This window comes from Archocentrus centrarchus, chromosome 8 (genome assembly GCF_007364275.1).
Source record: "Archocentrus centrarchus isolate MPI-CPG fArcCen1 chromosome 8, fArcCen1, whole genome shotgun sequence".
Classification (NCBI taxonomy): domain Eukaryota; kingdom Metazoa; phylum Chordata; class Actinopteri; order Cichliformes; family Cichlidae; genus Archocentrus; species Archocentrus centrarchus.
The window spans coordinates 13407723-13468670 of record NC_044353.1 but is presented as its reverse complement, the minus strand read 5'-3'; the positions used below and the strand labels follow the sequence as shown (position 1 = coordinate 13468670).

Sequence of the window (60948 nt, the reverse complement as noted above, 5' to 3'; positions counted from 1 at the left end):
TGTTTCCTTTCCTCTTGCCATACCGAACATCTCATAACGCAGCTTCAGTTTTCTTTCTTGCTCGTCTCTTTTTTTTTTTTTTTTCTTTTTCCACCGTCTCATCTTTTGCTTTTCAGTGCACAGTTTGCATGGTGACACTGAGGTTTTGCATTCTTATTTCTGTGTCACTATGACACAATTATGTCACTGTAGAAATGTTGGCATCTCACACGCAACATACACACACACACACACACACACACACACAGAAACAAACCACAGCCCTTCATCCACAACTCAGACACTTCAAAGTGACTCAGCACTTTTAAAAAGATCAGTGGAAGAAAACAGCAGTGCTATTTCTGGTACACCTTTAACTCCTTTCTTCTTCTCCCCTGTTGGATTGCGGTAGCTTATTGACTAACTGTCACTGACAAGCCAGGGGTGACTCTGTCAGGAAGGATGAAAATAGTGGTTTGTTAGAACAAAAGCAGAGACAAGAGAGTGAAAGGCAACAAACGTGATTCAGTCCAGGGGAACGTTGAAGTTTGCCAGCTTCATGTCAAACATTACACGGTGGTGAGAGAAGCAGCTCTGCATTCCTTACATAACGCCACCCGAATGTCAGCACAAAACTGGCCTCACGTCAGTGACGGGATGCTCTATTGCAAACATTCTCAGGTCTGTTATTACGCTGACAGAATTACATGTCAGTGGAATGTCTCCTGGCACTGGATACAATGAGGCAGTTAAAATGAGCGAGTGAATTACCATATTAGTAACCTGCAAATATTTTGACACTTTTTATAAAATATGAATTAGAATACAAATAAGAGCTCTTTTAGTGTGAGCAGAATTGTGTTTAGATTGTATTTACATATAGGGATTTTTTTTTTTTCCCTCCATAATATAGTTTCAGGCACAGGTCCAAGACAGCTCCCCCCCCCAAAAAAAATTAAGTCTTTTTAATCAGGGTTTGATTTACTCAAACATAATAGCAATTTTGTTTAAACACAAAAATGTACATCAGTCTTGTGCCAGTCGTGCACGCTTATGTGTCCACCCAAAGGTGCATTAAGACCCAGGAGACCTGTGTGGCAAGTTTGCCAAGCAACAATCAGAATATTTTAGTTTAGTAAGTGCACTCATGTGAAATGACACTTTTCAGAATCATATACATATTATTGGATTCTAATTATGATTTATTGATAGTGTCCAATCTTTTGACCGGTACTGTATATTTCCTTAATGTTGCAGCTTCTGAAATCCAGCTCATACTGGAGCTTTCATACTTTCTCTAAATTCATTCCAAGCTAAGACTGCAGTTGTTATAATAACACAAACAAAAATAATCATGATGTAGTTACGACACATGCGGCCTCATCAATAAAGAGAAAATGAGATCACAGTTTGAAACTGGGCTCATAAATTCTATCAAGTGGAGCCTAAGACGCCGACCTCTGTGTAAAATCCTTTGTGAAAAAGTGTTTCCATTTGCTTGTGTGCTATAATATTTCATATTCCGATTTCTGTTGTATTGCAAAAGACACATAGAAGGCACATACGGTAAATGTTAAATAAAGTCCAAGCTTCACGTTTAAAGATGTAAATGTATCATTTTATTTGAATGATTTCGTTACAGGATTAGGAAGACCGATCCAAGTTCTTGCTGTCAGTCACATGAAATGTGAGCCTCTTAAGCAGTTGCTGTTTCAACAGAAGCAAAACTTCTATATAATGTTTAAATTCACTTGTAATATATGTATTTGAAGATCACACATGGATAAGAATAAATACATAGAAACAAACAAATGATCAGTAAATTGAGTTGAGCATGTTACATTTTAAGCAGCGCAGTTTTTTTTTTGTTTTTTTTTTAAACAAAGCAATGCCCGGGCAGTGTTCGTCTTAGTGGTCACTGTAACACAGTAACTCCTTTCACTGGTCCACTGAACCCACACACACACACACACACACACACACACACACACACACACACACACACACACACACACACACACACACACACACACACACACACACACAAATGCATAAAATCAACAATAACTCTCAGCAGCCATGCTTTCACTCCCTCCCAGCAACACACGACATGCATATATGTATGTAAAGACTGCAGCTTTACATCTGTACAAACCCATGTGTTACACACACACACACACACACACGCGCGCGCGCGCACACAAGACCACACACATTCACACACCAGCTCAGTGAGAGAGGAATCTGCTGTGTCAGTATCCTCAAAGTGTTCACACTCACAATGACGTTCTGTCTTTCTGCTAAGCTCCTCGTGAGAAGGATGCCAAAATACCAGCGCAAATGTGCCGAGGAGCAAACCTGCCTTTCCTTCAAAAGTTTCCACAGGCCACACACTAATTTTATTTTCTTATTTTCCTTCAGTTTTAGTGTTTTTCTGTGTATGTGTGTGTGTGCGTTACTTTTACTTAGGCCGCACCAGAGCTGATAAGCTGCAATTAAAGATTATAACTGGTAATACGTATGAGTTTGAATATATATATGAGAGTTCTCCACAGTGTATAGGTCCATGCCTGGATTGAAGGAGAAGTGGAGTCTTCGGGATCAGATGACCAGATAAGATTGATGAGCCTGCAGCAAAGGCTTATTTGAAGGGTGACATCACGGGGAAATGGGAGGAGTCAGAGGTGTTCGGCGGTAGCTCCACCGTTTGCTCCTGAAGTTACCGAGCAAGTGCAGAGCAGGGGAGCAGCGTGAGTGTCTTTCAGGATGGCTCGTCGGTGAACCTGAAGGAATGGCTGTGTGTTTGTTCGACATGTCAGGTCACTGGCAGTGATAAATGGGCTGGACGTACTCTGGAGGGAAGTAGCCCACGCGTCCATGGCAACGGCCCCTCCAGCGCACCGAATCAGAGCAGTCAATGAGTTCAATGACATCACCACGCAGGAAGTGTAGCTGGGAGGGGTGGTGTGGGGTGAAGTCGAAGAGTGCGTGGGCGTGATGGGGACGCTGTGGGTAAGGAGAGGGAGAGAAAAAAAAAAGGGAGGTGGGGTGGCAGGGTGGGGAGGAGGAGAAGAAGAGAGAGTTAATCAAACATCTTCATCACAGCTGTAATGTGTGTTATTCAAAGGAGAGCACCGCTCAATAGCATGGAGGGAAATGTTAGAAGTAACCCACCCCTGTGCTGCAGACTGCTCTCAAGTCATGTAACATTTACATATTAGCAAAAAAAAAAAAAAAAAAAAAAAAGGAAAAAGAACTTAGCATCACAGTTACAGTGATACTGATCTGTTTTCTAAAATATCTAACTTCTCAAAACTTACTGTCACACAGGATGCTTAAATATAAGTTGTCTGTCAACTATCTTCCTTAACAAAACACTCGGGGCCCATTTTTAACTCTGCAAGCACAGCAACAAGTGCAACGCGGCAGCTCTACTTCCAGCTGCATCTGTTATTTAAGTTCATACAAGCTCAGGTGCAGGACCGCATCGCTGGCTGCAGCGATTAATACATTCACTCCTAGACTGAAACAGCCGTTTCTCGAGCAGCAGCTCAAGAAATGTCTGATTGGTGCTGAGCGCACACTGTCAAGACCCCGCACGGCAAATGTTGATGAAGTTCTTTTTATAGTATTAATCCACAACTATTAATTTGCACCATTTTAAAAACAAAGCACAAGCGCATCCTGCTTTTTATTTGAAAAAAAAAAAAGTTGGAAAGGAGGCAATGATGCAGTGAGCTTCTGTAATCCAACATCTCCCACATAAACTGAGTCATAATGCACCAGCGCAATATGTGTAGTACACAGCGAGGTTAATGCTGTAGCAGCGTGGTGTTGTTTGCATGTGACGGTCAAATATAACAGCTTTTGCAGATGTGTGGCACTCCTCAGATCAGCGGGTTCCAGGTTTATTGATGTGTTTACCACACTACGTTTAGATGGCTGCAGAAACTGAATGAACTGAGGAAGTTTATCAGGTTCAGTAAAGCCACTGCGGACAACAGATACTATAAGAATTACTTGATTATTTATGGGTCAGCGCAGAATATCCTTAAATAGACATATTTTTTAATGCTGATTTAATGTCATAAGCAGTTGTGGGTTACTTTTGTTTTTCTTCAATGACTCCCAGAAATATCACTTCCTTTAAATCCAAGTCATATTTATGCGTGCCAGTGCCCTTTCTTCTTATTCTCATCATATGAGATTATAGAAAATAATTTTTGCAGCTTTTCAGTCACTGAATATTCATTAAAAAAAAAAAGAGCGCACAGTCTTGTGCTGGTTTGGAAGATGCTATGCTGAACGAACTAAAAATGAATTGCGGTCAATAAGGTTTGCTGTTCTTATCTCCGAAAGGCTTTGAGAGGTATTATTTAATTCACCAGCCACGATCCAGTTGGTGAATCTTTAAAGTGAGTGCAGTTTCTTTGAAGCAGCAGCCCAAACAAAACAAGAAAAAGAATACAAGAGATTAAATAAATCTGGGTGAATATGAAAAACCCATCAATGTATTCCGGTTAAGGGACCAGCTGGTGTTTCCATCTAATAACTGATATATTCTTTATTCTATAAAAGTTTTTATTTAACATTTATTTTTTGCCAGAGTGTGGTCAGTCTGGCTATTTATATTAAATATTAATCATCTCAGTCGCAGACCACAACCACAAGAGAAGTATATGTAGAGAGAAATACTGCATAGTGGCTGCATAGTGAATATGTATTAAATGAGCATGTGACAGCCAGGTTATATGAACAATTCTCATATATGATGATGGATGTGATGCAGATTGGAAAAACAGGATCAATTTTCAGTGTATTACAAGAAAACAATAAAGGATATAAAATTAGTGGCCATCTGCCTCACTCAAGTCAGACTCAGGGGGAACAGGGGAAACAGCTTTGTCCAGGGGTAACATATGGTAATAAACCTAGTGTTCTCTAATCAATTCATGAATTTACAGTAAATTATTTGGACAAGAGACAGGTTAGCTACTTTGTGCACTCCCACACATTCATGCAAGCACTTTTTTCCCTATACCTAAGCGCTTTGCCTAACATTCGCACACACACTCACACAGATGCACTGGGAACTCGGGGGTTCAGTATCTTGCCCAGCGATTCTTTGACATGCAGAATGGAGTAGCCGGAGAATCCATCCACTGACCTTCTGATTGGTTGATGCCCCGCCCTACCTCTGCCTGCTCTGTCTGTATTTATTTATGGTACCAACATGAGAACCTGGGCAGCACAGTGGTGCAGCGGTTAGCACTACAGCTTCACAACAAGAATGTTCTGGGTTCAGATGTGTGGAGTTCGCATGGGTTCTCTCTTGGTACTTCAACAATCCAAAGGCACGCATGGGGTTAGGGTAACTGGTGATTCTAAACTGGCAATAGGTGTTAATGTGAGCATGATTGGTCTGCCTCTCTGTGTTAGACTGGTGATCTGTCCAGGGTGCACACCACCTCTTGCCCTATGACAACTGGGATAGGACCCGAATTGGACAAGCGGAAGAAAATGGATGGACGGATGGTTTATGCATGTAGGGCACGCTTTCAAGGGGAGAGCGAGTACTGACACAGCCGTGTTAGACAGGACCTGACAGACAGACTAACAGGAACGTGTTATCTACTCCCACTCCAGGCATGCCACTAATCTGGCCCTGTTGGGTTTATAGTTACCATTCTGACCACATTACACTTTCTTTACCTTCTATTTTCAGTTTGGGGTGTCCTTGCCTGACAGCATCTTAAGGTAAATATCAATGAGGCAAGATATTTTAGATTGCTGTGACACTTTTATGGTTCGGCCTGATGAACAGCATGCGCTTTGCATAAAACTCTCATTATGTCACCGCCGTGAAGCATGAAAATCACCTCGTTTAACTCTTTCCCTCATAAGCTTTGTTTAGCATTTTGCGACACATTGCCTTTTATCAGAGAAGAGCAGATTTAAATCATAGTTTCTTTTGGTAGTAAGAGAAAAAGAGAAATACAGAGAGACGGGTATGCAATAGAGGAGCGCTCTAAGTCCAATATAGGGTGTGTGATAGCCTGATGAGAGTACACACATGCCCACTAAAAATAACAACAGCAAACAACAGTAATATGTTTGCTGCTGTGATTTTTGATGGCAATCCAGGGCAAGGTGCGTTGCTTTCAATTCAGCCCTCAGACGCTGCGCTCTCTCTTCCTCACTCTGTTTTTCTTTGAGTTCACAAACGCAGTGTTTTTTTCTTCTCCCCTGATCGCCGGCCTCCTCTGATCGCTATTGACTCCTGAAGTAAAAGCAGTTTAAGAGTGGCAGAACAAAAGTGGCTATTTTAAGGCGAGAGTTTCAAACTTAACTAACCCGGCTGTCACCGGCGCTCCCACAGAAGGAGGTGGATGTGATGTGAACTGCGAGGGAGCAGAGAGGCTGCAATGAATACAAATGTTGTTCTTTATATGTATGTGCGTAGATATCTATGTTGCAATTCTGGGCTTTATTATTGTGGACTGCTTTATCTTAGACTAAGGCCCAATAAAACAGTATCCAAGGAAAGATAGGCACATGCGCGCACATATACACACACACACACACACAGATACAAACAAGTAAAAGAACTAACTAGACAGCTGGATTAGGATCAAGAGATCCAGACATAATCTATCACATAATCTATCAGGCAAGCAAATCTATAAAATCCTCACATTCTTATGCTTTATTGTTTCACTAATCTAGTCTAGACTTTCAGTTTGTGTGGGTTGCAGCGAGCATGTGAGTGCAGGCCTCCTTTTCCTTGGGGGTGTGTGAAGTTGCACAATCCTCTGCTTTTTTGTGTGTGTCTATGCACGTGCGCGTGACTACACAAAAAGAACCCATTTATTCTTTTTCTTTCTATTTCTTTTTTTTCATGTTGTGCTGGCTTGTGAGGCGCAACAAATGCATAAAAAATAATCCATGCGTCCTTGTGATCAGGGTTGACTCCATTACCGAAGAGAGCCCTGTTTGCCCCTTTGCACAAGGTCCAAGTTTTCCAGGCTTTGCAGCCCAAGGACATGATGATATTAGGGGTGTGTTGGGAGAAAAGCTAAAAGAATAAAAATAAAAATAGACTGGGAATTATTTCTCATTCTGCCATGCTGGGATAAGGAGTTATCTAGAGCCATGTAATGAGCTGATGTGGAATTAGTTTGGAAAGACAAACCAAACAATAGAAGGGTCAACACACACACACACACACACACACAAAAACCACACTAAAACATGATTCAGGGACTCAACACACTGGATTCATGTCTGTGAAACTGGTGCATAATAAAACACAAAATATAAGAGGAAAATAATTTAAAAAGGAAGCTAATGAGCACAATCTTTTCATAACATCTTTCTTTATACTCTAAATGCTTAAAGGGGGAGATCGAACAGTTTTTCATTGTGCAACACGTGTATGAAAGAAAAAGATGTGATGTTGTGAAGAAGTGGATACTGAATCCTGTTAATATTTTAGAGCTTAGAGCATGCACATCAAGCTTACAAAGAAGAGAGGGAGCTGCTGAATAAATACATAGCAAAGGGCGAGACTGTTTATTTGCCAGTTTGCCATAAAGCTGTCTGGTTAACTGGTCCTTAGGGGAAATTTCTTTCATTTAGTATGTTTTTTTTTTCTTTCCTTTTCCAAAAGTGGCACAGTGGATTTTGTAGCTCACACAAGTCTGAGTTCAGAGTAAAATCTTTCATTTCTGTAAGTTATAGAACCTCAGAGATGCTAAAGACTCCTTCTAATGATCTATAGTGTCTCTTACATTATATTTATACACTTATATATATTAAAAAAAGAAAACTGGAGCCAAAACCCAAATAGAACCACTAAATATGGTTTCACCACTTGTGTCATAATCAGGTTAGGTCATTCAAAGAATCATTTCTCTAGGAGAAGTAAAGTGTGAGTTGTGTGCAAATGTTGTCTGTGAGACGGTGAGAGACGGTGGGTGTTGGAGCTTTGTTGATGCCCAAGGCCAAGACAAAACCCCACAGATACAAAGACCAGCTGACTGTGATTTTATACAGCTTGACAGCAAAAAAAAAAAAAAGCTAGTTGGGTCCAAAGCTAATATCAATGTTTCATGTGTGTTTTTAAATCTGCGCATCGACCTACTGGGAAACAGAGACCACTGATGTGAACTGAAGATAAATAGATGTGGATGGAGCCAATTCAGAAACTACTGAGTGGTGTTTACATGATTGCATCTCTTTTCTTTTTCCTTTGAGCATCTTCCAGGCTAAATTGTAAAGCGGTCTTCATCCTAAATCACAGAAAGCTGTAGAAATACATTATGTTTATGGTGAGTCAGCACAAAGGAAAGCTCCCAATAATTTCTAACGACAAAACATAGACATGTACAGAAATACACCTTAAATCTCAAATTCAAACAATTAAACACAGATAGAGGCATAAGGAGTGTCTAATCTGCTGTGATCTCATGTGGACAAACAGGAAGAGCCCCCTTTTTTAAGGGTGCATAGCCATGTAGGTAAGCACAGCACCTTCAGCTCTGGGGCATGGTGTGATTCAGATTCAGAGTGACCTACAGGGCGACAACATCCCAACCAGTGTGCTAAAGATGGAATGATACAAGGATACTGTATATGACCAGCAGCTGACACTTCACTGCAGTTTCTTCCATTTTCTTCATGTTCAAAACAAAATCACGCTGCTAAAAATGCCCACTGTTTAAATATAGCATTGTGCTGTGGCTATATGTGGGTGAAACTCCACCAGCAGTGGATATAGAATTGATTTTTCATGTCTTAAGGAGAGTTGTGTATGTAAACAAGCATCACATGGCACACCTTTTAGATATTAATATTAATAAAGAACAGCCAAGTGATACACAACCACACATTTCAGGGGGAATATCACATAATATTGTCCCAGTGGACCTCTAATAAGTTTGGTTCTGATGCAGTAACTTTCTGACCTGAGACTAATGATAGCGCATACAGTAATATGAAGACAATCAGAATTTCATTCTGTGCATGTAATTAACCTGGGACTCATGTCATTTAGAAATGGGACAGATATGATATAATATCATGGAACCAGGAAATTAAACAGAGCCAAATGAGAGAGGAAAAGGCTATTTTTGTTTTTGTTAACACAGAAGAGTCATTGGTGTCATACATGATGATAATCTACAGTTTTTCTTTTTAAATTCTACTGCACATCAGCCAGCATATTTAAAACAGACTTTTAAGCATATTAAAGGTCCTGCTGAATGCTGATGGCAGAGCCCGAAGATAAGAGCTGAAATAATCGATCATGAGAAAATGAATCTGCAGCTACTTTAATAATCACCTCCATCAATGTAAATTGAATTGCACTGGGTTTTGCACTGTTGAGGCTGAGTTTGTAGACTGCATTTTAAGCCACGGGACTCTTAAATTAGCTTTAAAAAAAAAAAAGAAGGACATTTTTCTTTAAACCTGGTGGCTCCATGGTGCAGCGGTTAACACATTCACCTTAGAAGCAAAAGATTCCTGGTTGAATTCCAGGAGGAGACACAAACCCAAGTCCCAAATAAGAAAGCAGCTGTAAGTGCCTTTACCAGTCCTTAAATCTACACCATGTATAGGCTCAACTGATCATGAACATAATGGCAACTTGCTGTCCTACTAATGGTTAGACAGAAGTTTGGTAAAGGATGGTGGTTTTGATAAGTGAGCCCTATTCTTCCTTCAGTTTAACCATATTCTAGGAAGTAACAGGAGAGTCATCATTGGGAATTCAGGGCAAATTGGCTGTATCATCACAGTAAAATATGAGAAAGAATAAATGGACTATAAAAAGCAATGAAATTAACAACCATACACATCCTGTTAAAGCCCTCCGGCTGTTTTATACTAGAAATAAGTGCCAATAAAAGAAAACAAGAATGCAGCATCTGTCCCAGTTTTGTTTCTCCTCTGTTCATATTCCACGTCAGTTTGAGTTTGTCAGAAGTCACCGCAGACAAGTGGATCCAAAAGTGTGTTTTTGAACGAGCTGTTTGAGCAGATGGAGAGAGGGCAGTCATTCTTTTGGTGCTATTTATGCCCAACCACAAGGCCAGAAGTCATGGCGCCTCCTCCGTGGTTGTGTCAGTGATGCACCCTTAAGTTACCGCGTGAACACGAGCCAGAAAAATTCTCAGAAAACCAAAATACTGAGAAAAACCCCGGTGTTGTTTTCATGTGCTAGTTGCTCACATTAAAGGGAATTAAATTATCGCAGTATTTAGGTCATGCAGTTTATTAGTCTCCCGCGGGATGGCTGCAGCCATCCTCCGTTTAAGTACCACCATAATGCCCTAAAGCTAAATTCATCACTTCACACCTGCTCCAGCTGCATTTGCACAGAGAGCTGAATACAGCGCGCAGCATCCCCAGTGATTTGGAACATGCTCCGAATGGTTTAGGAATGAGGCAGGATGCAGCTAATCAAGAGCTCAATTTGCAAAAAGCTGCTCTGTGAAACAAAAGCGCAGTTTTTTTAGGATTTAAAAAGAAAAACAACGCATCCACTGATGGTTCCCTGTTCCACGAGGTGAACTTCAACGCCAGTCTGGCTGCTCTGCAAGCCCGCTCTGAGCAAATAAGATCAAATCTAGTTTTCTAAAAGTTGTAAAATCTTGCTTTAATAATTTGATGAAAAGTGCCAATCTAGCTGCCTCTACTCCAAACGCAACTCGCTGCATGTGAAAAAGCACCAAGAATTCCTCAAAGCGAAGCTCACGCATCATCACGATGATCAAACGCATCATCTATAAGATGGAGATCAGCTTATCACAGTCAGCACATTTCATTTAACTATGTATCTGCACTGCATCTTTCCAAGCTTAAAGTGGGCATTTGGAGGGAGTGGCACTGCACATGAGTACAATTTGACCTCGTATAGTAAAGGCAATGAGTCTGAGTTACCTTTTTAACAGAAGTCAGTACGTTTTCGTCTTGATCCTGTGAATTTCATGAGCAAAAATGTATTTTATTCTTTAGTAAATAAATGCCGACTGTATAAGACTCTGATGTACTTACTTATTGTTGTGGAGACATAAAGTACACTACTGCATCATTCTGCTCCGAGCTGGATCACTAAGGACGCTATTATTACTTCAAGCAGAATATAAAACGCATGTGGTGAAAAGAAGGAAAGAGCTACAATGTGCTGCTACCTTGCCTGAAATAGACCAGTGCACGTGTGTCTATTTATTCCCTGCCTCCCTTTAGTTGTAATAACAGCACTGACTCATTTTCCACTAACATCACTTCTTATCTGATCATCTGCAAAACAGCGCAGAGCACCGATGACGTGCTATCTGCAGGCCACCACCTCAGATGCCGGTGCCTCTTTGCTTCTTTTTCTGCACTTCACCGAGCTGATTGCTAAGCGTAAGCTTTGATTTTAAAGGCAAAATGAAGCAAGGCAGTGAAAGCACTGGTCACAAACAGGTCCCATCTGCAAGGGTGCTTTGAAAACAGATGGCAGCATTAAGGACAAAGCTTGAATGTAATTTTAAGCTGTTCCAGAGTTGCTCTGGGATGATGTCTTCTTATTTGGGGTATTAAAAACATTATGAACTCAGCAAAGAAAACACTTGAAACTTAATGAGGTTCGACGTTCTCCTCCAAACCAGCTTCTGCCGCCTTCTTTTTTATTAATTAATTCAATTTTTTTTATTTCAGGTCTCACTTATGGCTATTAAAGGAAACTGCAGTCTTAACTGGACTTCAATTATTTACCATTTAAGGAACCTGGCCTGCATTAATAAGTCTGCGTTTTGGCATGTAACCAGTATGTAATAAATGAATCAAGTTTGTATTAATGTGTCCGTGCCCGTACTGAAAAAAACATAAAACATAAAAACTGCATCACAGTCAAACCTTTATCATCATCATCTCAATATTTTTTTTATTTTTTTAACCCATACATATGAGCAATGCGCTAGTAACCACAGATGATGAGGTGCATTTCTATGAGTAATGTGACCTAACTGTGGCCGGTCACATTCTGTTAATGCTCAACTCACAGGGAGCCCAAAATGAGCTAAGTGCACCGTGCCTATGTAAATTACTTAAGATCAAGTCCATGCTGAGTAGGACTATTTCTTTTTTAATCTATTGCATCTGAAAACTACACTAGACTAATATTACTCTTATGATGTTATAGCTCCCCAAGTTGGAATAAGTAAGGAGCTCTGTGCTAAAAAGCCTGCTGAGAAATTCATCCAAGACACATTAAAGTTATGAATTTAGGTTCATCTGTGCTTCAGATGATTGTAAAGTACGGCACTCCATTCAGAGGTCAGTGTGAGTTACACATTATGCATTTTACAGGACTTTATCCGTGGTATAATTGAGAACAAATGTAGAAAAAGCAGTTCCTTTTTATTCCTGTAACATACAGTGCTGTGCAAAAGTCTTGAGCCACCCCTCATTTCTTTATATTTTGCTGAGAAAATGCTGAAAAATGAAGGCGTTGCCAATCAGATGCTTTCCAGCTGGTACTGAATGGTAGATCAAAATCTTTTCTGTGTTCATAGTTGTATCAATTTTTTGAATAAAATCTCAAACACCTCCTGACCTCCTCCTTGACAATTCGAACCAAGAAATTTCAAATTCAACTAAAGAAAATCAAATAAATGATATTCTTTTTGTAACAGGCTGCTAGTAGCAAAGTGAATGATACAACTTACAATTGGTTATTTGCTAAGTTGTCTGTTATTTGCAGACACAACACTGGTTCATCCCTTGAGTTAGGTGCCTTTTTTTAAATGCTGGAATGGTTCATAGGTCGGTGTTAAGTGACTTAAACCAAAAACATTCCTCTGAAAATGGCCAGGTACAAGGAGAGCACTGAAAATGGGTGAAAAAGCAGCCAATGTCCAAAGAAAGACCTTCAGAAAGCCTGGAGAACTATTGCTCAAGATTACTTTAAAATTTACAAGAACGTCTGGCTGCTTGGAAGCAAAATATAAAGAAATGAGAGGTGCTCGAGAGTTTTGCACAGTACTGTAAATTTTTCTTTTTTTAAAAAAGGAGGAAATGAGGACTGTACAATTTTGAGAACTATACCAGTCAAAGTATTGTCACTGTGGTAAATTAAATATGATCTCCATGTGACAGCTAACTCTGGCAGATCACTGCGCTCCACTGAGCGTTCTGGTCCCTGATGAATTGCGGTCCATTCTCAGGGTCGAAGCCACAGTAGTGAATATGATGTTGCTAGCATTAGCACATGGCCTGCGTTACAGTGACACTAACATGCTGTCGTGTCAGGATCTTGGTGGATCAGATTCCCTCAGTGCAACTGGGTTCACCTGCGGGTGCGGCATTGCCTGCCACTCCCAGGAGTCAGTGCAAAGCAAGCTCATCTACATAATGACAACAACAGCAGCTTTTCCCAAGATGACGCCTTCACGGGAACTAACTGTCATTTCTCGGGCTAAACATCAAACAAAGTATTACTAATGCTTGGGCTATGCATTTGGTTTGATGCAGTAATTTATTATTGTCTGAAGTCTTGAATACAACTTATAAAAGTTTTCTGTTCAGTTATTCTAGAGTGTGATCCACCTAAGAGGCTCACCGGGCAACTGAATCATGGAGTGAAGTAATAATATGCCCAAACTTGATATGTAGCTACCTCATGACTAATGCATATAATTGCCTTTAAAAAACACTTTTCTTTAACATTGCTGTGCTTAATCTATCTGGCACATTGTCTAAGATGACTGATTTGGTTTTGCTCCAAAACTGGCGGCAGCGCTGTGATGTTTCATTACGAGCTGCACCTCCATGTCAAACCCTGCTGACGCAGTCGCAGCTCCAGCAGTTCCACATATGGAGTTTTTTTTTCCATAGATGTCAGCTGTATTAAAATGACAGGTTATACCTTGAAGCCAAATGAAAAATTAATACTCAACTTGCTATGTTTGTCCAGATGTACTGATCTGACAGCTATTGGATAATTTAATACATCTCACCTGATAGTTAAACATGATGTATGGCAGCACAGCGGAGGGGATTGGAACAAGACAGAGACAGATGACAGCGAGAACAGATGTGTTTTAAATGGTTTGCTGAGGACATTTATAAGGATTTTTGCAAAATTTAGGTGATTCATAGGGAATGATGCAGGGATACTTGTTTTATTTTTGGCCTACTATTATGTAACCCTTGTTAAATTCATATTATGGTTGCTTCAGAAAATTATTTTTCTTCTAGGACTCCACTAGAACAGATTTGTATTATTCACAGTTTCAGCTCCTGTCTCTTTAAAGCCACCCTTCCCTTAAAACCCAGTTTGTTCTGATTGGCAGCTCCTCACCTGGCTTTCACAAACAGAATCCAGTGCTAGCAAGCTACACCTCCTTCTCTCACCTGAAATTACCATAGAAGGAAATCTACAATGAGCAGATGAGCTAACAGCACAATAGCAAGAAAAAAAAAATCTGTCTGAAAGTGGGTGATTAGAGTAGTTTAGAGGGTTTACGTGTTGTTTAATATGACCAACATTATAACAGTATAAATATTACCAAAAAAAAGAGGAAAAAGCCAGAAGACTGCCTGTAAAATATTGGTCTTTTGCCTTGGTTGCCATAAATGAAGCTACTTTAAGAAAACCATGAAATGAACAAAGTAGACTCACCCTGGCAAAGTGCTCGGGGTCTCTCAGATAGACCGTCCTCTCCTTAGCAATGCTGTTGCTATGGTAGAAGTCCACCAGCTCGTTCAGTGAGGAGAACGCCTCGTCCCACACGTAGTACTGACTACAGCGATCCTGCAGAACCTTGAAATGCTGAACATGATCCCCATAACTGGAAAGTAGGTAAAAGAGACAGAGACAGAAATGATCATAAGGCTGTTTCTCATGTCAAAAGAGTATCTATAAAGATACGTGCTTCCTCCTAGTAGGATACCTTAAATCATGATCAGCACAAACTTCTAAAAAGTTCTCTTGTTTTTTGTTTTGTTGTCATTAACAGTAAAAACCAAACAAACAAAAAACCCATCAGAAAATTCTTATTTGTGTGTTTTTAATGGGACAGATTCAAATAAAAGCTGTGCTTTGGTTCAGTTGAAGGAATCATTCCCGGCAGTGGTAAAAGCTAACACAAAGAGATTTCTGTCTTTCTAACAGTGCACTCTATTGTCACAGCACAAGGTGTTTTTATTTTTTGCTTAAGGTACATCTGGACCACCTTTCTGTTAATGCTCTTGACTTTTAGTCCGCTAAGACTCTTCTTTAACTTCACAGCTGTCAGCTGCTGATTTGGCGCGGATTTAGTGCATTTTAATTTGTCTCTAAAAAGACTGGAGTGACCTCTGCTTGGTATTATTCTCAATAAAGTTTGTTTTTGATCAGTCTTTATTTAACCAGCAAGAGAAACACTTGAGATTAAAAGTCTCTTTTGCAAGAGTGCCACAGGCAGAATTAACCTGGCATGTTTTTCATTTGGGCCGGACGTTCTGCCTGAGTCCAAACCCAGGACCTTGGGTTGACTAAAACAACTGAAACAATATGAAAACAAACAATCTGTTACAGAGAAACCCAAACTGCAGAGCAAATTACTAATGCAGTCAGTTTCTTGGAATTTATAAGAGCAGACAATGAAATTTTCACAGACTCCTCGGTGGATCTCGGAGATTTTTTGCAAAGCAGCTCATGTCAAACAAACCTAATACCCATTTAAATCTGTATTTCCTTTTTTAAAATTGTAACCCACAGTCTGGTGCATTAGGAAATTGACTGTTAAATGAACTGCTTTACAAGTCTGTGGTGGTTTATTTGTGAATTTGCTTTGTACCAGTAATGTAGCAACATTTTAAGCCATATTTTGATAAATGCCAGGAAATCCAAAGGACTTCATGTAATTAAATAATAATGAAATAAAGCCAGTGGCGCCAACAAAAATAGCCCCAGTGTTAAAGAGCTTTGCCTTGTTGTTATAATTAAGAGTTTGGCCAATATTCACTGACAATCATACCTGCTCCCCTGTCCTGCTCTGCGGTGGTTGCTTAGTAACTTGCCAGCTTATCTTTAGAAATCTGGACATCTCCCCGTGATTATGGTTACATAACTGCATCTAACATGCAGCGGAAATCAGTACAACACCCCCATATTTCTAAACACATTACAGAGTAGGTGTGTGTGTTAATGTTATGTTAATGATTATTAAAATCTCATGTTGGTGGATTAAAAAAGAAAAAAGAGCGTTGAGATCCTCTCTCCCATTTCTCTTGTAGCATAACGTCATTGGTATCAAATCGTTGCCATAAAATGATGCATCCTAATAAACGAATAGGCACAATGTGGGATTTGTTTTTGTGGTTTAACCTTGCTCAGCTTCTTCTGAATCTCGTCTGATTGGCTGTGCTCCAGGCTCGCGTAAGTAAATGAGTATCGTCTTGTTTCACCCAGAAATCCTTTCTCTATTCAGATACTGTGCTCCTGTGAACAAGCAGAGCTGGCTCCCTTATGACTGGATGGCATTCAGCTACACCTCCACCCTGCCCTTCTTTCTCTTCCTTCTCTTTTTCTACCCCATGTGTCCTTGTCTCTCTCTCCTCTCAAGATCAGATGCCAAAAAAATTTGGTTTTTATTTTGCAGGAGTATTAATTCAATCAAATGTGGATTGTTTGGGGGGGGGGTTTCAGATTGACAACCTACCACTGTGTTTTGTCCACAGGGCTGGCTTCGGCTATTTTGGTGCACTGTGCGAGGATGAGGTTTGGTGAATAAACTTTGAGGAAAGATTCCTACGAACAGTTAGAAGCAACAAACACAACTTCAGTTGGAGTTAATGTTTAATCAAACCTTGATTACACCTATTTTTGGTGACCCTTGCAGACAGGTCTGTGTGCACACCTCTGGCAAAACATAAACTGTGCCTATTAAGCTGTAGTGTTTATGGACCAATGCTGGGAGGCTAATGTGCAAGAATTGTGACTGAAAGTTTGCAGAATTTTTATTATTGTCATGGAGTTTTTGTTGTTGTTGTTGTTGTTGTTGTTACTGTCATTTGTTACTGTGCACTGTGGTTAGCACTATTGATTCACAGCAAGAAGGTCCTGGGTTCAAATCCAACATCTGACCATCGAGTTTGCATGTTCTCCCCATGCTTGTGTCGGTTCTCTCCAGGTACTCGGGCTTCCTCCCACAGTCCAGAGACATCCAATTAGTGGGGTTATGTTAACTAAACTGTCCATGACTGTGAATGTCTGTCTGTCGCTCTGTGTTGGGCCTGTGACAGACAGGCAACCTGTCGAGGGTGTACCCTGCTTCTTGCCCTATGACAGCTGGGATAGGGTCCAGCATCCCCATGACCCTGAATGGATGTTTTGATAGTGACTTCTTTCTAACTTTTCTCTGTTTGTCTCCATCGCCTCTCCAAATTCAGCCTTATCCCCCACAATACACACACACACACACACACACACACACACACACACACACACACACACACACACACACACACACACACACACACACAGAGAGAGAGAGCACAAAACTGTGTTTTTCTGTCCCAGTAATCTTCATCAGCCCCACAATATCCCAAGTTGTCTGGTGCCCTCTGCTGCACCTTACTGGTGGGGCTCTGTTACTGCCACCAGCTGTGTAACTGCAGCAGCTGTTTGTCTGAGGGACCAAATCACAGAATAAGCCCTTGCTGGATAACAAAGTCAAAATAAGTAAGGGTTACTGTGAAAGGTGAACCAGAGACAACAGGATGTGAGCTTGACACGGACTTTCCCCTGACGAGATTCACAGCAGAATTAAACACATAAATTAAGAGGAAAGAAAGAAGAAAATAAAGTATTATTTGAGGTTATGCTGCAGCCTGTTCAAAACAGTATTTCCTGTAGCTGTTCAGCAGTAAGTTTGAGGTTTAAAAAAAAATACATTTATTTGTAGGAAATAAATTTGAATTAAAAAAAAAAGCTAATTCTAATTTCAGTTGAAAACGTGGAGTATTAATGTGAAATTTGCACAAATCCATCATTAATTCTTAGCAGTTTATTGAGCCTTATTACATACATTTTACTGAGCCTTTATTACATGCAACCCACCCCCAGAAAAAACCTCATGTAAGTGACCTGAATCCAGCTAAAGATTGGCTGAGTATTAAACCACAACCGCATAGCTTCTCGCTAAATTGCCTCTGCAGCGCAAAACACAATCACACATCTGTGTGATGGAAGTGGCAAAAATAATAATAATGATGCTTCCAGCCCACTTTGAGCATGTATCATGAGAAAACTAGCCTTAAAAAAATGTAAATACTATTTTTGCTGTATTGTAATAGCATCACACCGTAATCAGAATTAGCTTAACTGTTTTAAGGACATTAATAAAAGGGCATTAAAAATGTGTAATCAATACTTTTGAGCTTCGCTCGTAATGGGAGTTACTTACATTATTATATAGTGAGAAGAGGGGAATGCATGTGTAATGCTGTAGCTATAACATTATTAGGGGACATCATATTGATGGTTTTATTAATTACTATGGTAGAGAAGACAGGAGAGAAGTAGTTTGCTATAATAACACAGAAAGCATCTGTCTCAGCTGGATCACGCTCTCTCTCTCTCTCACACACACACACACACACAAAGCACTCTCTCCAAGTGCCCTCTCATCTCTCTGATCCAGTGTAATTAAGGCCCACAGCGATGGAGAGATTATGCTCTGTTTCCGAGTAAAAGGAAATGAGACAGAGAGAGAGAGAATGTAAGGAAGAATGAGGGTGAGAAAGATTCAAAGACAGAATAGATACAGAGACAGAGCTCAGAGTCAGATACACTGTAGATGAGGACAGCAGTTATATTTAAAACTTTTGCTCTGCACCAGCACAACTGTGGGTGATTGAAGGTCATCTGTCCATCTTTCTCTCAACTTCCTCCATCAGTCTATTCTCACTTCCTTGTTCTTGCTGTCTCTCTCATTCTGCCAACCCCCTTGTCTAATCTGCTGTTCAGTTTCTAAACCGTTGCAGATGTCTAGAATACTTCACACACTCATACCAACACCTCCAACTGACAGTTTTTAACTGTGTGTGTGTGTGTGTGTGTGTGTGTGTGTGTGTGTGTGTGTGTGTGTGTGTGTGTGTGTGTGTGTGTGTGTGTGTGTTCGCCCACGTGATCCAAGTCGCTGATTACATCATGTTTTTGTGCCAGATAGCGTGCATAACTGTCATATTACATACGTTGCAGGCTGGAATGCACACATTGGCCATCAGTGCGTGCACCTTTTAAAAGAGCGTCCTTGCATGTCAACCAGGCATGTCAGTGGGTGAGGGGAGGGGGTTCAGACCGCATGTGGCATTAATAAAGCATAGCTGGTTTTGATAGATGGCTGAGGAGATAGGAAGGAAGTGTGACCGCCTGTGCTCTGAGGGTGCAGCGGGGGAGATGTGACGGCGTGAAGAAGAGGAGAGGTGATAAAATGTGTTTAGTTGAGGGCACTTTAATCAAAAGTGTGTTGACTTGAGCGTGTTTCTGCTGTATATTTAAGTTGCTCGTGTCCACCTGAAACTTTGGAAAAGAGTTCCTGCTTTTTATTGAGTTTTTTTTTTTTTTTTTTTTGGGGGGGGGGGGGGGGGGTGTCATTATCAGAATCTATACTGTATCACATCTTTGTGCAATTGCTGTAATAAATATAGCTTTGTGCAGTCATAAAATATTTTCTCAGAGCCAGAGCTGCTTCAGGGGAAGGAATCTCATGCAGACAAAGCTCAAGAGCCACAGTGACATTAAGTACACTGAAATAGAGCAAAGAAAGTACAACTATGTTCACCCTGTAGTTGCCCTAATATGTTGCTTTTCAAACCTGTATAACGAGAATATCTGAGTTGCACAGAAGAAAACTACAGAACACTAATTGTCCCTCGAGGACACCCCGTAGTTAACGACATCGAGGATGTGCACCTCCTCGGGAGTGTATGTGCATGAACTTTACACTTCACTCTCTTCCAACCAAACTGATCGCCAGTAAAACTTGTGTTCATGGTATATGAGGTACATGAGGTTATGTGTGATTTATATTGTATCCTTATGTATGACTGGATTTCATTTTTACCGTTTTTCTTTTAATTTATTCCCTTTTTTTTCTGATTTTTCCCTGCATGAATTCCCTGACTGACAACAGCAAGACTGTCCTAAGGTATCAGAAACTGTCATGTTGGTCACAGGCAACATCTGCAACAATCAGGACTCTTTGAGCAGAAAGCTAAAATGACACCACTGTCATGTTGTTGTCACAAGATTTACTGTCATGTTTTCATCTTTCATTAACTTTGCTCAACTTAATTTTTTTTTAATGCCTAAATAAGATCCTCTGTGACTTCCTGAGTCCCAGATGTTTCGTGGTATATTTATTGTATAATAGAAAGTCTGCTTTTGCTTTGAGTAGACTCACACTAAAGCCTAGAGAGAGAGAGAGAGAGAGAGAGAGAGAGAGAGGATTAATTAAAATGGGGGGGGGGGGGAATAAATAAATAAATAATGAGGAGGAGACCCTCTGGAGCTTCTGTCTTGCAGAGGACACTTTGGTCTCATTTCACCCTCAGAAAACTAAATAGAGAGAAACTTAAAGTCCGGTCTTTTTCTTATGCTGTTGTTGCTCGCTCCTTCCCTCTGTCTCTCTTCATCCTACTTCATCTTTCTCCTCTCTCCTCTGTCTCTCTCACATGTGTTTTGGTCACTGAACTGTGGTATTAAACTGTGCCAGTGTGGGTTATGGTTTAAGCTATGAAAACCCGACTTTCTGCAGGAAAAACAGAGCTCAAAAATTAGAAGATCAAAGCAGACCAAACATAGTTGCAATAATAATAATAAAATAATAATACTAACAATGAATTTGAAATTATTGCTATTTTGGAGCAAATTGGAGCAAAAATATCCTTTTGTCCATTTATTGTGTCCACTGTCCACAAAAAAATCCCAACAGAAAATATGTTTACTATATACAATGTCCCCTCTTTAGCTCAGAACCAGGTTGCACTTCTTGAGCATGAGCGTGTGTTTTCTCAGTGAGGTTTGCTGGAGAAACTAAACCAACTGGTTACCAAAAATATCTGTTAATGCTGGGTTTACAGACACATACTGCAAGTACGCAACTTAAAGCAGAATTTCACAAAATCTACGCAGTCACATTATTAGGTACACCTGTTAAGCTGCTCATTAATGCAAATCACATGACAATCACGTGGCAGTAACTCAGTGCATTCAAGTATGTAGACATCAGTGTGCGACTGAAGTTCAAAGTGAGCACCAGTACAGAGAAGAAAGGTGATTTAAGTGACTTTGGGTGTGGCGTGGTAAGTGGACTGGTACTTATATAGCGTTTTTCTCTATTTGAGCACTCAAAGCGCGTTCTTAATAGAAGCCTCACTCACCCATTCACGCACACGTATTCATACAAGCACCTTTTTCTATGCCTAAGTGCTTTTACATTCAGACGCTCACACTCCGATGCATCGGGGGCCACTTGGCATTCAGTAACTTGCCCAAGGATACTTCGACATGCAGACTAGAGAAGACAGAGACTGATCCACAACCTTCCGATTAGTTCATGACCACAGCAGACTGTACCTAAAAAAGTGGCCGTGTCATGTTTCGAGTATTGTTGCATAACTTTACTGAATCACTTCTTCACTCTGGCAGACATTTTTTTTGACATATTTTCTTTATCGTATCCAATAAACTGAAACATTTTTTCCCCCTTGAGGTTCATGAGCTGTGAAATTGTCCCCCAAACGATGACATTCACGGGACACTGAGCCCACTCTGCGTTACTTAAATCTCTGAGTGGATTATGTAGCTGTAAAATAAGCATCACCCACAGGGTCGGTTCCCCTTTATAGAAATGTCCCTGAAAAGAGGCAGATGATAAATGATGACTCGGAAACTGAATGAACAGCCAGAATCAGCCCTTACTGTATGAGCATCAGTCACTGCAGCATGAGTCAGTGATACGTGAGGCCATGTCAAAAAACGACGGCATCCCCACTGAAATGCTAAAGCAGCGGGGAAATTGTCTAGTGGGCCTGTGTAAGTCATTTTCAATGACTGGCTTTATAATATTTACCCAAGTGGCACAACACTATCAGAAAAAAATGGAGATGTAAAAAAATAAATAAATAAAGTAGGTCCTCAAGTCAGTCCCCATACCCATATTAAAAATGTGCAACTTTACAGAAAAAATGCATTTTTTTCTAACTTACACTTTTGAACTCTCTTCAGGCTTAAAGCTGAACGTGGACTCTGGATCATTTTTACAGCAATCATCTAACAAGTGTGGCTTTCTGTATGGTTAATTATATTAACAGATTTTTTTCAAGGGTTTTTTTTGTTTCAGTAAATGAAATTTTAGTATGATGTGATTTATATGTTAGCGCTAATTCGTAGGCATCTGTACCTGTGGGGTACACCTGTACAGTCTATGATGGCTCCAGCTAGAGAAACTAGCACTCTCTTCCGGCTTACGAAAAAAACAAAACACAAAGTGGTAACTGCCAAAAATGCCAAACTCAAGGCTTCAAAACAGGAGTCCACAAGTCAAAGAGGTTTAGTCTCTGCACTAAACCTCTTTCAGGGTGTCGATATCTGTTCACAATTCATGCACCGTACCTCAGTCTTTACTGTTTAGAGCACAGCACAAGATCATTATCTTCTGACTATGAGTAACCTTTCTGTGGGTGGGGGGGGGGGGGGGGGGGGGTCAAGAAAACATGAGGCTATACAAGTGCGGTGTACACACAAAGCTCCTATCAGACTCCCAAATCAAAGAAAATGTGTTTTGTACAACCTCCAGGTGATACGAGATAGATGCAAGAGGAAAACCGATTGTGTATGTCTTTGTGCACACGAGCGGAAAGACCTGCGTTCAAACAAAAATGTGCGTCGACCACGAGGAAAATCTCCAATGGAACAGATTTAGGTCTCTTCAAAAGAAAAAGGAAGGAAGTCATGTTGACTCCTTGGACATGGGGAACATCCTAAACAAGCCCTTGATAAACACAATCACAATACTAGCTCTGCATCACAAGCAAATTTAAGGTGAACTGCACCTTGAGATATTGCGTACGTTGTAATTCTCGAGTGTGGCTGCTTTTCCTAAGGCACGCTGTCTAATTTTGCTTCAGTTGCTGATTTCCCTGAGTGTCTCTTTATGTGCACAGTTTTTTCCTTTGAGTGCGTTTGGGTGCAGGTGAAAGGCCTTACAGTGTTAGCAGCTGTTGCAAAATATGAAAAAGGAAGTGAGATTTTCCACTGGAGAGTGAAAAAAGTAATGCCCCCTCTCCGCAGGCATCTAAAAAGTACCCAAACTACAGAATTGGACCAGGTGTCCTTAAAATATTAGATCTAACTTATGCCACTGTAGCGCTGCAGGAAACTCAGGAAAAAACCAAATATATCCTTTGGGTGCATCTGCTGCTGAGTCAAAGAGAACTGTGAAACCACCCAGCATGGCAAAGTAGATTTCTCTTCTCTTTCTCTCTTTCTGTCTAAAAGTCTATCTTGGCATCACTTCACATTCCAAAAATAAGCTACTAAATAACCCATTGGGACAGTTTTGCTGGCATAGTCTGAAACTACAGTCTTCTGCCACATATTTTACCTTTTCAAAGCTATTTTGAAGCAAGTACCGTTTTAAACAAGGTCCCCTACATTTTGGCTGTGGTCATTAAATCACTAATTTAGGCCACAAAAATGCTTTTAGGGCTCATTTCATAGTGAAGAGAGACCACTTGAATGGTTTCCATTTTGAACCATAGAGAACAGTGAGGTCACGTCGTCTGTTTATTCTCTGGTTATTTTTGAAGATTTTTGCGGACCTGCGGGGGGGTTCACGTTCCACATTTGTGGCTGTTTTGAAGCAAATACTTGCGGTATTTGCACAACTCACTAAGTTGTGGAGCATTTTATTGTTTCATTGTCTGTAAAATTTTTCACTTCTGACCCAGATCTGGCAAAGTGAATACAAATACCTTTATTGGTCCCACAATGGAGAAATTACAGAGCTTTCCTGTTGTATGTTGGCTGAATAAAAATGTCAGATGTGGGCTAAATCTGGGCTTTATGTTTATGTTATTGTGCCATTTTTGGATATTATGCATTGGTTGTTTGTACTCTAATGACTCTGCAATATTCAATAACCAAGAAGTCTTATTGTTTGATTAGTTTGCTGGAAATGAAACAAGATTGTGACACAGTTTAGGTTTAACAAGTAGAATAGTAGAAAATACAGATGACCTACAAATCACCCATCTGTATTTGTGTTATGGTATTATTATTATTACTTACCATCACACTAACATTTCAAAGGGATTAACACAGTGCAACTTTTGATATTCACTATCTTGCATCTTTACACACACGGCAAACAGCTTTAGATATTTTCATGATGGACTAGAGTGGTTTTAAAGTTGCATTCATATCTGCAAACACTTCCTAAAAAAAAGTTGCTAATTAGCCAGTTTAATCGTGCATCACACTCGCCGCGTTGAATGTTTTCTGTCTCCACCAGCACTTTTTTTTTTTTGATAAACAGTGACACAAAGTCCCTTCTAGGATTCATTCATGGCTGTGAAAGTGGATCGGATTTTTCACAGACTGACGTCAAAGCTGGACCGAGCTGAGCTGAGACTGAAGTCTCTGTAGTTACTGCTGTCTCCTCTGACAGGAGCGCTGTCAGCACAGGAGAACCACACACACACACACACACACACACAGTGGCAAAATCACGCAAACACCTGACCCACTTTTCAAGCTGCTACACCATCCAGCAACAACAGCCAGAAAGACATCAATAAACAGCCAAAAAAAACAAAAAAAACAAGAAGCATCAAAATCAGCTCTGTCCCCTCTTGGCAAATCTATTTTACATGCAGCATATTGCTTCTTTTCCATCCCTCGTGTCTAATTTTCCCTTCAGATTTTTTTTTATACAAGCAACCTCATTTTTCCTTTCCTTTCCTTTCCTTTCCTTTCCTTTCCTTTCCTTTCCTTTCCTTTCCTTTCCTTTCCTTTCCTTTCCTTTCCTTTCCTTTCCTTTCCTTTCCATAGGACAATCCTAAGATAAATCCACTGAACCTACAAACTCTTAACCCCTGACTTTAGTTAGACAGGAGCCCAGTGAAGAGCCGCACCTCAATTTCAGGTCTGGCCTTTATCAGCGCTGAAACTCAGCTTCCAGACCTCCCACACTCCCTGACTTCCCATTTCCAATATCCCCTCAAGGCAATACACCAAGTCTCAGCTGCACCCCTGACCGCCACGCACTGACAAGACAACCCATCAGCCCCATCAGCAGCTCCAGATGCCGTGGTGTGCTCGACAGGATTAACTCACATCAGGCCAGAGGGGCTGCAGATCCTCTATCCTATCCTCTAACCCTCCTTCTCTGCCTGCTTCTCTAATCCCCTGCCACCATGACAAATACAACATGCACACGCAAACCCGCGCACACATCCAAAATGTATTTATGAACACATAAGGGGGAAATAATGTAGCATGTTCAGGGGTGCGTGCTTATAGATCTGCTAAATCAATTCTGTAGTATCAGATGAGATGGAATGAAACTTTAGTGATGCCTGTGGAGCAGCCCTGCAGCTGCAGTAACGAGAACTTACACACAAAAAAACAGGAGTGAGGGGTAATGTGAGGAAATACATATGAGATCAGAGAGGTGTGCGAAATCACACTGAGAAGAGCAAGACACATTAATGAAAAAGGGCAGAATATAGTTCAAATCTATAAGGGGCACGTCAGAGTAATTATCTCCATACCTGACAGACATGGAAAACTCCCCAGGAGCACTCTCGCTCTCTCTGACCAGGAAGGCTCCACACTCTCTGTGTCGGAGTCGACTTTCTGCCACACCACGAGATATGCGACCGGCAAACCAGCTGGAGGCCAGACAAGGAAAAGAAACAAACAAAGCAAAACAAAGTAAGTAAGCAAACAGGAAAGAAAGGGGTCACTGATGTTACCGCTTGACGCATGTGAACTCTCCTGATCTGAGCAGCTCATCCAGAAGAATTTTGCACACACAAAAACTTAAGGAGTTTGTGGCTATCTACTGAAGGGTTTGAGAGACGGGCAGATCACAAAAGCACAGATCAAAGCTGAGGGAGAATAAAAGAAAATGAATTTCAACAACCGGCACGTTTGTGAAGTTATTTTAAATTCACGTTGCTAAGTTTGCACATGAAACAAATCCCACATTGCTGGATTTCAGTTGTCAGCTGTGGAGAGGTAGTAACGGTGTCATTTTTTCTTTCTTTTCTTTCTTTTCTTTTTTTGCACTTGCTTAGTTGTGTGGTTTGCTTGGAGGCTGTGAACACAGTCAGTCTGATGATTCATGAAGAGTGAGCATCTATCCAATATGATGAAGAATTTCTAAGCCCCTCGAGGCTAACTTCATACAGCCAGATTTCGGGGAATTTTTTTATTTTTTTTTTTTTATTTTATGGGAATGCGAAGACATGTGGAAGAGAAAGAAGAAGAAAAGCACTTACAACACAGACGCACATAACCCAACAGACACTCCCAGAGTGTGTCCACAGACTTAACTAGGCAATTCCAACTGGGCTGTACATCAGGGTTCATTAGCGAGCCAGAGCTGCTGTAACGTCTGTGTTGTCAGTTTAGAGTTTGTCACAGCAAACCAGCTGGTGTATGACCATCTGATCGAGATACAGCGTGTACCAGCAGCTTCACTGTAAACACTCACAAGCACACACACACACACACACACACACACATGGCTGTATCATGTGTGATTACATAAGTTGGCGAATGAGTGTGCCCCTCTGGGTAGGCTGCCTTATGCCAGAGTGCAGATGTCTAAAGCAGAGCAGAAAATGCCCAGAGCACCACTCTGCGCGCATCCTCGCTGATGAGCTCTTTAGATAGGCCGGTGGTAGGTAGATGTGTGAAATGCTTTACGGATGAGCTGAAGGTGTGTATGTATGTGTGCGCGCGTACTTACGCGTGTGGCCGCAGGTTGATGTAGTTTTTTGGCACAAAGCCTTTCCGGTTGTGGAGTTCAGCTGTGTACCAATTAGGATCATCCTCCATATTGGTGATCTAGGAGCAGGCAAAAACACACACACACACACACACACACAGAGAGAGAGAGAAATGAAAAGTTGCCCATAAGGATGTTGGTGCTGGATATTACTGTCCTCACGCTGTTTATCAGGCCCCTCACAGGCCTCTCTGCTTCTACTGTCCACAACCCTCAACTCACAGAAATTTGAAAAGATCACTGGAGAGTTTAAAATGCCACATGGAGCCTTTCGTGATTTCACAATGGCCAGCAAATCAACACATTTCATCAAAAACTGATTTCGCTCAAGTCAGCTAATGTGAGCCGGTATCAGCTCGTTCTCACCTTCTGAGTCAGTCTGTCGGTGTGTCATCGTGGCAAATGTGGGTGCCACCATAAAGGCTGCTTGGAGTATTTCACAGATGTGTAGTTGAGATCAAAATGAAGCTAAAGTTCAAAGATGGGTTTGGTGTTACACGTTGAGTATTTGCAGCTCTGCTTCACACTCTTTAATGTGTAATGTATTTCTAACTGCCCATATTAAGTGCCTTCCTCTATCACTGTAAACCCAAAAGCTCAAAGCGATTAAAAAGAATAAATAGCATATACTTCTCCCTTTTTGATGAAATTGATGATTCTTTATTTTAAAAAGTATAATTTCAGAATAACTACAATCTATTCTGTTTTATATTCTGCATTTTTCATTAGTATTGCAAATACAAATATTATGCACAGACTGTACAGGGGACGCAGAGGAACAGTATAAAACATACATACATTTATTATGGAATACCACATGATGTCAAGGAGAACAAAATGATTGTGTTTCAGCAGGGATTGTCATTCAAATCTGAAGTTATAATCTCACTCTGAGTTTCATTTACCTGCTCCTGCGTGCGCTCTCTAGATAAGGAAGCACAGCGTGTCACAACAAGCAGCCAGGCTGCCCTCGCAGCCCGTTAGAGAGCCGAAACACCCAGCACTATCTGCAGACAGCTCTTCATACTCCTAAAGGCACCACTGACACCAACCCCTTTTCCCATAAATAGAGATGCCTCACCAAACACACAGGGTCAACTCCGAAAAAAATCTTGTACAGGAAGCTGGCTTAATGTTACTGTGGCAGCCCAAGATAGAGGAGTGTGCAGAGTGATGCTCTGCTCACTCTAAAAGGGGAAAAAAAAAAAAGGAAAATCTTTGAAGTGAGTTCCAGGCTGTCTTGGTGAAAACCGTGAAATAATTTTTATTTATTTTGCAAGAGAAGATTGCAATTAAATATCAGTAATCACACTTTTTTGTGAAGGTATGATTATGATACCTTTAATAATGGAAATTCAGTGATATGCCGCTTTTGTGTGATTAAAAAAATCAAACCAGACACTAATAAAACTAAGTCATGAATGAAAATATTTGACTATATAAAGACTTCCTATTCTGACAACATTTTACTTTTAAGTTTATCAGCTTTCCAAAAAAAAAAAAAACCCCCACGAGTTTACGATTCATTTTTTGAGTTCTGCGAAGTTTTGGGGGTTTACAATGCAACACCCTTGTGGATGGATGCAGTACGTGAATGTATGACTAGTTTGACGTTATCACAAGATTGTGTCAAGTTTACGGTGTCACACGTCATTTTCACATCAGGACTTTCTTTGTTTTTTACTCACAGGGAAAAAATGTGCGCCAAGAGTTACAGTTACAGTTGCTTTAAGAAAACAGAAATGTTGCTGTCAAATTCACATTAGATGGACTTATTAGTATTAGCAGGACGTGTGATTGGATAGAGGGGTGTGCAAAATAATATATGAAAAGAATGTGCTAATGTCATTACCAATAATAATACACTATGTTTGCTGGCTATAATCAAGAATTCTTCCAAACAAACACTGGAGGTGACAGATGGCTTCACTCTGCACAAGGCTTTGACCGATTAAGATAAAGCAAAGCTTAGAAACTCCAGCCTGATGAGGGCAGTAAAGGACAGTGTGTTATTTTGACTCCTGATACAGTATGCTCCTGCTTTCAAGTTTATCTCTTTTATCCTGTTCCATGTCACTGCTTGATATCTGTTTGCATGCAGTCTTCTAATCCAGCTGTGACATGCCTTGTCATTTTGATATTTTAAGATGATTTTTAATTTTGCTCTGCCTGGCTTGCAGTGCCACATTTTTCTACCCACCACCACCACCACCAATCTTCCTTATCTCCATTCCAACTTGGGTTCATCATTTTTTTTTTTTTTTTAGCTTTTGTCACATTGCCTCAATGTTATATCAGCGGCTAAACCCAATAAAGTAACATGCGTCATATACTGTAGTTAAAACATCCTGCCTCACTTCAGGTTTCACGTGACATCCTGCCAGCAAGGACTTCAAGGCCTCTGTGATAAAGAACACCTTGGGCAGTAATGCCCATCTGCCAAAAAAAAAAAGTTGCCCTGTCCCCTCTCTGCCTTTAGATACTTCATTTCATGCATCAGCTGCTTGTAATGGCTACAGTGCACATTTGTACGTGCATTTTTTTAAATGCGTCGCAGGCTATGAAATGATATACTGCTCATAATGTCAGTCACTCACAGAAGCTGACACCCTTTCTAGACACTGGAGGTTTCAGTGTCCCTCTTAAACAGCCCCTTCCTGTATTTCCCACAGTTTAAAACGACACCCCGGACTGTCTCTCCTGAAACCCACTGAGCCGTCTCTGTATCACTCTGACTCAGACAGCAACTTCCCCAACCACAATTTCAATCAAAAAGTTTCCACTTCATGTGCAGCTTCACCTGTTAATTATTTATTTTCCCTGGTAGTACATTACAATAATCAGTACCTACAGGAGTTCTGTGGGAAAACCACAGTTGTGTGTATATTGTTATTGTTCATAGAGCCTTTTGAGAGACGGCTGGTTAAGCTCTGTCAGCTTTACCCCTTTAACTGAAAGTATTTGTCCTTATTTCTATTTTATAGATGGCTACCTTAATTTTAGTAATTATTCAACAATAAAGCCAGTAGCTACTGATTACAAATGCAACTACTTGCACTATATTGAATATTGACCATGCCAACGTTTATTCATATATTTACAGAGTATAACTATCCCTGGATATAGAGTGTGTATCCAGCCAGCCCCTACTGATTCAGCTGTGAGCTCCTTCCGGACCACGCCAGTGACTTTAATGATTACATAATTAACTCTTAAAATAACAAAAGTGCAAAGCGCATAAAAAAATGTGAACATCTGACGTGTCAGTAGACTGTAAAGACTGGACACAAAGCTCTTAATGAGGCTTGAAAACAGGTCAGATATGGTTGACTGCCTCTGATTGCCGTGGTCAGACCCACAAAACGTTTGCAGGGCTTTGGCTCTTTTGGTTGAACAAGAACAGCAACATTTTTATTTCCAGGGATAGTTAACTTTTTTGCTTTTTTGTTTTTTTTAATGAAGTTATGTGATGATGTGAGTTGCACATGATATTTGTAGATGGCAGGGCCGCTGTAATCTCTGGATACATTGTAGGATTTTTGGTTCCAGTAAGTGAGAGCGGAGTTGTCGCATTTATGTGTTGCTGTCTGGAGAGCTAAAAAAGTGTGTGTGGGTTTTTTGGGGGGGTTTTGGCTAGTTTTTCATGTCCCTTGTGTTAAACTTGGCAACACTGCCTCTCAACTTTACACACAATGTCAGAGGCACTTTTTCTCTCTCTGAGGCTATTTTTATAAGTTCTTTATGAGTCAACACTCAGCTCAGCCCGATCGATCCAGTTCCACATGGATGACACACAATACATTCTCATTGGCAGCAAGGTGTGAAAAGAAGCCACCGAAAGCTTTTTAGCAAGAAAAGTGGGCTTTAAAAAACAGCAAAGGGACAATACATGAGCACCAGTGAGCAGCTGTACAAAAACGTGTCTGATTGCCTCTTTGGTATTTTTGGGTTGTTTTTTTTTTTTTTAACTAAATGATGGAAGGGTTTTTTTTTTGCATAATACCTCACAAATTGTCTTGATGTTGTAAAGCTTAGGCCATCTGGCGCTTCAAGCAGAAACGAACAAATGTGGAGAATTATTTAAAAGTACTGCTTGACCCGAGTATGAACCGAAGCTTTTGCAAAGACAAGACAGTCACGTAGCCCAGCAGGATAAAAGAAACAAACTCAACAGTGGTTTAAGTGATGGTGCTATCTCAGCTACTGTAAATTGATCACTGTGGCCGTAACAATCTTTGTCATAGAGTCAAAACTTAATGCCACTGCTTTTTAGCAGCAATAAATAAAGGTTTTCACTGGTGAGAAAACGTTTGAGCAGCGACGCCCACTGTTCGACTGAGGCAAAACCCACAGGAGAAATTGATCTCGCTGCTTCTTCCATCTTTGATTTGCCTGTGGCTGAGTGTCAAACAGCTGGTGCCAAAGTGCCAGTGTGGAAAGAAGCACCCTTTAATTCTGAGGTTTACCATCGATGTCTTAGAGGGACAATTTTCTACTACACTAATTTCCAGCTGTGCCATCTCAGCACAGTGTTTGGAACAAACAAAAAGCTGCAGATAACAACAGCAACAACAAAAAAGATTGTTATGCAACCTACAGCAAAATTAACAGTTTAAAGGGTTAGCTTGACTTTTTAATGATGAGAAGAGTCGCCGCTCTCAGTTTATACTGTAAATACTAAGTTGTAGCCTCTGGAGTTAGCTTAGCTTAGAACAAAGACTAGAAATAACAGGAACTTGACAGCCATAAATGTGAAAATGTCAATTTCCCATTTTAAATGTTGGACTATTTCTTGGTCAGCACTATAGACTGTGGTACCACCCATTAGTCTGTGAAGCCCCATTTTTGGAGCATTTTGGCTGTTGCCATGTTATTATTATATATATATTTTTTGGCACTAGGAGAGACTATAGTTTGTCCTGATGAAAATTCAAATAAAGGTCTATAATTTCACTCCCAAAACCGAAACACAAACTTCTTAGATTGGCTGTTTGTACAATTAACTGCACAGCATTGGTCAGCTAACAGCAGGAAGAACGCTGTCACTTAGGTAACATGAACTAGCCAGCTACAGCCTCCAGCGTGTTTCAGTATCCACCTTTCAAAGTGGCCAAACCCCCAGCGTTAGTCCTTAAGCACATTTACACAGGTGAGTTATCAAAAAGGGGGGTTAGCTTCACAGACAAAATAAGAAAGAAGCTATTTTTATATATTTTTATATATACGGTAAAAGTAGCCTTTTCTGTATGGGAGTCTATGGGAAGTTAATCATCCTGATGCTGCCAATGAGGAAGTATAAAATTGGCACTTCTATGAAACTGCCACTTGCTCAGGACAGTTTGCCCTGTAGTCAGCAGATACTCCAGGAAATTACTAGTTCAAGCCAAATAAATAGTCTGACACATGATTGTTTTTACACTTCTTGTACAGATTAACAAATTACATATAACACATGAGCAAGTTTGATAAGTGCTGGCAGACAGATTTTAAGAGCCAGACTAGCTGCTCCTGACTGTTTCCAGTATTTATGGTAAGCTAAGCTGACTGACTGTTGGCTGGCAGTTACACATTTGCCACACATACAGGTGAGTGCTACCATCCAAAGCAGGTTCAAGCCATTTTTATCTCTCTTTAGGAAGCAACAACAGCACTTGGAAGTAAGATGTCAAGAGCTCTGACAGTAAAGTTTTAATTGCTGTAATTATCACAGTGTAGGCAGAGAGAGCATGAGAGGAGAGAGAGGTGGTTTTCTGGTTGATCCACTGCTCTTCAGACAGACAGACAAAGATGATAAAATTCTTTCTCTTACCTTCAGCAAGTCTCCCTTGTTGAAACTGAGCTCATCACCCTCTGTGGCACGAAACGTGTACAATGCCACCGCTTCCATACTGAAAACACTACCAGCGCACAATCACATACACACATGCACACACACACACACAAACACACACACACACACACTCAAATATAGACGCTGGGACCCCCACTAATGCCCCTGGCACTGAGGTCGGGGGGGCGGGGGCGGGAGAGAAGGGGATGAAGAAGAAATGTGGGAAAGAAACAGATAAAAGAAGAGGATACAAGTAAACTAACGGACAGGAGAAGAGAAGGAAGAAGTGGAGAGGAGAGGTCTGCTCGCTGAGCAACAGAGCGTTTGAGAGTCAGAGCAGAGGATGAGAGCGAGAGAGTGAGCTCAGCGAGGGGAAAACCAGGACTGGCTGCTGCTCAGCAACACTGCCATGAGAAAGATTCAGAGAGAGAGAGAGAGAGAGAGAGAGAGGCAAAGAAGTGGGAGGAACTTCCTGTGTATATATTTGTCTTACACACTCAGTGCGGCTTCTGTGGATTGTGTGTGTATGTATGTACGTGTGTATGTATGCACTTCAGCTTTTTCCATTCTGTCCTGTGTGGTTTGTCGCTGTGCTTCTGTCATCGCACCAACCAGCTTTAGTTTCGCACCTTTGAAGTGAAAGGTGAGCTCACGTTTTCTGTTCCTATATTTAACATCTTCAGAGGTTGAAACTTCCGGGACGGTCCGGTCATTTCAAATTTGAAAACGAGTTATCAGCATTCTTCACAAAGCATCACGTCGCACCGGCAAGCTGAGAGATTATAGGCTCAGTTTCGCCCCCCTGCCGTCCCCTGTTTTCATCCCACTGACTGTGTGTTACATTTCAATTTTTAGGCAGCTTTGGTTGAGACTTCCAAAGCATCTGAGTGACAGTGAAGGGATGTCTGATGCAACCTCCGATGCCAAAAATGATAACTGGGCAGCTAAGTGAACATTTTCAAGCTTTATTATAACAAAAAGAAAAGATGCATGAATGATAAAACCAGCTATGAGGTTTTACATCATATTGTCAGTATTTATCATTTATGGACTAACAGCAGCAGCTGGCAGCCAGCTTCATCTGTCTCAATTAATGTCACATGCTGAGTGGAACTCATTGTTGCAACAAATTCTCTGGTTTGACGTAATAAATAGTGGACTGTTTAAAGGAACAGCTTTTTCGCTCTGGAGCCACATGCTCAGGGTCCACAAATCACCTTCACATGTGGTGCAACAGAAGCCTTAATGCATGCTTATTTATACTCACCTTATATTGAAGAAGTGTCATCTGTCTGTAGTGGCGACTTAAATACTCTCTGTATGCTTTAGGTTACAATGTAGGAAATACGAGACTGTTCCAAAGAACGCACGAGTGTTGATCTTAGCAGTTAATATTTACAAAGAGGTTTTTACCGTAAATAACTGTTCTTCAAAGGGTACTGCGTAGAACTGTCTATATTTCATACATGCAGTTTATTACATTCAATATTGATAAAGATATCTGACATAGGAAATACACAGATGACACAGCTGAGAGATGAATAAATGATGGAAATACTGATGACTGATTAAAAAAGACACTATAAATGAGATATGCCCCCAACTACTAAACACTTGACCCTCTTTGCACATTAGCAGGCTAATTCTATTGACCATTGCTGATCTTGGTGAAAACTGTGGATCCTGATGAAGCTAACTTGAACCTCTGCGATCTAAACTGTTTTGCTTTCACTTTATATAGTCATAAAACAAAAGTAAACAAAGAACAATGACTCCAGTATAAGAGGAGGTAGGGTTATGGCTCTGATCAACTTTGCAGACTTTGACTGAATCTGAGCAGAGACTACAGCCCTGTATACTCTATTTCTCCATAATTTTCTCTTCCCATCATTCTGGTATAAGTTCATCTTGGTTTCATCTGTCCAAAAAAACATTTTTTTCCAAATTGTGCAGGCCTTTTTTAATTAATCTGGCCTTCCAGTTCCTGAGTGTAAGCAGTGGTTTGTAACTTTCTGTAAAGGTTCTTCCTTTCCATTCATGAAGGCATGTCTGGATTGTAGTCTTTGACAATGATGCGCCTCCCTCCCTGAGAGTGACTTGACTTGGTTTGATGTTGTAAAATTGTTTTTCATAACCATAGAAATGAAGCTTAGGCGTAAGTTCAATAAGGAAGATCTGAAATCACTCATCCACATTTTTTCCTGGGGTTTTTTGCCACCTCTCTATATGACATCACCTCCACCTGTCAGGCTCAATGCTGCCCACATTTCTTCTAGTCCAATCATCTATCTGCCTGCCTTCCTTGAGCCAGTCAGCCTCCACTTGGCATGCTTTTAATATCACTGCTTACCTGTCATTCTCCCTTCCAGATTCATTCGGGCAGCCCACCTCCTTCCCTTCACCACCCAAGAGCTCCTTCCAAGCCTCCATCTTAGTCTCCACCACCACCACCATCTAGACTCCTGCCTAATTCCTATCTTTACTGGGATTCCCTTCAGCTTTGATGGGTCATCAGACTCTAATCGCCAACTCAGCTATTTGTATTTTCAATAAATCTTGTTCAATTTGTCCTAATGATCTTTCCTTATTGAAATAAATCTGTCAGTATGTACTTTAGTTGGCTTCTGCAGCTTTTCAGACTTTTTGGTGTTGCTGAGCTGGCCAGTGCATTCATTATTTCTAAGAATTGAACAGATTGGTATACACACACACACACACACACACACACACACACACACACACACACACACACACACACACACACACACACACACACACACACACACACACAATTATTATGTGCAGGCCTGTGAGAACAAAAATCTTTTCAGTCTGTTTGTTTTTTCTTTAATGTAGACATAGATTTAATTGATGACCTCAGGAAACCAGACAGTTTTTCTAAAGAACAGGACCGGAATAAATGAAAGCCCCCTCCTTAGATCTAATTCTGGGAACAGTAAAAGGATCTACATGATGATATGCGAGGTCCAACAGGGCTATAGACACTGAGCAAGTCAGAGATATACTGGGGGGCTAAACCATTGAGAGCTTCATGAACTAATATAGAGATTTTAGAGGTAATTCTGTATTAAACTGGGAGCCAATGAAATGACTTCAGTCCTGTGGTAATATGGTCAAATTTTGATGGATACGTGAGGACTGGCTGCTGCATTCTGAACAAGTTGAAGTCATCCTACTGATAATTTGCACAATCCTACATATGGAGAATTACAGTAGTCTATGCTTGATATGAATGGTGAGAATCACTTTGAGATAAGACTTTTCTAACTTTTTATATATATTTTTTAAGTGATAAAAAGCAGTTCTGGAGGACTTATTGTTATGATTATCAAAACTGAGACCACTGTCCTAATAATGCCAAGGTTCGTGCCTTGGTCACTGTGTTTCAGAAAAAGGGATGATATGAACAAATTTTCTGTCTCTGACTTTTTTGGACCAAGAACAAAGATTTCCTTTAGATTTTTAGAATTTACAGGTGAGAATGGGGGTAAATAAGATACCAACAACAGTAGAAACTTCACTTTACAAGAAAGTAGGAAATTTGTTATATTTAGTTGCGGAAAAAAAATTCAGTCTGTTTTTAGGTAGTTAATCAGTGGCTAAGAATAAAAAAAGCAGGATTACACTGATTACTGTTAATCAATAATCAGAAGAATTTTATTTTACTGTTGCAGTAATAACATTCATTTTTATAGATTTCAAAGTCAATTTGTATTTTTTCTATATTTACTAACAGCACTCTGGCAGATTCGTTTTGCCATTTTTGCCATTTTTACCTTTTCACCGTGGACCATATATATTAGCAATTCTGACAGGAGCAATATGATCAATAATTTGAGAAATTTCATCTCATGATGACAGTACTGGTAATGTACACGGTGAAAATTCACTAATAAGAATAAACTTATGTATTCCCGATATTGTCACAATTACTTATCAGCAGATTAGACACCCTCCTGTCTCCAGACAGTTGACAACAGCTGGCTAAACAACAACAGCTGGTTATAACCTAACATTGTGCCAGCTAATATTCAGCTAAAAATCACATTTTCCCTCTGATAAACATTGAAGTTTGATTGCATTCTCATATTGTTTGAGAGTATTCGCTAAGTGTCCAAGTCCAACAATGTTAGAGCCACTTCAAAAAATGTTTTACTTACGCTGGCTAACAGCAGCTAACAGTGGCAAAAAACCAAAAAAAAAACAACAACAGCTAACAGAGGCTAATAGCAGCTAAGAGCATCAAAAACAGCAGTGCTTACCAACAGAAAAGTTCAGGATATCCTCGACAACTCACTTCAGTATCACTGTCATTGGACAGAAGTGAGCTTCTCTGAGTCATCAACTTGTACTGGACTTCTTTCACAAAGTTTTATAGCTTCCTCCAGAGTAAATAGAGGTGGACACCCGTCTGAGGAAAACAGCGGACTGCATATTCGCTTGTCCAATTACTTTTGAACCTCAGAAAATGAGGGACTATGTGTAAAAACAGCTGTAATTCCAAATTAGTCAATGCAAAACTCTTGGTAAAGCTCATGGTAGTGGCAAACATCTGATATTCAGTGCTTAAAAGAAGAGGATCTTACCTGTTGTTTATACCACAAGCTAGTGAAAGAAAACAACGTTGCAAAGGAAAATATTGGATTACTCAAGGTATGATCATATTCAGTGCATTGGTCTTCTGCTGCAGCTGTGCTATCAATGACAAAAATCTACTGTAGGGCTAAATATTGTGGCTCAATAATGATCCCCCAAATCAATGAGCCACCTTGGGCTAAACATGGGGGAAAGTTGCTGACCAAACATTCACTAATACCTTTAAGGCTGCATTTCATGTCTTTATTTGTCTTATAGGGATTAAGGAGCTCCAAAAAAAATTGTCCATGCAAACACATATTAAAAACTCACACAGACATACAATGCCTATATATAAAAACGGTCAACAGAAAATGTCACTCCCATAGCTCACCCCATGCCATTACTCCAACTACCAGCCTGTGAACAAGTGAGCGCCATTACAAATAACCACAAAAAAACACCCACAGTGACACTCCCAACCCAGGTGCCAATGCAGTGCCCCCCCCACACACAGTAAGTCCATATTTGGCCCCTACACTAAAATTAAAATCTGCCCACATAGGTGGAGCTGTTAACCTCAAGTGTCAACAATTTATCAGGGTTTACTATCACTTGCTCTGAATCAGTCCCAAATTGTCATGAAGCATGTTCGGAAGAATTATGAGTATGATTGCATCATATGCAAAACTTCCTTTTTATCACAAAATATATTTATATAGTCTTTTATAGTTTTTAGAATTTACAGGTGAGAATGGGGATAAATAAGATACCTCCAACAGTAGAAACTTCACTTTAAAAGAAAGTAGGAAATTTGTTACATTTAGTTGCGGGAAAAAATTCAGTGTGTTTTTAGCTAGTTTATCAGTGGCTAAGAATTTGCTCTGAATCAGCCCAAATTGTCGCTATTGTTGCTATGTACCACAGGCCTTCAAGGTGGCTGTAATTAAACCTCTACTTAAAAAGCCATCACTGACCCAGCTGTCTTAGCTAATTATAGGCCAATCTCCAACCTTCCTTTTCTCTCAAAGATTCTTGAAAGAGTAGTTGTAAAACAGCTAACTGATCATCTGCAGAGGAACGGTTTATTTGAAGAGTTTCAGTCAGGTTTCAGAATTCATCACAGTACAGAAACAGCATTAGTGAAGGTTACAAATGATCTTCTTACAGCCTCTGACAGTGGACTCATCTCTGTTCTAGTCCTGTTGGACCTCAGTGCAGCTTTTGATACTGTTGACCGTAACATTTTATTACAGAGATTAGAGCATACTATAGGTATTAAAGGTACTGCAGTGGTTTGAATCATATTTATCTAATAGACTCCAATTTGTTCATGTAAATGGGGAGTCTTCTTCAGACACTAAGGTTAATTATTGAGTTACACAGGGTTCTGTGCTAGGACCAATTCTATTTACATTATACATGCTTCCCTTAGACAGTATTATTAGAAAGCACTGCATCAATTTTCATTGTTATGCAGATGATACTCAGCTTTACCTATCAATGAAGCCAGTTGACACACATCAATCAGCTAAACTGCAGGAATGTCTTAAAAATATTAAGGCCTGGATGACCTCTAATTTCCTGCTTCTAAATTCAGATAAAAGTGAAGTTCTTGTACTCGGCCCCACAAACCTTAGAAACATGGTGTCAGACCAGATACTTACTCTGGATGGCATTACTTTGGCCTCCAGTAACACTGTGAGAAATCCTGGAGTCATTTTTGACCAGGATATGTCCTTCAGTGCACATATTAAACAAATCAATTAAACAAACAAATATGTTTGCATTTGCGCAATATTACTAAAATTAGAAACATCCTTTCTCAGAGTGATGCTGAAAAGCTAATTCATGCATGTATTACTTCTAGGCTGGACTATTGTAATTCATTATTATCAGGCTGTCCTAAAAGCTCCCTGAAAAGTCTTCAGCTGATCCAAAATGCTGCAGCTAGAGTACTGACAGGGACTAGAAAGAGAGAGCAGATTTCTCCCATATTGGCTTCTCTTCATTGGCTCCCTGTTAAATCTAGAATAGAATTTAAAATCCTTCTCCTCACATACAAGGTCTTGAATAATCAGGCCCCATCTTATCTCGAAGACCTCATAGTACCATATCACCCCAACAGAGCACTTCGCTCTCAAGACTGCTGGCTTACTTGTGGTTCCTAGGATACTTAAGAGTAGAATGGGAGGCAGAGCCTTCAGCTTTCAGCTTTGTTTACACTCCACTCTGCATTTAATCATCAATTGTTATTAATCTCTGGCTCTCTTCCACAGCATGTCTTTTTTTTCTCTCCCCTCAGCCCAACCGGTCGCGGCAGATGACTGCCCCTCCCTGAGCCTGGTTCTGCTGGAGGTTTCTTCCTGTTAAAAGGGAGTTTTTCCTTCCCACTGTCACCAAGTGCTTGCTCATAGGGGGTCGTTTTGACTGTTGGGTTTTCTCTGTATTATTGTAGGGTCTTTACCCACAATACAAAGCGCCTTGAGGCGATTGTTTGTTGTGATTTGGCGCTATATAAATAAAATTGAATTGAATCTTTCATGCACTAAAATAACGAATAGTGAATTACAGCATGAGGCATGGTAAAGGTAAATGGATTAGTACTTATACAGCACTTTTCTACTCTATTTGAGCACTCAAAGTCCTTTCTACTACATGCCTCACACTTTTCAGTCACCCAGTCACACACATTCATACAGTGCTACAGTCTACACTGAACCACTTTCATTTAACCTTCACACACACTCACACTCCAGTGAATGCATCAGGGGCAACTCGAGGTTCAGTACCTTGCCCAAGAATACTTTGGCACATGGAGGGGTCAATCCACCAAACTTCTGATTGGTAGATCACCACCTGAGCCACAGCCTCTCCAAAGTCAAAGGTCAAAGGTCAGGGCATGTAGTAATAGTGAAACTTGTATCTGATTGAAGAGTTCCTCTGTTCAAGCAGACAATCAAACTACCTGCCAAATGAACCTCCACCCCACTCAATGTATTGTCTGGTTCAGAACGAGGAAGAAACAGAGTTCTAAAACTTGGAGGAAGAGAAGTAAAATACAAATACAGTCAAGTCTAACTAGCGTGAGACAAAACCAAAGGGCAAGAAAGCTGTGACTGTTTCTTTAGCATGACCTGTCCAGGAAATCCCAGCTCAGCTGGTCAGTTGACTCATCCACCAGAAGAAGGATTGCAGGAGGAAGGCTGGATGTGAGGTGATGGAAGAATAGAAGAGGAAGAGAAAGAGAGGAAGTGGAACTGCCTGGCTGCTCTTGGGTCAAAGCACACACTTGTTCTCAAGTCTTTTCCTTCCTGTGCGTGACGATGTTATGTGCATGTGAAATGCTGGATGTGATTTTTAAAAATTTCGGGACTGATGTAAAGTCTAAAGCCAGACATCTTTTTTTTAATTTATTTACTTAAATGTCTATATTTAAATGTTTGCTGTGTATCTGTGCAAAGCTTTCCGGCTTCACTTGTCAAATAAACAGTGTGGGTGATCCTTTTCTTGCTTTCTCTTTGGATTGTCTGTTGGTTGAGTTTGCGTGTCCGTAGGTGGTTCTCTTCTTTGTGTCGGGCACAGTGCTGTTCGCTGCTCTTTTCTTTTGTTTAGGCCACTCAGCTGACACAATTACATCACTTCCTGTGTCCTTTTCCAGGCAAGCGTCGGATGTTTTAAACACCAAGTTTAAACTTATGTAAACATCAGTCGCCCAAACACACTGATGATAGTTTTCTGATAATAAGTGATGAAGCCTTCATTCTGACTGATATGCCATTTTTAACACACCGTGTACATATTACTCACAACACAGGCACATCTAATATGTGAACCAGTGCTTTTCTGCTTGAGTGACACAAACATTTCATCCTGGGGGGGGGGGGGGGGGGGGGGGGGGGGTATGAAATGGGTGAACAGGTTTGCACGCCTGTGTGAGGTAGCGGAAGTAAGTGGGCAATGGCGGAAAAAGCAGGTGGGAACAAAATCTCTCAGCTTCCCCTCAAATAAAAAAAACACTGCCTCTCAGCATCTGTGTAGTCTCAGGCCACGTTTCTCGTCAACTTGTTCCCACCCTTAATTTTCTTTTGTACTTCTACTCCTGTATTGTGCTCCTCACACCCTCACACGTACAGTAGCTCTCATTATATTGTACTGCATTGTCCCCGCAATGCTTTTTAATCTCTGTTTCTCTCTTAGCCCTCCACCCCTATGCTCTCAGTGGTTTTTGCTCTACCTTGCTTCCTCTCTCACGCGTGTACTGAACAACAAGCGGCAGGAAGGGCAGCTGAGTAGCTTAAAAAAAGAAAAAAAGTTTTGTGAAACTAATTCGAGGACTTCCTCCTTTCTGTTGCCCAGGATCAACGTTACTCTACACGAGTTGCATATTTTGTCGCGGATTCTGTGTAAAAAGAAACCCAACTCATTAATTAAAATAAATAAAAGGCAAAAGCACAGCATGTTATCCAGAATGCTATGTGTTACAGAGGTGAGGAAGCCCCTCTACTGACTACTTACAGGCTATTTGGAATCTAAATGCTGCTTTGTTGTGTGAGTGTGAAAGCATGATTCACCTCTGTCCTTCAGAGATGTGTGCATGCGTGGTGGGTGCAAAAGTGAATTTTTCAGCCACGCTGGTTAAGTAAATGTGAAGCTGGCAAGAGGTCATGTATGGATTTGTATCTTTGCAGCTCAGGAAGACCAACTATATGTATTCAAATGTTTACTTTTTTAATGAAGATGTAATTTTATCAAGAAAAGCAGCTGTTTTTACTAAAAAAAGTCAACTCACACAGTAGATTAGTTGAGCGGGCAGGTTCTGTGTATTGAAAATGTGTAAATAACAACTGCTGGGGCTGTTTTTCTTCTGCTTCTCCAGGTATAATCTACAAAAGCCCCTTGCAAGCATTCTAACCATTTGCATATGAAAAAGATTTAGCTAATAAGCTGGCAGGAGTGGCAAGTATTATACGTTATCCTGTTTCATGCTTTCTGGTCCCCCTCCCAACCCCTCTTTCTGCTGATTTGGGCTCCATCTGGAACCAAGTGTGCCACTTCAGGCCAAAAACTGAACTGACTCCCGCCAGTCTTTCCTCCTTTCCACGTTACATTTTGTAGGCTTCTAAAAGTGATGCACCAGTTATATTTATGCGTGAGCTTCCTTAGGTGAACCCTCTATGTTTGCACACGCTGCTGAATGAAATTCTAATTAATATGACTCACACGCACCGCTTGCCTTTGTAACTGAGATTTACAACAGTCTGAATTTCTGGTGTACGATAAACACCACTTGGTTATATAATGCTGGTATGAGATATGGTGAGCCTAACGAAAACTGATCAAGCTTCACCTGATTGATGTTAGTTGTCCACGTGTCACATGCGCTGGCATCTAGACTACTCAACCAATCATGCGTTAGCGACTGCAGTACTCATTCTGCATGACCAGGACTGTGTGTGGTCAGTGCATTTGACCAGAGGGTGCTGCAAGAAAAGCTGATGGCCCAGTAGGTCTCTGATAGAGTGCAAGTGTTGAGAATGAGGGTGATTATATGAAAGCAGCATCTGTGGTGTTTAATGTTGAATAGTTTTGCTGTTTTTATTAAAGGGTCACCAGTGGTAATTACATATTAAATGCCACATGTATCTGCAAGAGTTAGAAAGACCTCCAAAGTTTAGTTTGCCCTCACTTTATAGCCACACGCTCTGATTATAATGAAAAGTGGGACGCTCCTGACCTCCACTGGTTGAAACTGGACCTGCCTGTGATTTAAAGGTGCAGGCACTCAATACAGGGCCACATGTCATCTTTTTATTTTTGTATTGACTGACCAATAAAAAGTACTTTAACTTTCAAAGTCCTGATAAAGACTAGATTATGTTTTGATATGTAAAACCTTATAACTGAAAGACGGTGTACATTTTTACCATCTACAATGGATAATATAAGTAAATATATTTCTAAAGGTGCTACTGACATGAAATTCTCACCAGATGTCAGTAACAACCCATCCAATCCACACATACGAAGAACTCGAACCATGGATGTCCATAAGTTATGTGTAGTAATGAGAAGTGATACTGGGAAAAGTTATTGAACACGCTTACTGAAATGTTGTTAATACTTCATACAAAAGCCTTTGTTGGTGATGACAGCTTCAAGACGCCGCCTTTATGGAGAAACTAGTCGCATGCACTGCTCAGGTGTGATTTTGGCCCATTCTTCCACACAAACACTCTTCAAATCCTGAAGGTTTGTGGGCTCCTATGAATTCTGAGATTTAGGTTCTTGCATAAATTTTCAGTTGTATTCAGGTCAGGTGATTGGCTGTGCCATTCTAGCAGCTTTATTTTCTCTCTCCAAAACCAACTGACAGCTGGTGTATTTGGGATTGTCTTGCTGAAATGCAGAGGTGGGAAGTAATGAAGTACAAATACTTCATTACTGTACTTAAGTAGATTTTTCAGGTATATGTACTTTACTTGAGTATTTATTTATTTTACTCCCTACATTTTTACATAGATAGATAGAAACTTTATTAATCTCTTGGGAGAGTTCCGTCAGGGAAATTAAGAGAAATTATTGTTTTCTTTGAAATAATTGCTGCTGTTCCCAGGTCTTTCTGTTGCTCTCCACAAGTGCTCCTTGGCTCTTGGGTTGTCCATTATCTTCTGATAATTCTTTTCACTCCTCTGTCTGAAATCTTGCGAGGAGCTCCTGGTCGTGGCCGGTTTATGGTGAACTTATGTTCTTTCCACTTCCGGATTATGGTGCTAACAGTGCTCACTGGAACCTTCAGTAGCTTAGAAATTTATCTGTGCCATCAGTGTGTTTGGCAACAATAAGGTTGCAACGGTCTTGAGAGAGCTCACTGGTTTTATCCATCGTGAAATGTTTCTTGTGTGACACCTTGGTAATGAGACACCTTTTCATAGGCCATTAGTTGGAACTGAACCAGCTGGTATTAATTTGCACTAAGTGGCAGGATTGCTTTCTAATTACTGACAGATTTCAGTTGGTGTCATGGCTTTCCATTCCTTTTTTGCACCTCCCTTTCTTCATGTGTCCAATACCTTTTCCCTGTGTCGTTTCTCATTATTGCACATAATTTATGAACGTCTATGGTTTGATTTCTCTGCATGTGTGGATTGGATGGGTTGTTACCAAAATCTGGTGAGAATGTCATGTCAACAGCACCTTTAGGAATATATTTACTTAGAAAACTGGAGACGTGTTCAATATTTTACCCACTGTACATATTAAGTAACCCAAAGATATCACGTCCTCATCCTCTCATCTACCAAACCTGTTTGGAACATAATCCTCTTGCTTAGCAAGTTCCCATAATAAGGGGCTTTACTTTATATGTGGATGATGGCTGTCTAGAGAGGTGAGTCATCAGCTTGAGTCACCCCTGTAAAAACACAAATATAGGCCTTCCTGGTAAAGGTTTTGAGTTTGTAAGTAGTGTGTAGTATAATTTGTTTTTCTTGTACCCTGGCTTGCAAAGACAGTTCCATTCTGTTTCAGGCAAAAGCATTACAACAGGTTAATTACACAACTTAGAAAACCTGTTTGCACAAGAAGTCTGTTCTTCTTTATCACGGAGCAAGCAGCAACAAAAACACCTCAGTCAGCTTAGGCTTCATTTAACTGGTTTATCCTTTCCTCTGAAAATGCAGTAGGAGGACACAAAAGCGTCAGTGACATCTATAAAGAGGATGGAATACCAAAATAAAACTAATAGAAAGCCAACAGACAGCGCACTGGTCATGCAGTCCTTTGGTTGTTGGCAGCGTTGCACAACTGTGACATTTTGATCCCCATCTATTTTTAAATTTACACACTTTGCATCTACAGCCTATACACTCCTATTCATAGCTCACTGGTATTTTTTTTAAGGAAGCGTTCACGTCTATTCATAGATCCCGGCTTGAATGAACACAAGCGTGTTGTGCCACGTGTGTGCCGACTGCGTCCCCTCCCTTTATTTTAAAAGGAAAAAAAAAAAACATGTTAAAAATGCGATGGTTGCGCACAGAAAGGTCAGGGTGCTGGAATGCTGTTCTACGAAGTCTTTGCTTTGTGCTGACACACCTGCAACGTGCAAGCCCTCGCAGCGACAAATCACGACACGCACATCCTTGTGTAATCAGCCTATCCATTTATTCCCTTTCGGTTGCTAACTTTCGTTAATAAGTGGGAGCAAAATGGATTCTCGTTACTGGATTTGTCAGAGAGGACTTTTCAATCACTAAACAAAAAGACAGCTATTTGATATCACCTGTCTTTGTAGTTGTGAATCGTTAATGTGAAAACTTGAAAATGTGAATTAGCGTCACTTTACGGCGCTAAACTTAAACATTAGTACTTGCATCGTGACGTGCAAGTACTAACGTGACTTTTCACAATGGATGAAAGGTCTATCTGTATCCCTGCCAAGTCAAGCCTGCTTGGTCACACCCTTCCCGGCCAACTCCCCCCCAACAACCTCCACCACCTCCTCCTGCTCTGCCCGCCATGTTCTGGAGGAGGAGATACGTGTAGTCCTGGCTTTAGCTGGCTTAGCATTAGCAACACATAGCTAGGCGGAGGCGCAACAAGCTCCTTAAACGCCCAAACAAGTACTCTGCCTCGGGTTTTGTCCCCCCACTCTCTCCTTTTGGAATTAGCTACATTCGTTTGTCGGTTTGACGCCCTTAGAGTAACACGGATACCTAAAAAGATTCTGGTAAGTTACCGTCGTTTTCAACACAGTGGAGTTGTTTTGTTTTTCTGGGGTGTCCTGTAATCCAGTTTGCTCTGGTGATGTCTCCACCGAGCACCCGTCTCGGCTGCTAGCTTGAAGGATTGCTAACTAGCTTTACATGCTAGTTGACTACCCTGACATAGAAAGTACTTTATGAAGCTAACGGGAACGATTGTGTATGAAAGTATACCACTGGCTGTGAATCTGGTTAGTGGTGAACTCCGTGTTGCATCTAGATGGTGAGTGATCAACAGTTGTTTTAGTAGACTGCTGGAGGGGCGAGTTATGTGTGGACTGACTGTCCGAACATAAGCTCTACTAGCTTTGATTCAACTTTTCTCAAAAGCCAAGATTTGATCGTCTTACAAATTAACGCTAGGCGGTGGTTAGCACTTCGGGTGCAGATATCTATGGGTGGAAAAAGTGATTACTGTAGTGTGTGTATGTGTAAAAGTAAACTTTGTCCTGGTTGTGTACTTTTCCAGTGAGCTGAAATGTGTAGTCACCGCTAACTCAATCAATGCTAACGACTAGTACTTGCCGCAAGTTTGCACTCAACTCGCTATCGTTAGCGGCAGTCCCTAAGTAGCAAGTTAGGTAGCTATTCCGTGTTAGAGTATCCTTGCGCAATTTTAGACCCATCCGTATTCTGTCATTAGCAAATGGATTTTTGACTGGAAGTGGTGTAAATATCATTGAGGTCCTTTCTAGCACCAAACGAATGTTAGCTAAAGCTACTTTAGCTGATGTGCTAACTATCGATCACGTCCATTCAAGGAAGCACCGTGATTTTAAAAAGAGCGACTTAAATTCTTTTTATTTTCCCTACCAAAACACCTGTGCCGTTATAGAGACGAGAGCTAGACTAGAGCATCGTGCTGTGACTCAGCAGCCCAAAACTTGACGTACTTATTGATTTTTTTTTTTTTTTTTTTTTTTTTTTTTTTTTTTAATGTAGACTTGACGATGTGGGCGCTGTCTGTTTACTCGCTTCGTTTCCGAGCGTCTAAGTAGGTGTTTGCAGATAATCGTTAGTGCCGGGCGTATGTTTTTTTTGGACATAGTCGAAGATGTTTGGAGAAAACCTCTCTTTTTATAGTTGCACTGAGCCCACATTTAGGTGGCTCGAGAAGATGGGCAGGGCTTACTTTATTGTCTTTATTGGTGATCAGTCACTTGCAGAGGGTGACAGATGCCACCATCACCGTCCTCCTCCCGTCCTTGTCTTGGCTTTGTCTCTTTCGGCTGGCAAGAGAGGACAAAAGGTGGGGTGATGCTTCGATCGGATGGTGGCTTCTCCTCCTGTCGCACTATCTTAGAGTTCACGCTAGTAATACTTGACTTAAAGACACTTTAGGGCTGTTTGAACAATTCTCAGTGGTTATTTGACTTAGTTTAACGTTTGGGAGATTAATCCCTGGGTCTCTGAGAAAGTGAGGAGTGATTACCTGCGAATGTTGCTTGTGGTTATAATCAGACTGTAAAGGGATTGTTAAGGGAACTGGCTGGATGCCACTCTTGCACCCAGTATCTCTCTGTCACATTCACACACAGGCGCCTGGTTGTGCAAGCCTACAATCTCCAGATCAGCTTTACTCTTTCTGTGTGACAAGGTGGACCTGTCCTCAATGCACTGCTAATCATGGTTTACCTAGGTTTCGCCAACACACACAAGATAAGGTGAATTTGTTATCATTTAAGTTGACTCACTTAAGTCAAGTTCTCATGTTTATCCTTGGAGGAGGACTGACATTCAGGTATTTATTAGGATATGAAAAACACATTCATCTACACCAGGTGATTTGAGCAGGTTTAGCTGGATAACCATCAGATCTAATGATTGGGGTGACTTTTGTAAGGGATTTTAAAGGGGTGAAAAATGACTTTTACCCTCTCAAAATTAAATGCTGTTCAGACAGTTTGAGAAGAAGCCTCAACAAGTTCCCTATTAATGCACTACAACATTCAGATTCTACAAAATCAGGTGAAGAGATGCCCCTGGGTGACGTGAATAGAGGAGAATCAGCATTTGTGCGACAGCTGTGTCAAAAAATTTGGTTTGCACTGCGCCACAAAAACATATCAGGTAGGATTGTCCTATAGATGTGGACTGTCTTCAGATGCTGCCAACAATCAGAAATGGAGGACAAGCTTATCGATACTGTTTGAGGGCAGCAGGGGCTCTTTGGTTCTATTTCACTTTTATCTAGAGACGGGAAACAAAAAAGGAGAAGGCTTGGAGAAAAGTGAGTGGAATTGTAGGACTTAATTGTAAGTTAAGAAGTGATATTTCTGTAATTTGATTCCTGCTGTCAGCTGTACTCCTCATCTTTTTGCCTGTTAGATGTGAATATTCATGGGTTTCCAATGTGGCTGTATTGATGCAAGTAATGCAAGGCAAAACTTATCACATAGGATGTGAACTAACCATAATGGGGAGGCCATCATTATTGTTCCCTTATTTAGCTGTTTCCACCTCCAGGGTAAATTTCTCTTTGGCAATAGTAGCAGTGCGCAGAAAGTTGTTGAAAGCTAGAGCTGAACTTTAACCTTTAGAGCATATTGGACATGGGCCTGTAATGTTGCATCTCCTCCACGATTTTTTCTGTCCTTCCCTCTGCCTCAGACTACACTGGAAGTATTTTGTCTACACACGTTTTGTTTTGAAAATTGACTGGTTGCTCTATGCCGCACCTGTGTCTGACTTCCTGCCCTCCTCATCTGCTCTGCAGAGAGCTGCTTCTGAAAAGTGCTGTGGTGCATCTAGCATTGTCATAAGTTGCCGTGCTCAGTTCTGGCTGTGACATGGCTACCCCAATGGGAATTAAGGGTAATGCTCGGCTCTTACCCCGTGTCGTGCCTAAACAGGGAAGGAAAGAGCTAGAGAGACGCACCCACTCTGGGTATGATCTGTCGGTGGAAAGCGGGCACATTAAGATTAAGATTAAGATAGTGTTTATTTGTCACATGCACAGTTATACACAGTACAATGCACAGTGAAATTTATTTTGTACCTGCAACCATATATACACACACATATAAATAAGAAGAATAAAAATAAAAAAGTAATTCACACTATATACTATACACTATACACACTTTTACGTGGAATTATAGATTATAAATTATAATATTTACATTGTGCAATAATGGTCCAGTTAGGGCTCAGAGTTGAGCAGACGGATGGCTTGTGGGTAAAAACTCTTCTTCAACCTTTCAGTCTTAGCCCTCAGGCAGCGGTAACGCCGGCCTGATGGGAGCAGGGAGAAGAGAGAGTGTCCGGGGTGGCTGGGCTGTTTTAGGATCTTCATGGCCCTCAGCCTGCACTGCTTGGTGTAAATGTCCGGCAGGTTGGGGAGGGTGGTTCTGATGGTCCGTTCAGCTGAACGAACCACCCTTTTTAGGGCCATGAAGTCCTGCTTGGTGCAGTTTCCCATCCAGGTGGTGATGCTCCCACGCACGATGCTCTCGATGGTGCATGTGTAAAAGTTCCTGAGCACCTTGAGTGGGAGCTTGAAGTCTCTCAGCCACCTGAGGAGGTAGAGACGCTGTCTGGCCTTCTTCACAGTGATGTTTATGTGATGAGTCCAGGACAGGTCCCGTGAGATGGTCACTCCCAGGTATTTGAAAGTGTCCACTCTTTCCACCTCAGCACCACTGATGACAAGTGGATGGTAGTCCCTCTGCTGCTTCCTGCTGAAGTCCACGATCAGTTCCTTCGTTTTGCTGACGTTGAGCAGGAGGTGGTTCTTCTGGCACCAGTTCTCCAGGTGGGAGACCTCTCTCCTGTAGGCTGTCTCCTCATTGTGGGAGATTAGTCCCACAACAGCAGTGTCGTCAGCAAACTTGATGATGACGTTGGACTCTGACATGGCCTCGCAGTCATGGGTGTACAGTGAGTACAGCAGAGGGCTGAGCACACAGCCTTGGGGGGATCCAGTGTTGAGGGGTGAGGGAGGATGAGGTGAGGTGACCCACTCGTACCACCTGTGGTCTGCTGGTCAGGAAGCTGTGAACCCACCTGCACAGGGATGGGCCCAGGCCCAGGTCCAGCAGCTTAGAGACATTAGCATACGTGGAGAGGATGGACTCATTCATAGTTTCCCCCTCTAAACAAGGAGGGAGCAGTGGTGTATGAGGGTGTCTCCAGAAGATGCAAGGCTGCTGCTTCATGTCTCCCAGTCTTTGGGGACCTGCACTGCAAGCTCAAGTGTAAAATAACTCCTATTTAGCTGGAGGATAGTAGACTGCTCATTCTAAATGAATGAACAGCTGTAATTCTTCGGTCCATTGTATTTGTGTTTTTCCCCTGTTTCTGGCTTATTTTGCTGTGAGCATACAGATCATAGTGAATACAAGTGACAAAGTCTGGTGTGTCCAAGAATCTATAAATTTGCGTAAATTATGCCTAACTTGCCTTTTAGATTAGTCACGGGAAAGTAAGAAAAGTTTTTAATTTCGTGTCAAACAGCTCAGAATTCCACCATGATGTGTTTGGGCTAATTTGGCTTACTTCATGCTGATAATGTCAACTCTGAAACAACATATTGTGCGTTCTTGCACCAGCAACTTCCGTGCATTTCGTGCCAAGCCAAGATTAAAGCTTCTCTAATGATGTTGCACACAGATTAATGTCTCAAACGCACGTTTCTTTCCCCACCTGTGTCTTCTGATATGAATGGTTTGGTGATACAAATACAATTGTTAAACACAATATAAATAATTTCATTACATTTTTTAAGAAAACTACTGGTTGTGCACTCTGCACCTCACCCATTTCCCATTCGATGAGGTCAGGAAATTTTTATCATTAACCCCTTTAGTCATGATGCAGGAATTCTAGTAGAAAAAAAAGTCCATCTTCTGAATCCATAATCTTTTTAGGTAGGAGATGTCAGAAAATTAATATTACAATACAATATATAACTATAAAAAGATGTATACAGTTGTGTACGCAGAGACTGAAGGGCTTAAGCAGTATGGCATTATTGTTGATATAATTTATAAAAAGTTGTAGCTACCTTTACCACAAGTTGATTTGCAGTTCAGCAAAGGGAATTTCTCATGTTGTTTAGCACCACTACATCACTGTTGCCAGTCCATGCTGTAGATAAGAGACCTGATTGGCTATTGCTGCAAATATTGCTGGAACTGTGATAGCTTTTTTTTTTTTTTTTTTTTTAAATGTAAAATTTATCACAACTATTCTGTGTATATTAATCAGTTTACTGGTATCTCATTGGATAAAAAAAGAATTGCACAGTAGGGCCTCATATTAGTGTTTTTGGCCTGACATGTATTTAATAGGTTATTTCTCTTCCTCGTCCTCATTCAGGATTAGTTCAACTCTGTGGCCATAATAAATGCATATTTGGCCTGTTGTTTGGCTGCAGGGCACTGACAGCCTTTTGCCTTTGCCTTCTGTTACATTATAAGGATGAATAGTTGTGTATTCTTACAGAAATCTGACAGTTTATTGGTAAACACAAAATGTAGGTTTTCATAAGATAAATTTACTTTGTCTCTCGTAAGAGAAAATCTTCTTGGATTTGTCATCTTCACATTAAAAACCACGGTATTAAAACATCACATATATTGAATGTATTATAAACCATTTTGTTTTAAAAGACGGAGCGGTGTGGGCTTTCTCCTCATCCTTAATGTGTGTGAGTCAGAGACAGACAGCCAGAAAGAAAGAGGAAGAGACTGAATGGGTGGCAGCAGATGTGTTTGAGTTAATCTGGTGCTGTAAAAAAGCAGACCCTGGACTCAATTATGTTGTGCTTACCCTCCTGTTCCACATTGGATGCTGGCAGTTTGACAGGGATGATGACAGGCTCAGTAATTTTTGACATAACTAAAACCTGCACTGTCAACATGAATATGCATTTCTGCACACACACACACACACACACACACACACACACACACACACACACAAACACAAGTCCTGTGTGCTGTCTCCTTTGGGTCTGGAGTGAACTAAGCACAGAAGGACTGAGCGAAGGCAGACTGGGGGTATCTATTGGTGGGGGTTGTTCCGGGATCTGAATGGGGGTGCAGGAGGGTGGGACGGATAAGACAGACTCTCCTCTCTTCCTCCTGTCTGCTATGGGTGAATAGGTGATTATAGCAGCAGATGTGTCATTAGGTCTGAGCAGTATTCATGTGGATGCAGGCTGAGGGGAGGAGGGTGACGAGGGAACGTTCGGGAGGTGGGGGGGGGCGTCATGCTCCATAGGAATCACGTTTCACTGGTGTTAAGTGAATTTATGGGATGTGCCAAGTTGTTTTCTTATCCTTATTTCTTCACCCTTGTCCCCTCCAGCTGTCTTTCCATGACAAGAAGCTCCCTCAGACAAATGAATACACAAGTTACACTGTATGTATACACAAAAAGAATCCCGGACAAAAATAAAAGCATTCCTGCATTTAATACAGTCCACATAGACTAATCACTTGTGTGTGAAAGGACTTTGTTGTTGGGCTTGCCTGTGCATGCCTGCATGCTTGGTATAGAGATCTGATTAATGAATAGGACAAGTCATCATAGGTCTGCCTAGAAGGAAGGCAGACAGGGAAACAATGAGCACAGAAATCCCAAACTTATTACTGAGAACATTGATAATTGCATTTGCAGTAGGGCTGCAACTAATGACTATGTTGATAGTCGATTAGTCGTTGACTGTTAAAACGATTAGTCGACTAATTGGATTATGAATCACATAATTTTGAAATGGCACTTATTTAGCTATCAGCTTTTACATTTAGCATAAGGTTATTTAAAATGTGGTAGTAAACACACGCAAATCAGGTTTGCTGCTGATATAAATTTAAAGGTCCAATTTTCCAACCATAAAAAAAAAACATATAGTACTTTTTCTTCTCTGTAAAACAAAGTTGGTACCGTTTCACCAGTAGCCGCCGTGCCGCTGAATGCTATCCGGTCTTTAAGTCTGACATCATTTCCGGGTCCAAATGCTCTTAAATAAACAGCAATGGCATAACCAATGACTGTTCACTATTAAAGATGATTGTAACATACCTTATTAACTGCAGCCACTTCCGCTATTTTCTCATCGGTAAAATCACAGCTGAGTGTGTTTTTTTTTTTTTTTTGATTTTTAGAGTAGGATCGGTGAAAACAACCAGGGACACACTGCGGCATATTGATCACGTGACAGTTTGGACTCGGAGATGGAGTTTACGTCATCACTTAACAACCAGATTGCGCATGTGTGAAGCTCACCAGAGATAGCCAGACAGGGTGACGTCTCACTCCGTTAAAAAAAATATCAGTAATAAAAAACGACTATTATCGACAATTAAATTCGTCATCAACTATTTTTATTGTCGATAATGTCGACTAATCGTTGCAGCCCTAATTTGCAGTCCAAGCTTAACTGTGTTAATGTGGCTCATAGTAGTCTGCTGTTTCATTCTTTTCAAGTTGTGGCTTTAAATGTGTGTTATGTAAGCTTTAAGTGTTTTCATGCTTAAGCAAGTTTTCATGGTCAAGAGTTTTCACATGGCACTTGGGTGTATAGGTTATGCAGCTGTGAGTCTCCACCCACTATCCATACTTGTCTCTGTGTCAGGCAGGAAGTGATTAGTAGCTGGTTTGCTGATCTTTTTGAAGCAAAGACAGAGGCGTCATCAGTCACTTCTGTAGTATTCATCAGACTGGAAATGGATCATCTCCCCTGCCACCCACCAGAGGGTGGAAACTCATTCTTACTGTTAATGCTGTGAAAGAAAAAGGTCCATCATTCTCTGAATTGGTTGAGAAATTATATTCTTTATTGAATTTATCAGGAATTAAATAAGCAAAGCTCTTATTTTGTAGATATATAGTACTTCACAACTTTATTGGACCACCTGTCGTAAAAAACAAGAAAACACATATTTTAGAAATCTGTCAAATACTTAATAATTACTGAATTCATTGAACAGAATTCATGTTTTTATATGCAAATTTGAGCACACTGGACTTCATTCACATAACAGTTTTCACATACAGTTTTCTATACGTCAGTGTTCTATTTTTGCAAATAAAGTGAAACAATAAGTAAAATTTCTCATTTAGCTCTGCTAAATTAGTTAATGGTTTTGTGCCTACTGTGATCAAATTACCTTTAGTGGGCTGCTATCAGAGCAAATAACCTTGACAATACCTTACATTTTGGAGCAATACAATACATTTGGGCTGCTTTGTGTGTCATATTTACACAATATAAGGTCAAGAAAATCCCTAAATATTGGCACCGACTGGGTGTCAGTGCCAGTATTTGAACCGTTCAGCACTCGGTGCTCGGCCTAAAAACGGGTTCAGCTCCGGCACCGCAAGCTATCTGGTCTGGAGCCAAGAACATGCGACGAAAGCGGCAGAAGGGCGTGCCTCTGCCATCTCAACATGAAGTTTTCTACTGCTATTTCACTGCATAGTGTGTATTACATGAGAAAAGCGATGCGATTTTCACGGCTGTGAATTAAGTTGGGCCCTAAGGCTGAACTTGCTGCTTTGTATCAGTTCATATCACAGATAAAAGGACGCAAAGTGCGTACTTTTCACTTTACATGTGAAAAGTACGCACTTTGCGTCCTTTTATTCATGTGCACATGTAATATGGTAGAAAAGTTTATGTTGAGACGGCAAAGTCACGCCCTTCTGCCGCTTTCTTGGTTCCAGACCAGCTAGCTTGCGGGGCCCGAGTTGAACCCGTTTTTCGGCCGAGCGCTGAGTGCGTTCGTGGTGGAAAAACGGCTGAATGGTTCAAATACTGGCACCGGAACCCCGCCGGTGGAAAAGCAGCCACTAGTGAAACCAGCAATATCACTGGCACGAGCACAGGCACCTCGGCGGTGGAAACATAGTGGAAAAAGGGCCCCAAAGGGCAAGCACCTGAAGCCTTCTTGAAAAGTTTGAGAATAGCATGAACACGCAGAGTTGGCTGTTTTGTTATTTGATCATCTCCACCATCCATTCTAGTAATTTGCCATTGTGTCAAAGTTACTGTAAACTCAAGTGAGATTATAAAAGTGGAAATAGCAATTCGTGTTCACCACACCATGAGACTTTGTATAATATGAAGGAGGTATGCATGGAAATTGCTTATCTAAGTGTGAAAGAATGAAACACGTTGTTTGTCTAGTTTCAAAAAGGAAGGCACTATAGCTGCTCGCATGATTACAAATCAGCATGATCTTACTGTTTTAGCTTTGGAAGTTGAGATTACAAGGAGAACTTCATGAAAGACATTCAGATTAGCATGTGACTTTATTTGAGGTTCAGAAGTGTAAGGTGTCTGAAATATGGCAACACTTTTTCATAGCTTATGTTAAATAGATGAGGTGTTATTGTTGGCATGCGAAATTACTTGAGGTGAGTGAAACCTGAAATTGTCTGTGTCAAGATAAGCGCTAAGATGATGTTACATTTTGAGATGTTGCAGTTACTCAGAGTGAGTTGCAAGTTTGTTTGTTTCTGTTCTTAACCTGTGTGTGTTTTTCATATTTTTCCTAAACTAACCTTTTATTTGTCTGTTGGTCTAGGTGATGGCATGGTCATGTGTTCTGCCGGCGCTGTGTGTGTGGAGATGGTTTTAACAGAAGCTGTGTTGGAGGACTCGGGAACGCTGCACTGGCCTGGAGGAGCCTTGTAAACAAACGCGCACATCCACCAGCCACTTTTTTTTTTTTTACACAAAAATATTAACAAAAACCACCGTGACGTGACAGAGGACACAGAAACGCGGCCACGCAGCACAAGCGTCACCTGAAGAGCACATTTGTAAGTTCTGGGTGCGTGTAACTCAAACGCTGTTGGCGTCCCAGCTCCTGTCCCGTGTGAGAGTGCACATTTTATTCCTTCTTGTCTGTCCCATCTTCACCGCCACCATGCCAAGCACCATCCGCCGGCAGATGAAAAATATGGTTAACAACTACTCCGAAGCAGAGAAGAAAGTCAGAGAGGCCACGTCCAATGATCCATGGGGCCCGTCATCTTCACTCATGTCGGACATTGCTGACCTTACTTACAACGTGGTGGCCTTCAGTGAAATCATGAACATGATCTGGAAACGACTCAATGACCACGGCAAGAACTGGCGCCATGTCTACAAGGCGCTCACCTTGCTCGACTATTTGATCAAGACAGGCTCCGAGAGAGTGGCCCTGCAATGCAAAGAAAACATCTTCGCCATCCAGACTCTGAAGGACTTCCAGTACATCGACAGAGATGGCAAGGACCAGGGCATCAACGTCAGGGAGAAGAGCAAGCAGCTAGTGGTCCTACTCAAAGACGAAGACCGCCTCAAAGGAGAGAGGTGAGATGGTTTTAAATTTTCAGCAGAATATATTCACCGTTCTTTCTGCAGGCTGCTTTTCTGCTCTCAGTACAGGCGTTGAAACTTAGTGAGGTTGAACTAACCACAACCTTTAATACAGAGGAAGCAACTGAGTTCAAAATGCTATCTTTGTCTATGTTACTAGATCGAACGGCTGTATTGCTAGAGATATTCTTAAGTGTAGTTTGACAGAGTTGCACCTCAGAGCTGTAGTAATTTTGGCTCTTTGCCCCTCACATCCTTTTTCTAAATAGTTGATCCCTTTGGAAGTCACTCTGTAACACTTAAAAGGGATCTTAATCACTTGTAACGTGTGCAAAGAATGCTGCTGCCCATGAAAGTGGTTACAGAGTTGATGTATTTCCTGTCTTAACAGTCTAGCATGACTTTATTCTTTCAGTGATTATTTTTATTTATTTATTTTTTCTCTGTTGCTTAAAGTCAGAAAAATGTGATTATTCTGAGTCTTGCAATTTTGCTGTATGTCTTTTAGAGTACACACTGTCTCAGGAACTGTACACAGAACACAGAAAAGGTTTTGATTGCAATTGCAGTATTTCCAGGATTATCTTAATTGGCCTGTGGGGAATTTCTTTGTCAGCCTGCTTAATCTAAAATATTCATTTTGGCACTTTAAAATTGAAAACACTCGAAACCCTGATTCTCGGGGTAATTCTGGTAATGGACTTCCTCTCATTGTGCTGGGTTTCGTGGCTCCAAAGTCCTGTCACTGTGGTGTCTCATGCTTATTTGTCTTGTCACACTTAATGCTCGAGGTTCTTAGCTCAAGTCAAGCTGATTGATCATATACTATTACCCTTTGGTCCTGCTAGGTCTCAGGCTTTGAAGACCAAAGAGCGTATGGCCCAGGTTTCCACAGGGAGCAGTCATATGGGTTTTGGCCGAGGCTCGTCTCAGCCCAATCTTTCCACTTCCTACAGTGAAGAGTATGGCAGATCAGAGGGGTCACCTGCTTCCTACCATGGCTGTGAGTACTGGATTATAATTACCCATAGACTTAACACATAAAGAGGTCTCGTGCCATTATGTTTAAGCAAAAAAGTCACGCAGTGTACTCGATTATTGTTACTGTATCCGAGTTGGTGTAACTTTGGCCTACATCCTGAAATCTGCCCCTCCCCCTGTTCTGTCTCGCACTCCTGCATTCCTTAGTTCTTTCGCTCCCACACACACACACACACACACACACACACACACAGACAGAACAGGAAGAAGAGCCCCCCCCCCCCATCATCTTTTATCCACATGGTAAAAGAATCTGCTCCCCTTTATAGTGATGCACTCGTTTCTCTAGAGGCTGCATGACAGTGACAGTGTAGCAGAGGACACGGAGACCACTAAGGGTCAGTTTTATAATATCTTAGAACTCTTGTCAAAGCAGGAAATAATACCTCATTCGTTCCTTGATGTAGAGTAAATAAAATGCAGGATTGTTCATACATGGCAACATCTTTTGGTGATAAGTAATCATTTCCCTGGATTTTCTAAACTGAACCAGTCACTCTTTTCCTTTCACACTCTGACCCCAGTTCTTTGTACACAGCAGGATGACTGTGGGTGTGTGTTTGTTGCCATGCATGTGATTTCAGGCTGCACAGATTTTGTGTAGCATCCCGATGGAGTGTACACTCAGCCCTCATTTATGGCCCTGTGTGTACATTATGTTTGAGTGCATGGTTCAGAGGGGGAAGCTTCAGGAGCTGAGTCATCAGTGTGAAAGCTGATGGAGGGTCTGGCCAATAGGAGTTAGGCTGTGGGAGTTGCTAGGGGAGATTTTTGGGATTCCAGTCGAACTTTCCGAGTATTGTTGTCCAGACAGAGTGTGAATAAATGGCCATGTGAGACTAGGTGTTAACCCGGCCCCCAATGTCCAAAGCAGCTGAAACTGGCCAAGATTTGCTTTATCCTGGGCATTTATATATATATATATATATATATATATATATATATATATATATATATATATATATATATATATATATATATAGATATAGATATATATATATAGATATAGATATATATATATATATATATATATATATATATATATATATATATATATATATATATATAGATATATAGATAGATATAGATAATATAAAAATTAAATTGCTGATTTCATAAGTTGATTTGGCTTCAGGATTGCCAGTCTTTTCAGGTGAACATCAAAGTGTAAATACAGGAGCAGCATTTAATTTCATCACTTATCTTCTGTGGCTGTTTCTTATGCACTTGAAGAGTGCACAGTCCACCAGTGCCTGGCTTTATTTCCAGCATTTCTGCTGGTAAAGTCTATGAAGAAATAATTTAAAAATATACACTCTAAACATTTTATTTTAAAAATTACTGGACAGGTTTTACAGAAACTTTATTATTTATTATCAGCAGTGTAACACTCATTTTACCTCATGGGCCACATACAGCCAAGTTTCATTTCAGTGGCTCAGACAAGTCAAACACTCCATCTATCCATCCATTAATTTATTTTTCCTTTTGCCAGTTGTCTGCTTCGCAGAGGCAGCAGTCTAATGTGGATCAGTGTGGGCAGCTTCAGACTGCCTGTCTACTTGCATCCCCACGCTTCTCCCATTCATGGTGGACCACAATGTTGTAGACTGAGTGGTAAATCGACAGCTTCACTTTCACGAATCAGAGCTTTCTTCACCATAATAGGTCCGATACAGTATCAGTGCAGATGCCATGCAAATCCATTTGTTCCTCTTCCCTCACTCATGAACAAGACCCTGAGATACTTAAACTCCTCCACCTTGGGAAGCAACTTGTTCCAAGCTTGGATTAAGTATCCCACCCTTTTCTGACTGAGAACCATGGCCTGACTGAATTGGCAGTGCTAATTTTCACACCACATTCAGCTGCAAAGTGCAGACAAGATCCTGAGACCACCAAATCCAACACCTTCCACCATCCACCCTTTGGCTGCACCTAGAATTTTTATCCACAATAAGTGACAAAAAGAAGGGCTTTGTCAAGTCCACCAGCTACCACTGTGGGTATAGGAATCACAACCATAGTGCGCATGTGCCAGTACCTCTGTTTCCAGAAAGTAGTGATTTAGCTGTTTACACGGAGACGGAGAACTGCTCCACTGTGGAACCCGTTTTCAAATTTTCAGGGACTCGAAATGGTGTTGTTGTGTAAACGACAGGCCAAAACGCAACAAAACTTTGTTTTCACCTGAAAGTGTTCTCGTGTAAACGGGACCTAGAAAGACAGGAGGCAGCGTCTGCAAGAATGGCAGCTGTTCATGGTTCTCACACTTGAGTAAAGTCAACCATTCACAGCCATTAATACGATCACTTTTTTTTTCCATGCCCACGTGCTTTCTAATCTTTTACACACATTTACACTTTGAACATTTCAGAGAGCAACTTGCCAAAGTGTCCTTGGGCAAGACACTGATCTTGCCCAAGGACACTTTGGCAAGATACTGGAGCAGCCAGGTTCCTATTAGTAGATGACCCCCCCTCTACCTCCTGAGCTACAGCCACCCATATTTCAGCCCAAAAACCAGTTCCCCTTTCTTCATAGCTGGAACTGCATGGTGCTCATGCAGCCATAACACAGTTAGATGTCTTGGCTTTTGTGCGTTTGGAATATCATTAAAGTGGTGTGGAGATGCTAAGATAAGAAATTATATACCTTTTTAAAAAACAACGATAAGAGGCAGAGGAAAAGAAGAAAGTTGAAATGTTTTCTGCTAGCAGGGAAAGAGTTATCTGTAACCTGTGCCAGAACATTTAATTATCCATATATGGTTCATTCCCACAGTGGTCGGTAAGGAGCTGGTATGTTTCAGTTGGCTCTCAGTTTTTGTTTATTTGTCTTTCTGTTTTGTGGCAGCTCAGTGGTGTTAAAACTGTTCTTTTTCAATTTCTCAGCTGACAAGAACAATTTTCTTTTGCTAGAAGAATGCATAATGTTTTTGAATTTATGACATAATGGTAAATATGCAAGCGTCAACAGGTTGCCTCAGCACTCTTTAGAGAAATATTGCACATTGTGTTCTTTAAGAGCTAAAGCTTTCAAAACATTGAGCTTTTTTCCTAATTCATCCGACGTAATTGTGTCTGTGTGGTTGTGCTGTACCTGTGTTAGCTTTGCACAGCTGTTCTAAGGCAGTCACGGCTCAAGTCCCAGCTAAACAAACACACCTTTACCCCGCTCACTTTCCCAGGAGATGCAGTCTGGAGACAGGGCAGCAGGGACATGGGTTCGATGAGGAGCAAGAAAGGGAACAAAATGAGAAATGTGGAGACTAATCTGGTTGCAGTTAATTATTAAGAATATGTACAGGGCTGTGCTGGAGTCTTGCATTCTTTCTGCAAATTAATATTGACCTAAGACATA

At 40.9% G+C, this 60948-nt stretch overlaps 2 protein-coding genes across 3 annotated transcripts in view; one reads left to right on the top strand and one right to left on the bottom strand.

The window, feature by feature from the left end:
• Nucleotides 1-1579: 1579 nt before the first annotated feature.
• Nucleotides 1580-33262, bottom strand: grapa (GRB2 related adaptor protein a). Its single transcript, XM_030735684.1, has 5 exons — nt 32848-33262; nt 27000-27097; nt 25795-25914; nt 14651-14819; nt 1580-2985 (listed from the first exon to the last, which is right to left on the bottom strand). Exons 1-5 carry the CDS (start codon nt 32923-32925, stop codon nt 2800-2802), a joined length of 651 nt encoding a protein of 216 aa, XP_030591544.1. The 5' UTR covers nt 32926-33262; the 3' UTR covers nt 1580-2799.
• A 12686-nt stretch (nt 33263-45948) lies between these two features.
• Nucleotides 45949-60948, top strand: part of epn2 (epsin 2) — a 21397-nt gene continuing 6397 nt past the window's right edge. For both annotated transcript variants that reach the window (XM_030735660.1, XM_030735659.1), the window contains exons 1-3: nt 45949-46195; nt 55766-56538; nt 57393-57547. In XM_030735660.1, the coding sequence (XP_030591520.1) occupies nt 56111-56538; nt 57393-57547 (583 nt within the window). In that variant the 5' untranslated portion in view covers nt 45949-46195; nt 55766-56110. The remainder of the gene's footprint in view (nt 46196-55765; nt 56539-57392; nt 57548-60948) is intronic.

Excerpts from the sequence above, each read along its gene's own strand:
- grapa (XM_030735684.1), bottom strand. The coding sequence starts at position 32,925 with ATGGAAGCGGTGGCATTGTACACGTTTCGTGCCACAGAGGGTGATGAG. Across the intron at positions 25,915-26,999 it reads ATCAACCTGCGGCCACACGC|CTGGTTTGCCGGTCGCATAT; the intron begins GTAAGTACGCGC and ends TCTGGCCTCCAG. Across the intron at positions 2,986-14,650 it reads ACCCCGAGCACTTTGCCAGG|CGTCCCCATCACGCCCACGC; the intron begins GTGAGTCTACTT and ends CCTTACCCACAG.